General features: G+C 33.3%; 1 protein-coding gene and 2 pseudogenes across 2 annotated transcripts; all 3 read left to right on the plus strand.

Annotated features, from left to right (window-relative positions):
- The first annotated feature begins 12030 nt into the window (after nucleotides 1-12030).
- On the plus strand, nucleotides 12031-14880 carry LOC149572569 (uncharacterized). Of its 2 annotated transcripts, none has more exons than XM_089813670.1 (6): nucleotides 12031-12657; nucleotides 12747-12928; nucleotides 13008-13090; nucleotides 13405-13668; nucleotides 13912-14047; nucleotides 14168-14880. In XM_089813670.1, exons 1-6 carry the CDS (start codon nucleotides 12100-12102, stop codon nucleotides 14367-14369), a joined length of 1425 nt encoding a protein of 474 aa, XP_089669796.1. In that variant the 5' UTR covers nucleotides 12031-12099; the 3' UTR covers nucleotides 14370-14880. The 2 variants fall into 2 exon arrangements, with proteins under 2 accessions (XP_089669796.1, XP_089669795.1); XM_089813669.1 differs by having other exon boundaries at nucleotides 12070-12657; nucleotides 13005-13090.
- Nucleotides 14881-29265: 14385 nt separating this feature from the next.
- On the plus strand, nucleotides 29266-30557 carry LOC149572570 (4-hydroxybenzoate decarboxylase-like; annotated as a pseudogene).
- Nucleotides 30558-36505: 5948 nt separating this feature from the next.
- On the plus strand, nucleotides 36506-38217 carry LOC149572571 (uncharacterized; annotated as a pseudogene).
- The last annotated feature ends 33872 nt before the right edge of the window (nucleotides 38218-72089 follow it).

Below are 72089 nucleotides of genomic sequence, written 5' to 3' on the forward strand. Positions count from 1 at the left end.
ATATTGACTGATGAATATTTAATTCTTAGAAAAATGGTCCTATAGTTGATGTTATAATATATTTTTAAAAATCTGGCTATGATTCAAGGACCTATTATGCTGCCAATGAATTCAAATATCTTATAGTCACAAAATTGGGTTTGGGGCCAAGCTGGTACATTTCATTAAATAGTTTAGATGCTTCCTCACATTGCCCATCCCATAATCATTGCATTCCATGAGAAATTTTGTTGGCATACATATTGACTACAAGAGCATTGCCCACAGAGCCATCTAAATCAATTCCTAACACATTAAAACCATAGTAGCATGAATCATCGCAATTCAGGGGATTCGTGTGATTTTGCTATTTGATTTAAGGCATGCGATTCATGGTGAGTCAATGAATCAGCTCGCCAATTTTTGTGCCAAAAATTGCCGAAATCACTGGAATCGGCAGTTCTTGTAAAAAATTGCCAAAAATTGGTAAAATAGGCCCCCAAAATAGGCAAGATGGTAAAGAATTTCCAAAAATCACCAATTTTAATATCTTATAATTTCAAGGCTTTTTTCACCTTGCCAATTCATAGGCGGTTCACAATTCGAGTAGGCCTTACTGATTTCAATCTTATTCAAATTTTTGGTTCTTTGATTAAAACCCTCCTTAACTTTTTCATTCTAAGCATAAAATGCAACCATGGTTTTCTTGGTAATGATACTTCATTCGAGGCTTTTATGAAACACTTGGTGTACAAACTCTAAAACCTGACACTTTGCATGGAGGAGAAACTAGATTTATGTGGAACTGGTCAAGGTGTGCAAAATACCCTGCTCCTCATAAACATATTTCTCCTACAACACAAATGAAAATATGCTCTATAGTGGAAAAAACATCATCTATGGCTCAATACTCCTTCAAAGAAAAGAACATAACATTTCACACATATCACTAAGTAGTTATAATCTCTTTAAACTTTCCCATTTCAATTGGAATAATGCCTAAAAGAACACTATTGGATTTCTTTAAGGACATCACAGATGTCATGTTACCAAATTCTATAGTGTATTTCCCAACTTATTATTCTAAAAAATATTGTATGGAGTTGTTCAAGTTGCCTCGAGGAAACTTTCTCTCAAACTAATTACAAATGCAATCATCATTTTCAGTAGTGAATTTTTTGGAAAAAGCAAAGGAAAAAAGCGGGTTCAAATGAAAAATGAGAAGTAGTAGGGTACACTTGTGCGTTTGCCCCACAACCACTGTTGCCATCCGTTCTTCTTGAAACCCTTCTCACATGAATGCACAAAAAATATCAATGAACAAAGAGTACACATGAATCATGTTGTAATTGCAACACATGGTATAAAGACACATAATTTCTAATTTAACCATTTCTATTATTAATTATTCCCTCTAATTCTATATGCAATTTGACAAAATAGTCCATTTTTTTTTTTTTTTTTTAATCAATCGATGATGAAAATTCATGATCTGGAAATTATATTCACAATCACTAATGTCATATATTTTTATATTTTTAAATCAACCTCCTATGGACATCGTGCACCCTCAAAATTATTAGCAAGACCTTGAAACCTGTAGAAGTCTAATGGTATGACCATACAGTCATTCATTCTAAAGTTGTAACTCTATGATACAATGTGAAGCACAATCATAGGAATCCTATAAGTTTGAGCCTATTGCTAGTGTTCTTCTTTGGAAGAGTAAATCCACTGGGACTAGTGGGTTGATGTATTGATGCACTAATGCATGGGCTTGGATGGATGCATGTCTAGATATTGGCTAGAATTGATGCAAGGGCAAGTTGGGTGATGAAGGAAGTTGGCACTGTTGAAGCTGGTCAGAGACTCAGCAATGATTGCGGTCAGAGGATTGACAACACAAGCCAACAGAGAACAACAAAAGGATTTTTAACTTTTCATTGAAATTCTTCTCCTTTGTATTCAATTTTCCCATTGTATTTTTCCAATTTATTTTCTTACCAGCATATGAGTAAATGAGAATGTAAAAAATAGTGCTTGCACCAGGTTGCAAATGTATAGCTGATGGGAATTTCAATATTTGAAACATATCATTTGAATTTAAATTTAGGTTATTGAAGGATAGATAAGTTATGGTATGTTTTGTACCTTACTCCTTGGGAAATTTGCACTACTCAACAACGGAGTAAATCAATGTTTAATACACCCAATTCTAAATAAGTTAAAAAGTTTAATACACATGTAACACTAATAATCCAATCATCTAATTAGTAATCTAATGCATAAAGCCTCTTAGCCATCCATACACTGGGAACATTGACTTTGATTTCAGATAATAAATAATGAATATGTAGTCAGGAAAAACCAATCAATTAGTTGAAAATACAAAGAGCAGCAATAAACAAACATAAGACATTAGTAATATAATAGGTGAGAAAGAGTAGATAGAGAGGACAATTCACATGTTATAAGAGAAATTTCAAAGAGTAGTAATAAATGAACATAAGACATTGGTTAATAGATAATATAATAGGTGAGAAAGAGAAAATAGAGAGGATAGTTCAGTGAGAATCAAAATCTCTAAAATCAGTAATACGACGTAAATTATTGTTATAATAAATATTTCAAAAAGCAGTGATAAATGAACTTAAGATATCGATCAACGGATAATATAATAGGTGAGAAAGAGAAAATAGAGAGGACAATTCATGTAAGATGCACAATCTTTGAAATCAGTAATATGAGGTAAACTAATGTTATAATAAATCTTTAAAAAATATGTAGTAGACTGGAGTACTATTGTGCTAGTTCTTTCTTTCAAAAATCTATAGTAGTTTGGAGTAATATTATGGTAGTTCTTTTTGTAAGAATTGGTAATAGATTATAACATAGATGAAATCAAGTAATGTTGTAGCTATATGATTTTGGGTTCTTTGGTTTGCTTTGAGTTAGAGCTACAAGATTGCTGATGTGAACACTGAAATTGTATCCAACACGTTCGTCTTTTATTGAATCTAAAGAGACATCAATCGTTAGAAAGAGAATAAATAAAAACCTGTCCAACTATTTCCTATAGAAGCCTATGAAGGCCCTTTTGTTATAACCAAGGCGGCTCACCCAAAAATGCTTTAATCTTTTGTTGATTTTACTACAAGATGCAAGTCTTCCATTTCCATCACAAACACCCAATTTGAATCACCATTCTTTCTTGCCGAGCCATTCCATCAATTCAATAACACTCCCCTTTCATAAGCATTTTGATCCCATTTTGAGGTCTCAATTCAACCCAATTCACATTTTGAAGTTTCAATTCAATCCAATTCATTCACAAACAGGCAATTATATTTCCCAAGGTTTCATTTCAATTCAATTTAATTCATTTCATTTCTTTCCCAAGTGGCTAATTATATTTCCTGAGGTTTCAAATCAATTCAATTGAACTCGTTTCTTTTCATTCTCAAATGGGCAATTATATTTTCCAAGGTTTCAATTGAATTCAATCCATTTCATTTTCCAAATAGGCAATTATATTTCATGCATTTCTTCACCGAGTGTAGAAGTTCTCCACATAATGGCAATGTTCAAGAGTTTAGAAGGTTTGTGAAGGCTGCATAGCTCATGTTGGGGATTTCTTAGTAGTTTGTTAGCCATTCTAGCTATGAAAAGGTGTGAAAGAGGGTTGTTAGGCTGGCAACTGAGGAGGAGCTTAAGATGGGCCACCTATACATTATGCTTCACATGAACAAGCTAAACTTTGCTCTGATAACATCTGACATGGCACCTCTTTTTCTCTTTTAGAAGAATAGTGGTAATAATAGATGAAGTTCCAAAGGGCATTCTAGAATTCTTCCCATCTTGAATTGCATGCATACTCGCTTACCCTGGTTGAGTGTTAATAGGGGAAGCGGATGGTCACAGGTTTGAATCCTGAGAAAATTAAAGAGCATATTTGTGTAAAAATGGTGGTGGATGTTGAGGATGCTTCTGCCATGCACATTTTCAGTGTTTGCAGATCTTGGAAACCCACATTGGAGACGATTATAGAAGTTACTATTGTCTAAAATTCATGGTAGAAGAAGAATTTTTGGGTATTTTTGAATCCCTGTCAAACGCAAGTGTATGGAATTTGTGTAAATGTGTGCTTGGGTATTTTTTATTTTTTTGTAAAGTTTCAATTACACTAGAGGAGGCATTTTTATGTGGTTTAAGAATTGTAACTTTTTGAAAATAAGAAGATGCAAAAGGGGAAGAGCATGTTGAGAGAAAGGGATAGAAAATAAGTGATTCAAGCCTCCCACACAATCAAAGAGACAACACAAATTCAAATTAGGAAATGTCATTGAGAATAGAAGTACAAACCAAGAACAATCAGATAATTACTATATCAAATTTGGAGGAGGCACAAGGGATCCTTCCAAAAATCATTTAACTTCAGAATGGATTCCACAATTACTAAAAAGAGGAAGCCAATATTCTTGGCAAGGGAACGATTCAAGGCAATTTCTAATTGGGGACATTACACTCGTATTTGGGTTCTCTTGCTTCAGAATCAACTGCAAACCATACTTGGTTTGTCATAACCCCTTGTTGCAAAAGAAGTATGAAGTAATTTATTAAGGCCAAAGGCCACTATTCCAAACTTTGTAAATATAATTGGTGAAGACCATTCAATATTAATCTTGGTCGACTTTATTATCGTGTCATTGAAATTTAATAAATAATAATGAAATTATTATTATCATTGGTCTAACTCCTTGGAAAGTGTACAAAAAAATATAACTTACACACATGAGAAGTTGTCGTTTCAGTTTCAATCAGAAGGTGAATATGAAAAGTTGACTCACATTTCTAGAAGTTTCTTATACTCTCTGTAATAGAAAGGGAAGCTACATATACTGATCATAGCAAGAGTTTGTAGCACATTTTATGGGCTAGTGCTATTTGTATGCAAAATCAGTGTTGTGCAAACTGGGTAGAAAAGTAGTGTTCCAATGTAAGATAGGAGATGACAATCTTTGCATCTTGTGGATCATGGTCTAGTTAGAAGTAGATTTTATAGAAATTGTAGGATAAATGGGAGGTAGAAGTACTAGAACTACATGATCTTACTGCATGATTATTTTTTGAACCACAAGGCTAGGACATCTAAATGACATGTGGAACAAGGTTGTTTGCAAGGATAGTGTTGGTGTAAATAAGTATTTACTTATTACACTTACTTAAGTTTACGTAGGTTAATGCATTATTTAATTATTTCGTATTATTTTATTATTATTTTAGGTGAGACACTTAGGAGTTTGTGTACTCTCATTGAGTTACACAACTCTAATTATGCACATGGTGTCTACAACACAAGAGTATGCATCATTCACTGAGTTGTCATGTTGACAACATAGTTATCTGCATTCCTCATTTACCACATGTTGTCTACACCATTGATTTGCGTGCTACACCATTGTAGGCTTATCCTCACATCATCGCACTTAATCCCGTGCTCAATGGAGGATAACCCATATCTGGTGGACATGTGCCTAGTTGTATGACATATCATAATGTTGACTTCTATGCATTCTAGAAGCTCTCCTGAGGCCTTTATAGACAGGCACTCCTAATGTACTCTTAAGTTGGCTAAGCGGTCATATTGAATGAATATCATCATTCTGATCATACTCTGTCTATTTTGGTCTACTGTGTGCTTGTGTTGAGTTCTTTAGTTCTTGGGTGAATTCTACCCTAAGCCAAATTCTTACATGGTATCAGAGCTCGATGACATCGCAGGGCCTCAAAAATTGACTGGGTGATGACGCGCTGTTGATTAGATGGTCGTACTACCTACTGTACACAAAGGTGGATTTCCATGTGTGTAGAGTTGGCAAATGAAATGCAGACACATACGCATTATCTGCAGAGTATACAGTGTTCGCGTGGGCAAATGATGTGTAGCCATGTGTACTTTGTGCTATGGGTCTTGAACACGTGGATCGTTCTGTTCGCAAGTCGCAGGGTTCTTAGAAATGTTGGAAAAAAAATTTGATGCCGAGATGCTGAGCAGCGATGGGTGAAATGTTAAAGGCGACACCAAAGTTTGAACCTTTAGTCCCACATGCATGGGGAGTGCTATGTTAGCACTATTTTAAACAGTTAGCGCACACAAAACTTGATAAAGAAGAAGCCCGTGGGTATGTAAATGAATTGCCCGTTGGATTCTAGAGGGCTTGTTTGTAGGATGTAAAATGCGGTATGGCCCGAGTTGAATATGACCATAGACTTGCCCACCAATTAAATAATAAGCCTTGCAAATTAATAAAATAATTCCACCAAAAAATAAAGCTGAGCCGAGGTGTCACTACCTAGTTCGGCAAAACAAAATTTCTGCTAGGGCAATTAATAAATTTGAAAAATACCCATTTGGATGCCATTTTAGGGCCATTTACAACTGATGTGCAACGACCATATGACCGTCAAATTTAACCCCATCATTCGCTGATACAACCCCTCTCCAGGATTGATTTTTCAATTTTGCAGTCCAACTTTGGGAGGCCTTAACTCACACATTCAGACTCCAAATTAGTGGCAATTTTTTTTTTAAATTGGGTAGAATTTCCTAAAATTTTCAGTGGTGCAGTTATTTTCTAATTTTGGTGCACGCATTATTCAAAATTTGCATTTTTTGGTGACTGTACTTGCATAATCTTGCATTTTGCAACTTCAAACACTCCGTACAGACACATCTGGAGTCAAAAATAGGTTCTTTTTTTTTGAAAGTGCATTATTTTTCATCTACTTTCCAAATCTGACATCAGATTGTAGGGTTGTTTGGACAAAAGTGTCACTTTCAACAATAGGGCCTTTCTTTGTTTTGTAATGCTTCAGTATTGTAGCACATTGTAAAGTTCTAGATTTGTATATCATATAGAAGTTGTAACAAGAAAATCAAAAGTCCACACAGGCCAAAATTGGCAAGTGGCCCATTGTAACCACACTACTGATAAAGTGCCCAAAGCATCTATTTTGGGGGGGTTTCTTGATTTAGTGAAAAGGGGGGGTGCTCTTGGTGTTGTGTTTTCTATTTTCTACACATTTCTTTCATTTTCTATTTTATGGACAACTCTGAGTTTCCTAAATTAACTCTTCATAACTATGCTTCGTGGTCAATCAAAATGTTGTATCACTTAATGCATAATGGAGTTTCACAATATGTAGCCTAAACTAGCAGGTGATAATGTATCAACAAGTGATATTTTAGCTTGGGTAGCAATGGATAGGAGATCCCTAGGTGATATATGTTTGGGGGTAGATGATAAAATCATGTATCAAATGAAGAAGTGTACTACATCCAAGGAAGCTTGGGATACCCTCGAAAACCTTTATGGTAAAGTGTTTGAAGAGGATGTGTTCAAAATTGAAGATGAGCTTGTATCCTTAGATCCTAAGTCATATGACTCCATCTAGGATTTCATCATCAAGGTGAATGAATTAAGGACAAAGCTTACTAATTGTGGGAGTTCTATCAAAGATGATAGACTGATCTATCTCATACGTAACAAGCTGCCATCGGAGTATTCCACATTTGTATCTTCTTTTAACACCTCAAAGACTACCTTAGGGTCTGCCTACAAGAAAGTCACTTTTGACGAATATGCTAAACTATTGGATGATGAAGAAAAGAAGTTGAAATCAATGGGGATTCTCAAAACACCTTAGTCCAAAGCATTGATGGCTAATGAGGGTTCTCAACATTCACTTGGACAATCTTCAAATAAAGGAAAGGGTAAGAAGAAATGGAAGAAGGACAAAATTGAGGATGCAGAAAAGACAACACCACAATCCAATCAACAAGGCAAGTCCTCGAATTCCAATAAGAAAGGGGACAACAATAAGGAGAAGAAAATGTGTGCTTATTGCAAGAAATCGATTCATGAAGAGCATGAGTGTTATCTCAAGAAGATTGATGAATTGACCAACATCATGAAGAAACATAATGTTCCATTGCCTAATGCTTATAAGGATAAAGGATCGTCTTCAGATTCAAAGGGAAAAGGGCAAGCATTCATGGCAAATGCGGACTCTTCAAAGGAATGGATATTTGACTCAAGTGCCTCATATCACATGGGTTCTTCAAAGGAGGATTTTTCTTCAATGAAGCAGTCCAAGGTCCCACACATCTTCATGGGAAATGATAGAAAAATGGAAGTTGAAGGAAAAGGAAACATGGAAATGGAAAATGAAGAGTTTCAAGAGGTTCTCTATGTTCCAAACCTAAGTTCAAATCTCCTTTCAAACTACCAAATCACTCACCTTAGAGATGGACATGGAGTTGAGTTCCTTCCAGACTCAGTAAAAGTGCATAGTCTTCAAGATGATTCCTTGGTTGCAGTGGGGAAAATGAATGATAATAAGAGGTTGTACTATTTCTCTCATTTTGTACCCAAGTCTCCTTCAAAGGCCTTGTTATCTCAATCCAATTCAAACATGCAATTATGGCATGAGCAGTATGGTAATCTTGACTTCTGCTATCTTCAACAACTTTGCACATACCAAATGGTGAAAGGTCTACCTCAAATCAACTTTTCCAAAGGTGAATGTTTAACAGATTCAGTGGATATGCATCTAGAGGGAAAGTTATAGAGAGGGAAATCTTCAAGAGCAACAAGTGTTCTACAGATGGTTCACATGGTATTAGCAAGTCCTTTTGCATCTAGATAGGGTCGCTACATACTTACCTTCATTGATGACTTTTCAAGGTTCACTTGGGTCTACTTTCTAGATAACAAGAATGAGGTGTTGGACAAATTTCTAGACTTCAAGACTCATGTAGAACGAAAATCTAGGAAAACCATCAAAGTACTCTACATGGACAATGGTAGCATGTATATGAACAGAAGACTTATGGACTTTTGCAAACATGAGGGCATTGATCTTCAAACTCCACCAGCATTCAATCGGCATAAGACAAATGTTGTAGCTTTGAGGATCCGAACTCTTAAGTCTATGGCAAGTTGCATGATTCATGCCAAGTCTCTAGATCCATCATTAGAAGTCAAAGAAATCTCATGTGCCACTCACATTCTTAATCATTCTCCTCATTTAGCCTTAGATGGAAAAACTCCTTTTGAGGCATGATGCGGCAGAAAACCTATTGTGACACACTTGAGAGTCTTCAGTTGTCTTGCATGGGCAAAGAGATCTTCCAAGGGATGTAAGGCACAGCCATCTCGACCTTGTACCTTCATTAGTTATGAAGACAGTGTGAAGGCATATAGACTTCTAAATCTTGAGACACATTAGATATTTGTGGAGAATGATGTATATTTTGAGGAAAGTTCACCAAGCTTGTCCTCTACTCCTCTTTGCACATCATACAGTGGACATGTGCTTGGTTGTATGACATATCATGATGCTAACTTCTATGCATTCTAGAAGCTCTCCTGAGGCCTTTATATACATGCACTCCTAGTGTACTCTCAAGTTGGCTAAGCTATCATATTGAATGAATATCATCATTTTGATCATATTGTGTGTTTGTGTTGAGTTCTTTAGTTCTTGGGTGAATTCTAGCCTAAGCCAAATTCTTACAGATAGAAACATTATGGAAGGCTTATACCTAAACACCTTCTATTATTCATAATGGTTATATACTAACAGTTAGTTGTAAGAGATTTAAGTTATTATTACAGAGAACGGGGATCTGAAAATAGACGATAGTATGAAATGGTATTTGCAATAGAATTTCCCTTTCATTTATAATTTACACAGTTCCAATGTTCAAGAAACATTAGATCTTACAATCTCTATACATAAATGGGCTCCTTGTATTCCCAAAATTGAACCATATCTTAGAAACCTAGGTCAGAAGGACATCAAATGATATGTACTACTCACCATTGGAGAGTCGTCTTAGTGTCCAAGAGATTGATGGTGGCTGGTTCCAAGATCAATTTTCTCACCAATTACCATTAGGAAAGAACACCCACAAGAAAATGTACAACCATCACAGTTTTGCTAATGAAAACATTAAATAAAAATCTAAACAGATTTCACAAATTAATAAAGAAGAGGAATGAGAAAAGTTTGAATATTAGACAAGGATCTCAAACAAACATTTCTAAACCACAATGTATGGAGCAAGAAATTACTTGTTGTGCAGTGTGGAAGTGGAACCTATTGTTGTTTGTGTCCTTGACTTCTTCTAACAAACAATGCAAGCAACTTCAAAAATGACCGTGCACATCAAATGACATTCAAAAAAAATGCAAAATGAGGACGACCATACCTGTTCAAATTTAGACAAAGTGTGATCCCTAATAGCACGAACCATGTTTAGGGGTTTGATAGTAGTTGATGACCTATTGTACTCTCCATGGTGATAATTCCACAAGCGGTGAAGATAATTACTACTGGCTACTAAATGTGGCTCTGAAGTAGCTCTATGGCATCCATCACATGCTGAAGGTCTTAACCTAGCTACAACTAGGGCAATGGCATGGAAGTGCTGAAGGTGAAAACGAAACCAATTCACATGTTGACAAAACCTCTATTTTTTTGGTTGTGTGAGACTTTTTCAACTGTGGGTTGCCCCAATGTAAAAGCCTATCAACTGACTATTAGCTAATTAAATAGGTAAGAAAATTAAAATTTTAAAAAATAAATTAGATTATAATGCTTGCACAAACAAAAATAGTTTATTAATTTTGTTAGAGGAGCGATTGCTAATTTATATGGACCATTCAACTTTATAAACTAATTATTATTATTATTTTTCAGTTTGAACTCTATGAATATATAATAAATTGGATTTTTTACATTTTAAATATATTATATTATTTAATTCATAAATTTTCTTTTTCACTACTTTAATATTCTATTGAAATTAATTAATTCACTAAAGTTTCTCTTGTGTATGCTTAATCTTAGTCAAATTAATCAAATCATATACATTTTCTTACTTACAAAATTAATGTCTTTGTAAACAAGTACCATATAATGATTAGTACTTGCCCATAGTTTTAGTATAAATTTAATTTTCATTTAATAAATTTATTATAGTATATAAAATATTTAAATTAATAAAAATATTATATAATATTTTATCATAATAATAATGGTAGTATTTATTAAAATATTATATAATATAAGTATATAATAGTTTTAATTAAATGAAAAATAATAATTTGAAAAATATAATATTAAATTTTTTTAAAAGTATCAAAGTATCATGTTTTACGATCCAATTTAATTATTAAAAATATAACTCTTAAAAACTATCATGTTTTACAATTCATGAAATCTCGAGCCATATAAGAGTTAAAATGATTCATCCAATCAAATCATAGAAAAGTATATTATATAAATTATTAAGTTAAAATCTTGCATCTATCTATGCACAATTTATTGATTCTATAATTAAATTTAACAATAACAAATTTAAACTATTTGAAAAAAAATAAAATTAATCACACTTAACCCATGAAATGCAAAAAGTATCGCAATAATACATTGATGCTTAGTGAAATTGACCTACATCTTATAAATCTCCCCAGACATCATCATTAGTAAGAAAGTGATTGTATTTAAAGTTGAAAATACATTTTTTCAATATATTAATGTATTAGATAAATTATATTAAATCTATATAATTTACAATATTGTGACAAGTACACATTATTCAAATATTTCAATCCTTCATATGTTAAATCAATTATATATAATTTTAATATATAATTTTAAAATAAATATAAAATTAATTGAAATTTGAAGTTTTGACCATTGTAAACTCTTACAATATTTGCATTGGCAAGCTTCCCTTAAACAAATTCAAAATGAAGAAACATAAATGAAACACAAATTATTTTATTTCCTTCATTGCATGCATCTCTCCACTTTATCCTTTATTTCCTTAAGCTGGTCATAATTAATTCTTGCCACTATATTTAAAACTTAATACACTTTGAATGGCATAAATGAAATAGAATCTAATTCCTTCACTCTATATTTTCCTACTTCATCTGAGATATATAGCCATCTCTTGTTTTTATTTTACCTACCTCGTATATATTGCAAATTTGTGTTTATATCAGAGGCATTATAGGTGGAGAAACATGGGCCTCACAAAAGGAGATGATTAGTTACTATATGGTACCCCCACTTTCAATATCCATCTCTTCTCTGAACGGCCGGTTTTTATCCCCTGATCTCATTTTGTGGGCATTGAAAACAGGGGCTAAAACAATGTCCTCCACTTTGGAAATCGATGAAATGGAAGTGTCAGAGAGAGGACCAGACTTGGACATTGTAATTGCAGGAGGGGGATTGGCAGGTTTGGCTGTTGCCCTTGCCCTTCAACACAGAGGTATTGAAGCCCATGTCTTCGAGTGTCACCCATATTTCAAGACTGATACGGCCACTGCAATTGGCATCGGCCCCAATGGCGTCGCTGCTCTTGAAGGGATTATGCCCGGCTTGAGCTCCATCATCTCCCAAGCAGGCACTTACACAAATTATATTAAGCTCACATATTATAGAGACGGTGAGGAAGATCCGCCAAGGATAACAAATGTACCGCCCAAAGAACATATCACTGTTAGGTGGAAATCTGTGCAGGAAATTCTGGCAAGTTTAGTTGATAATAAAAGAATTGTGTTCTCCCATAAGCTTATAGGGTATCGCCCTTCTAAGGTCCGTCTCCCTCTCTCTCTCTCTTTTGCTCTGTTTTTGTTGTATTTTTGGGGAGAAAAAAATTGATTACGTACTGTATGCAACTGCAGGGCGGCGTTGAGGCCTATTTTAGATGTGGAGATGCCTTGGATAGGATTAAGGTCATTTGGACTAAGCTTTTGATTGGGGCAGATGGAATACGGTCTGCTGTAAGAAAGCAGATGGTGGGGGATTCTCCAAGGTACCTCAATTTGGTGCATTGGAATGCATTGCTGTACAACCCGGATCTCAAGTAAGCATTTACAATTAGTTCTGGTTCTCTATCGCATCCGTTTTGTGTTTTACCCTTACTTGATCATGGGTTTCAGCAGAGTTTATAAGGGCATAGAAGAGGGTCAAATTGTTGCCCGGACAATGGAGAATATGCAGGCTCACAGCATTATAGCCCATGCAGGTACCCATTTAGCTTTTGAATAGAGTTTTAGGGAACCATAATCCACAGGAAAATTCTTATATAGTTGCTGCAAAGAAGGGCATTAATTTTGCGTGTTAGGTTTTTATAGAGGCTCCAAATGGGACTGTTTTCCTTGTTACTGAATTTTGATTGATGACTTAGTTCAGTGGTAAGTCTGCACTTGCATTAGTAGTGGCCTTATATGCGTGCCTAAATTCCTGACTTAGTTTAGTGGTAAGTTTGAACTTGTATTACTAGAAGTATTTGTACGTTTACGTGGGTGCCTAAATCTCTGACTTGATCAATACTTACAGGGGATTACACTCTGTGGGTTCTCCGTACGAAAGATGAATCAGAGGATTTTGCAAACTCAATGGCAGGAGGACGAGGCGGCATTGGTATCCCTGGTTGCAAAGGTCGTGCTCTTAAACAATTGGATGGCCTTGAAGGATGGGATAGTGTTCGAGAAGCTATTGATGTAACCAGTGAGGACATTATTTCAGAAAGGAAGATCATGGACAGGTTGCCCTTGGATAAATGGAGTGATGCAGATGGTCATGTCCTCCTCATTGGTGATGGTACTTCCTATTTTCCTCTTGACTCTTATTTCATTCTTCTTCGAATCATAACACCCATATGAATAATAGTCCGAATAATGTTGGTTTCCTGCAATGTGAAGCCTGAATTAGTTCTTTAACCCTTTTCGGGGGCGACTTGCTAGTTACAGACAAACTTCATTTACCAGTGAATGTTTTTTTGTGTTTAGATATAGAGTTGAAGGAATTGATTGTTTAATTGTTGGCAATGGTGGATTCATTCAGCTGCACATGCACAGTATGTTGGGCCAGGACAAGGCGCCAGGACTGCATTTGAAGATGCCCATCAACTCTCTCTTCTTCTTCAAGCTGCAAGTCGGCCATCTTTCACAGAAGAAAGCATTAGAAATGCTGTCAACAGGTAACTTACCAGAAAGTGGCAATGTCTCATAGATTTAGTGTGAATGAGCTCCTTGGACTCGATTGAGATCTATATATAACAGAATACCATTAGCAACTTCTGATTGTGAAAGATTAGCAGGTTTGAAGAGATAAGAATTCCTCGGATGAAAAAGATGCAGCAGTTCGCAACCTACGCCACAAGACTTCCAAAATTTCAACCTGAGTGGTACCAGAATTTGACAATGGAAGAAAGAATGAGAATGTATGGGGAATACTCGAAATGGGTTCATTCATATCCCGACAAGCAAGAGGGTGACCCTGACTCCACCTATTTCAAGTGAATATGTTTCTATACCTGCTAACATTCCTGCCCGCCAAGTAAGAGCTTCTTGTATGTTTAAGCTTTGTAGGAGGAGCTGAGTAAGATTCTCAAATTAATCGTATCTTATCCATTTAGACCAAAGCAAGCACAGAGCTTGCAATTCTACATTATTAATAAATAGTTTAGAAAATGCAAAGCAGCAGCTATCTCAACTGGAATGGATGCACCGCCTGTATACCAACGAATTTGAGATGCTTCGGTGAACCCCACACTAAATATAACTCCTAAAGTGAAATCATTTAGTAGTAATATTGTTTACTTTGATAGGGAAGTCGGTAGTCAGAAAACATCAAAGTGGAAATTTGTTCTGTTAGAAATTATATATGGAAATTAGAAAGTGATTTCTATATGTGCCCTTGATCTAATATTAATGTAGGAGTGGTTGTATAATTTGCAAGAACGATTGTGGTTGTATAATTTGCAAGAATGATTAAATGTAGTGTTGGATTGAATGTTTGTTGATTTCTAAATGAGGTTTTTTCAATCTAACAATTCTAGTTTTTGTGTGTTCTTTAGGAGAATACTGAACATCAAGGTTTATGCTTTCATGAGTCAACTCTTATATATATTAGTTTTATATTATTAAAAATAATTAGAGACAACCAACAAATAATCAACAAATTTAAGATGATGAAACGATTACTTACAATAATAAATTTGTATGGTTTGAAAGAGAAAGTATATTGAAGGATGATATGGGTGTATTTTTAATGATTTTCTTGTGCATATCTTCATACTTAGTGCTGAGTAAAAATTCAAATTTTAAAAGGTTTCAGATTATTGGGAATGATGGAAAAGAATGGGTTTGGGGTAACAACAGTTGGCATGTGATAACTAAGCCAACATGTGACATGGGCATTCATGAGAGAAAAGGCCTTTATGAGTACTTAGTGTAACCCATTTTTTTGCATAAGTGTGACTGGATTAATATTTGCCTTCAGTTTAGAGTTTTGAAATAAGAGAGAATTCTGGTGAAGGTTGTAGATATGGGAAAGCGAGGGGGCAGGGGGCGGGGAGGGGGCCAAAACTTTTGTGTATTGAGCCTACAATGATTGAGGAAAGTGCCCGTAAACCCCTAATTTGGTACATGCTTAAAGAGGGTTGTTTGGTCCCGTTAATGGAGGCGTTGAATGGCTTTGATGATAGTTGTTCTCAGTAATTTGTTAACTCCTAGGAGCATAAGAAGGTTACAGTTAATGGTATTACATTCCAGATTTCTGAGGAAATTATCTCCTTGGTGACGAGCCTAGCGATGAAAGGGAGAAAGTGGCAAAAGGTGGCTAGGGTTGTAGATGAAGTTAGCTTAAATCGCTTCTTTCTGGAGGGTGAAGAACCCATTTGCCATCATAGAGGGTTTTCGTAGGAGAAATTTCCAAAGCCTTGGAATGAAGTTTTCTTGGTTCTAATGAAGTATTTAACCCTTGAAGGGAGGTTTGATGTTTGTTATTGTTGTCATTTTCCTCTTTTGAATCACTTCTACCATCGTGATTATATTTCTATTCCATTCTTTCTATTACATGAATTAGTGTATACGGTTTCTGATGTTAAGGAGAAGATGAAAAAGGGGGTTAATTATACTATCTTCCATCAGAGGTTGATGTTCCATTTTTACCAATTCCACCTGGCCATGTTACCCCCTAGTATTGTGGAGGTTGATATCCCGGCTCTTCATAACCCTCGCTCCCACCATATTCCTCTAAGAATTACCAACCCTAGAGCCCCTACACCCTAACCTTCACCAAGTGGGTCCCCTAAGGAGAGGAATATTTCCCCCCTAGTAAAAATAAAAAATGAAGAAAGGGAAGGAGAAGGAGTTTGAAGACTCGGAGGATGAGGTGAGAGGTGGTAGGTGAAGACTTAGAAGAATTGCGAAAACTAATGCTAAAAGGAAGTTGAGGTCCATGGCCTCATAGGAGGAGGATTCAGATTCTGAGGGAATAACCCACCCCAAACAACGAATAAAATAGAAGACTTCAAACTATGGTGTGGGGAATGACGAGGAAAAGGAGGTGGAAGTCTCAAATTCTACAAGGTCTGGCTCGGGTGGTGTGGCTAAAGGAAGCAAGGAGATGACCCATGTCTTGGCCTCAATTACTATGGGGTGTGTGGACCTCATGCATGACTTGTTCCCTAATATGGTGGAAAGAGCTCCCTCACCTATGATGGTGTCTTCACCTACTAGGGTTATACCTAAAGATAAGATTATCTCTAATGTTGGAATTCTTTAGAAAAACTAAGAGGGGAGGAGGGGAAGGTGGGGGGGGGGGGGAGTGTGAATTAGTTATACAATGTCCAGATGTACAATTAAAACTATTCACAGCTTAGTGAACCCATATCCATAAAACATTTTCATCATGCATGCATCCATTAGATCATACAATCACTTCAACTTGTAGGTTACTATCAAATCAACTTTGCAAGAATGTAAACATGAAACATAATAGATTCAATAACACATTTGACACAATGATTTAATGTGGAAACTCAATTGGAAAAAACCACCAGTAACATGCTACTCATTCTCACTCTTCTGAAGTGATGCCCTATGAAAGGCCAACCCTATTAAAGGTTACAATGCACACTATTAAATGTGGCCTGGTTAAAGGATTTCAATCAAACTGTTAATAGTGAGCCTTGTTAGAGGACTTTAGATCATTCACTTGGAATGTCACCCAGTTAAAGGATTTGCAAATGACTGTTAGGTCAACCTTAATCCAAAGGATTTACCCTAGACTAGTACAATGATTAGAAAGTAAAAATAAGGCTTGATCTGATAACAACTTACAACGCACTTGTAGATTACATATCTCTATTTCAGTCCTCCATTTTGCTTGGCTTTCTCACACTTCAGCTCTGATAGCTTGTTCACTCTTCAAGCATCCACACCCTTAAGCCTTCTTGCTTTGCTTGCCAATGCAGTCTCTTCTCTTAGGTCACTGAATGAAGCAATACCTTAGACTCCTTGTCTTCCTTAGGTTCTCGCACATGACAACATTTGCTTCTAACCAACCATCTCTATAAATAGAGAATTAAGAACTTTTTTCATTCATCCTCCTTCATCCATTTTAGGGTTAGGTTAGATTAGGTAGGATTCAGTGAATCTACCCATCATTTCATTTCATTCCCTTCTAGAAACTTCTCCTTCAATTCTCTTTAAATTCACCTTAAAATAGTTCACCATGAATTCTGTACCACCAGCTCATCAATCTTATCTTCCACATAGTTCACACAATTCAAGGTATCAAACTTGTTGGCTCAGATTCATCAAATTCTCAATCTTTCTCATAATGCTGACACTTGGCATTAACTTTCTTCTGATGCTCGGCTCATATTGTGTTGTTCGGCATCCACTGTTAAATCACTTAGCATGAACTAAAGTTTACTAGTGCTTGACATCAACTAAACTTTACTTGGCTTACACTATATCATTCAGCTTACAATGAAATTGACTTTGCTTGGCTCCAACTGATTCCCTACTCAACTTACACTAGCTTTGCTCGGCACCTACTGTGCAGAATGTTAATCTTGGCAGACAAACTTCATTTAACTTGTTCTTCTAACTTTAATAAGTGTAACCATCTTTTGCAACCTTAAGTAGATTATCAATGCACTATAATATCACTATCTTAACTAATCCTTGTACTCATTTTCCATATCATAACTCAACCTTTCCTCTAGGTGCTATTGTTACCTCATTTGATCAAATCTTATTCATCAATCAAATAAATGATAGTACTCAAATCATATAAGCAATTGTCTTACCAGCAAGTAGCAGGTTTGACATTAGTGACAAAGCAATGATTGAAACACATTTATCATGCTTGTATCAATTTTTTTTCAACATCTAACCCCCATTTTTGTAAGAAATTGACAAGGACATAGTGGATGGTAACCTGAGTGGTAAGCAGGAGGTCCCCAAGGAGGTATTCAAGTTGGTTGACAAAGAGCTAAGGGGGAGAGAGCACGCCCTAGAGGAAAGAGTAAGACTTTTGACAAAGTTCACCATCAAGGTGACACATGCAGTGGCCACTACTGTGAACCTGCTAATGGATAATCAAGAGGGAGACTTGATTCATGAAGACTCCAAAATGTTGTTTGATTTCCTAGCGAAGGATTGGGCCAACATCCTCCTTAAAGGGAAGGATGAGAAGAAGTCCAATTAGGACCTGCTCCCCTTGGTATTTTTGTGTTTTATGGTTTGTTGGTTCCTAAACTCAATGTCGTTTAAGGCGGTTATGCCTTTGTGTATAAACTTTTACAATTTAAGTAGTATTGTTTCAAGCAATAGTAGTAAGTTGTCTAGTAAAACTTTTTTAATGATCCTTTGGGTGTTGTTTTTCCTTGGATTAGCAGCAATAGGGGGGTAATTTTGTTTGGTGGTAATTTTTTGTTTGTAGGCCAGTTTATCTATTGCAAGGGTTAGCCCCCTTGTTTTGGCTGCTTTTTAATTCAAAAACAAAATTAAGATGATATCATGTAAACAAAAGATCAAAGATCTTTAAGCTATTAGATTTAGATGTTCTTTTTCAAATTTTAATCTCTGTTAGATGACTTTGAAATGGAATGAATGAGTGTTCTTAAACAAAGCGATCGAGTATATAAATTATATTATGTCGATTCATTGTAGGTAGTTTAGTAGTTCATAATTTAGAGTTTAGAATTTTAAAAGTGAATGGTTTAGTTATGATCCAATGTGATCACTAATAGATTTGGGAATTAATGATGCAAATCTATGAATCAATGATTGGGGGATTGGGATATGATAACATTGGTCATTTTTGTACACAATTAAGTCACTTGTAAACTAATTATTAGAATTGCAACACTATATTAAAGAACCCAAAACACAAAATAAAAGGGCATGGGTATGCAATTTTCACCATTGCATTTTAACATCACTTTGATATGCATGTAAACCAAACCAATAATAGAAGACAATATTTTCATATTGTAAAAGGATAGTTGAGTAATAGATCATTATTGAATTATTCTTATCTTTTGGTCTTAATTGAAATTTGCAAAATAAATAAAAATGTAAAGAGTAGCTTTTGCCTCACATTTTTAAATAGGCACAACCATAACATGTTTTAAAAACCCATCATTGAAAAGTCGGAAAAAGCAAATAGAAAATGTTAAGAGTTTTTGCTTGTTATGATAAACTTGATAAAACAACTCTATCCAAAAGAACTAGATGGATTAGTCTAAATACATATGAGATGTGAAAAGCCATTGTCTAAATATAAAAGATAATTTTAACACTAAAAACAACATACTAGAAAGTTTCCCATCTTTATAGAAATGTGTTATGTTTAGATACAATAATGAAGTTCTTTGTCTAGTATGAGACAAATAATTATGATTGTTATCATTAAAGTCAAAGACATAATGGATGCTCATTAGTCAATATTTATATTGTGGACTTTCACTATCCACAATTGTCCACTAAATGTGTCTCATGTTCAAAACCAACTTAGTCTCATGTTAAACCATTTTTAAGTCCACTTTCTAGCTACAAATTCTTTTTAAAAAATTATATATATACATATAGTATACATATATATAAGAAAAAAATGACGTGCATAAAAGAAACAAAATCTATAATATATTATTTCTTTTTTTAATATTATTTTCTTTCAAAAGTATATTTTATTCTTTTTATTGTGTCAAAAAGGAAAAAGAGAAATTATTAAAAAGGAACACAAACTAATTAAATTATCAACACAAATATATTTTTAATACTAACAAATAAGATTGTATTGATTTTGTAATTCTTAAAAAACAAATTAAATATTATTATTGAGAAAAATAATGTGAAACTATATTTCATTATTATATTCACTTTTTGTAAGATTGTCACTGAACATCTATTTTTTAGCTTTAAATGTTTATGGCCCTATCAGTTTGCAGGGTAAAAGGGAAGTTTGGTAGGAAATAGAAAATTTTATTAATCAAAGCAAGTTTTCACATATAACAATGGGTGGTGATTTCAATGCTATCTTAGAGTGCAGTGAGAATATGGAGGATCTCAATATGAATCACGATCTTAAAAAATTATCAATATATGGGTATATGCATAAATGATTTATGAACATGAGGCAGGGGATGTTAAATTCATCAACATCCTTTAGAAATTTATAGCCATGAGCTAGATCTTTCTTCTCAATGACCCCTTTACCCTCCTACAAGATTTTAACGAAGTCTCTTTTTTTCAACTTGAACACAACAGTGATCTGCATAGCAACATCTACAGTTATGAGTCTCCTTAGAGACTCAATAGGAATGCCAGCTCTTCCCTGAAAAAAATCATTATTCCTAAATTTCCAAATTAGCCAAAGAATATAAGAAGATAAAATACACCAGAGTAAATTGCACAACTTATTGTTGCATAGAATCTTGCTAGAAATGATGTTATGAACAAAAAAGTTTCCATCAAAAGCTAATCTAAACATATCTTAGATATCCTTGGCAAATGGGTAATGAAAGAAGACATGAAGGACAAACTCATCTTGTTGACACATAGAACAAATGTTACTGATCCCCCCAGGTTTCTTAAAAGGCAGTTTGTGAAGCCATATTTTCCATAGAAAGTGAATGATCTCAGGTTCCATTGGACCTGACCAGAGATTGAGGAGATACTTTTTCCAAGTCTGGGGATTAAGGGAAAGGTTCCAATAGGTATTAAGATGGTCTAAGATGACGATACTGAAGGTGAGGGTGGCATAGATAGATTTAGATTTAATAAGTTGAAGGGGAGAGGAGTCAAGCCAAAGCAATTGAAAATAAGAGGAATCTAAAGAACAACGTAAAATTACATGAGACAACTGCCTCCTAAATAGCATTTTTAACTATGCATTATGAGTGAGGGAATCCTAGGGCATTTAACATAATGAGTCCAAACTTCCATTCCACCCTATCATAAGCCTTCTCATAATCAATGAGGAGTATCCCAACATTCTGACTAGAGAATTTGACCCAATCTAGAGCTTCCTAGCAAGTGATTAAGTTTTCTAGAATATATTTTCCTTTGACAAAGTTAGTTTGTGTTATGTTAATAACTTTAGGGAGGATATCTTCCATTCTGGCAAATAAGATTTTGGCTACAGTTTTATAGGTCACATTGAGCAGTGTGATTGGCCTCCAATTTTTAATTAGAGTCTTGTCACCTCCTTTAGGAACCAACTTAATGAGTTCTACATTGATCTCTACCCCTAGGGATCCTTTGGATAGAGAAAAATCATATAGATGCTTGAGTTCATGATTGATCCAGTCCATATTTATTTTGAAAAACTCAACTGGTAGGTCATCAAGGCCCGAGGCTTTATCTTTGGCCATGATTTGAATATCCTTTTTAGTCTCTTCAAGGTTGATTGGGGCTTCAAGAGATAAAAAGTCCTCGTCTGAGAGTTTCTTAGGGATAATGGTATATATATTATCTCTAGCCTCTTGCCATGCAACATCCATCATATGCTAATTTGAACAAGGCCTTATAGTAATTTGTAAAGGAGTCAAGGATTGCCTTAGGCTTAGCAAATCTCTCCTTCCTCATATAGACCATCACTTTTATATTTGGCCTCCTTAGATTCTAGAACTTGAAAGAAGAATTTGGAGCCACTATTTCCCATTTTTAACCAATTGAGTCTAGATGTAACTCTAGCCCCTTTTGCCCTATTGGTTTGTAATTTTCTAAGGTTGTGCCTAGCTTTGGCTACTTCTTCCACTACTTCCTCATTAGAGGGATGTGACTAGACATAGGCTTCAGCTTCATGAAGGAAAGAGACAAGATCAAACTCCTAAGCCCTAACATCTTTAGCTTTTTTCCTTCCCACTATCTTAAAAAGATTTTGGCAAGAATGAAGATTTTGAGTTCACTTATTGATTGGGTCATTATGTTGGCAGATTGAGGAGATATACCAATTTATGATTTGGACAATAAACTGGACATAATGGTCCTCAAGGAGGGATATTTTGAGCACAAAAGAGTTGGGCTTATTAGGAAGCAAAGTGGGTCGACCAATTCTAAAGATTTTAGTCATGATGGGGTGGTGGTAAAAAAGAGAGAAGGGTATCACTTGGATGAGATTATCCCCCTAAGGTTTAGAACAACTGAACAAATCTTTATTATAGTACACCCTATAAATTTTGCAATATATTTTTCTATCTTTCTATAAATTAGACCATGTGTACCAAATACCCTTAGAATGAGATTTCAACCCATCAAGGGGCTCTATGAGGTTAAGTTTACTGATTAATCTATTCCATATGTAATCTTCATTAGTATTCCAATCAAACCTAAGGTCACCACATTTATCTTGAGCATATTCCACCATATTGAAGTCACCTGCCAAGATCCAAGGACGATTAGGCAGGGATAAGAGTCATTGCCAAAGATTGACTCTATCATAAGGATCATTAGGGGCATATATTGAGCATACTCCAAACTCAAAATCATCCACTTGGAAGGAAACCCAAGTGGCACAATTACAAGGTGAGCATCCCTATTGTTTAGTAAGTTTCTTCCATTTAGGGATGACCATAATTGAGGAGCCTCCTTTTCCTCTAGGATGTTTAGTGGAGAAGGTTGTTGCATCTTTCTAGATAAATTTCAAAGCAATATCCAATGTGAAGCCAACAACTTTTACTTCTTGTAATAGAATGATGCCAACTTCCTTCACCCACCTAAGGAACCTTTTTCACAATGTATTAAATCCTATAAGAGGATTCTAGCCCTCTTACATTCCAAGAAGCCAACTTAATTTTGTCCATCATAGCCAATTATTTGTTAGTTTCCATGGGGGATTAGAATCCTCTCTAACACTCAGGGAGCTTCTCCCTAGAAACTTTAAAGGGCTTAGGATTACCTTCTAATTGTTGGGGCTTCCCTCTCTTTCTTCTAAACACTTCCCCTTTAGCAAGTAGTAGATGGTCATTTTTTCCATGTTTTTTCTTCTTCCTTTCCTTATGCTCAACTTGGAAGACAAAAGAATCTATTTCATCTATACTTCATTCCTTGGACTCTTCCCTCATTCTTCCATTTGTGAGAGAACTTGCATGTACCTTCTTCTCAATCTGATTGATACACCTTTGGGGATTGACATCAAAATTCTCAATAGCCCTTACTGCATGTAGGTTGGCTTGCCCAATGTCTAGAGAGGCGATAAGAATGAAAATAAGGGAAAAATCATTCAACCTTTCTTAAGGAAGAAAACTATCTATAGTCTCAGGAATTTGGGGTTCCCCAGACTCAACATCTACCTCCACCCCCTAGCAACCTCTGGGATCCTCCATAGGGGTGTTAGCAGAAGGAGGTGTAGGCAGAGTATTACCCTAGATGGGAACAACGGAAGAGTATGAATTTATCTGAGAGGAAGTAATCTTGTGATTCATGGCTCTTTTATTAATTCTTTTGAGAGCCAAATGTTGGGCATTTAAATGGGTATTGGTTGAGAAGAGGGCTTAGAACTAAGGCCAAAGTTTGATTTTGGGGTCTCAGTTAGAGTTTCCTATTCAATCTGAAGGGTCAGAGAGTTAACCAGGGTAGGGTCGTTGGAGGCTTTGGAAAATTATTTTTTGACATTGTCCAAAGAAGCATGGATTTTGTTAGCATCTTTCAACCAATCCTTATTAGGCAAGAAAACCTATGAGAGTTTTAGGTTTTAACACAAACAACATATTTTAGATTTGAGGGGGGGGGGGGGGGGGGGGGGTTTGTAACATATAGAGTTTGGGGATTGGAGGGGATTGAATGAGGTGGTGATTTCTTCTTCAAAATAGGGAAATTTGTCCTTTTATGACCTTTTTTGCATAAATAACATGCATTAAGCCCTCCCATCTAAGAGATTTGGTAGCTTTTAGGGGATTGATCAATGTCTAGGCATATATTACCAGGAGCTTCAACACCAGGGTATGTCGACAATAGAACACACACATGTGAGTTTGGAATCAACATGTTTGAGTGGTCAATCCTCAAGACCCTACCAATTGGTTCTAAGAGTTGAGGAATGAAGTTCCAAACAAACAGTGAAAGGTTACTAACCATAATCCATCTCAGACTTAAAAGGGCTAAATTATCTTCATTAATTACATCTAGGGACCAAGGCAGGATATGAAATTCACATCTACCCACTTTCCAAAATTGTTGTTCCACAAAAACTTTTTGAGATTCTGGGTTAGAAAATATCAAGCTAAAGAGACCTTTTAGAATCATCCAGAAAAAGGAGTATTCCCTAGTTTCTAGCCCCAAACCTTGAGGAGCCAGTCGTTCAAGAAATTCCTTGATGGAAAATTGTTTACATCCATAACAACAAAAAAATAGCGCAATCCATAAGTCTACCCTTTTCCTTACAAAGATCTACCTTCATTTGTTCATTAGGACTAATGATGAAATTAGGGCAAGCTAGGACCTTACCTCTAGTTCCTTATGTTTGGGCAACAACAACATCGGTGATGCTTGGTCAAGGGACCTAATAAATTTTGTTCTCGCTGAGATGACCCAGGATCCTTGAAGTGCCTACTTGAAGGGCCTCCTGGTGGTACCTTATTCTTATGTATTACATCCTTGTCCATGATCTGAGATTCATTGAGAGTTAGATTGCTCCTGGTAGCCATTCACATGAAGAGAGGGTTTTTCAAATGAGTTCAAAGGCAATGATAAAACAAGAGCTCTATACGAGCTAGAGTCCCTCCCTTTTGACATATAGAAATTTAAAAAGATTAAAATTTTGATATTATCAATTAAATTATAAAAATATTAAAAATGTAAGTAATTGAAAATTAAAATTCTAAAAAATATATTAGAAAAATGATAAATTACAGTAGATTACAAAAGTGTTATAAAGTTTTATTTTTGTTATTTTTTAAATTGAAAAAATAATTTTACTTCCAACAATATAGATACTAAGTACTAATTAATAAAAAATTAGAAATTAAAGTATCGAAATATATTTGAGAAATTAAAAAAAATATTGTAAAAATTAGAATGAGTACAGAGGTGAATTTCACTTTATTGAGATAATTGATGTGACAAAATTGTGAATGTAGTAAACTCCGTAGAAATCTTGCACTAAAAATTTAGAACTTGGCTATCTTTCGTAAAAAATAAGAAATAGATTTATTTGATGGTTAAAACATAATTATCAAGTAATTAAGAGTATAAAAGTTAATAACATAATTTAGTCTCTAGATAGTTAAAAACATAACTAAGCATCAAACATTATTTTCATGGTTTAACCAATTTAAATAAAATTTAAATTATTTATTTTATTGAGAGGACCACTCTTTGTTGATTATATGTTTCTTAATTTAATTATGAATTGTTTCTTCATATTTATAGTAGAAATAAGGTAAAATGATTAAAAATAAGTCAAACAAGGTAAAATCATAGCCAAACACAAAAGTGTTGAATATAAAATAGAAAAATAAATTATATAAAACTGTTGAACATTTTTAAACTTATCATACAATTATTATCTTTGAAATATGCTATATTATAATGAAATGATATTTTAAAATGTATTATTTATACATGTGTACTTCATGCACTTATAAAGTTAAAATATCTAATTAAATATTAATATAAATTATATATCAATATTTTAATAAATAATTAATTTTACCACAAAATGTTGGAATGGAATGATTAGTGATACTTAAGAGTTGAGCTTTGCAATTCAAAAAAAAATACACCTAAGGCACTTCACATGTAAAATATCTAATCTTTGTTAATCAAATACATTACCAATAAAATTTAATGGAGCAATATGCATTGAGTGAAAAATAAATAGAGTTCGCATGTAGGTTTCACAATAATTTTTGGCTCAGTTGATAACGATTTTTATTCATAATTGATAAATTTGGAATTAAATACGTATCAAAGAGATTTGTATAGCAGAGGAAACAATTAGATGATAGTCTGATTTGTTAATGACAACTGGCACGACCTCATTCGTCACAATAAGTTGATCCTTATCATTTGTCTGCCACATTCAATATATGTATGCATACAACTGTTGTTCTGTACAAGTTTTCACCTCTTTTTTTTCATCCAAAATCCTGAAAACCCTAGCAAAATACGATTTAGCCAATCAAAAAAAAGAGAAAAAAAAAAGTGAAAATTAATAATTAAATTATTGCACCAGAAACCTTAGAGTATAAATATTATTTAGATGCACAAAATTAATGAATTGAGCATCTGGGAACATTAGTTCCCTGCCTTTATATAAGGCAGAGACTAATAATGCCATTTCTTGGCAGTGATTTCTTTCTAGAGACAAATGGGGAGTTCATGCCACGCCTGGGAGACATAGAGGCCATAAATGGTCATACCATGCAATAAAGAGGGCTATATGGTCTCTGAGTTGTAGCTCCCTCTTTCTCCTTTCGAATTTTAACTGTTTTCATAATTATATTATAATTAATATTAACACCTAGTAAATACTCTTTTAATATAAACTTAGCTTTTAGACTATAATAAATTTAATACTCTAAATACATCAATAATTATTTAAAAAAGATAATAGTTCACACTACCAATAATACAAAGAATACCAAAACTCACATAAACAAATTAGGATGATTAGATATTGTCACTTTGAAAAATCTCAATAAGGTACATACAAGACTAGGTAATTGTCCTTACATAGGACAATGTCTTAGGTCAGTTTTGGATTTGGGTCATTTGGTTACCTCTCTTATATCACCATCGAGACATATGAAGGCACACACATACCTATCAAGCCATGTGTCATAATCAAATGTACAAAAATAACATAAATGCATATATTATATGTTTGTGAATACAAACAATGGAGATATAATTGATACATTGTATGAGCCTCACAAGCGAGTAATATTATATCCTCCCTCTTCATACAAACACATTATGTAAATATCATCAGAATCATGTATATTAAACAGGTCAGTATCCTTAGTCATCCTCAATAACATTATTACAACCACATGTAAGACCAAATTAATATATATTATAAACATAAAACATAACCATCATCAAAATATGATCATAAGGATAATATAGTAATGGATTAAGCATATCAATATATCCACCATAAAAATATATCATCTAATAACATCTTCGCCAAGTCATTATACCAAAGCATTACAAATAACCTAGCACACATATCAAAGTAAAAAAAAGGTCCCAACTTGTACATAAGTTGAAATAAAAACATATGGAAGGGTATTACATCCAACCTTTTATCGTGTTTGGTATGCTAACATTCTTATATTTGTCTTGTAATCTCTTCTTTCTCTCTCTTTAACTATAAATGTTTGAGTTTGATTTGAGACATCAAGGAATACATGACTTGATTCAAACTAGAAACTATGCATGACAATCATTTTTTATAGGAACATTAGCACAGAGAGAGAGAGAGAGAGAGAGAGAGAGAGAGAGAGAGAGAGAGAGAGAGAGAGAGAGAGAGAGAGAGAGAGAGAGAGAGAGAGAGAGAGAGAGATGGTGATTGCCTTAGGAGAGGAGTGCAAGTATATAAAGTATAAATATCCTACCAACAAACTAGGCAAGATGATACATCCATAATCCACCTATGCACATAAGTATGATTAATCCACCATTTTTGACCAATCAAGCATAACTTAGAATATGAGGAAAAGGAGTATGTCTTCACAAAACTACTCAAGTTCAGTGCACCATAGAAATAAGAGGAGAATACCTTGTGTAAAAAATCTTATTGTAAATAAGGGTACAAGATGAAAAGTACAATTCACTACCACCTCTTAATAATTTTAAGATAAGAATTATAATCTTAACAAATTTCTCATCTACAATTAAAACTTCTTTTGGCCTTTTTAGGTCATAAGTTAGTGTTCCATTAACATCAACTAGCTCAAACACATGTGAATTAGAATGGGTTTAATGAAATAGACATCCCAAATTTTGTAAGTTCTCTATCACTTAGTTGTAGTATGATCATTAAACAAATAAAAGCTACAAGCTTCCCCACATGCTATGTCCAAGAGTTTGATGTTAATAAAATGGAACAATTTGTGAATGATTTTCATGCAATATATGTGAAGTTATCTAAATTTTGTACCTTCTTGAGGGAAATGTTATGTGATGCATACTTTGAAGAAGGCAATGCCCCAAATATTTGTTGTGCATTTCAAAGTTATATTATATTAGTAATATCTATCATGGTACTATTGTATCTCCCTTGTTTGTAATTGTTGTATCTTATCTCCATAAAAAACATTCATTACTTTTTCATATGGTTCACAAAGAAGTGTTATTGGTCAACTTTAATTTAAAAAATGTAAGCATAATATAATTTTCATGATCTATAATTTAAAATATTTCACATTACATTTGTAGCTTTACCCTTGTTTTATTGTGTAATTAAATTAGACATTTAGTGCTTAAATTGTATACACATCATTTATTCCAATTCAATTAAAAAAAAATACTATAATAACTATTTACAAGTTTAGCAATCTATATTTTAAAATTCTTCATATAAAGATCCTACTTTAACCCTACTTTAGAGTGTGATATGAATGAATTTACTTATATCCTCATCTATAGTCTAATTATCAACCTTTTTAAATAGCTAAATTTCAATAAGTTTATTTGAGTAGTTGATTTTATTTATTAAAAATGGTACATTTCCTAGCTTAATATCAAACCTATCTTTAACATTTAAATTGTTTTTATAATCTTAATAAATTTACTTATATTTCCATTTATATTCTAATTCTCACAGTTTTTAAATATTAAATTTCTTTTTGTTTTTGTGGGGAGCGGGCGGCTTTTATCCTCGGATTTCACTTTGTGGGCATTTGAAAGCAGGGGCTGAAACATGTCCTCCATTTTGGAACTCGATGAAATGGAAATGTCTGAGAGGGGACCAGACTTGGACATTGTAATTGCAGGCGGGGGATTGGCAGGTTTGGCTCTTTCCCTTGCCCTTCAACACAGAGATATTGAAGCCCATGTCTTCGAATGTCACCCATATTTCAAATCTGATACGGCCACTGCAATTGGCATCGGCCCCAATGGTATCACTGCCCTTGAAGGGATTATGCCCAGCTTGAGCTCCATCGTCTCCCAGGCAGGCACTACACTAATTTCCTTGGTACTGAATTTTGATTCACCACTTACTTTAGTGGTAAGTTTGAACTTGCATTACTAGAAGTTACTGTAGGTTCATATGGGTGCCTAAATCCCTGATTTGATCAATACTTACAGGGGATTACACTCTGTGGTTTCTCCGTACGAAAGATGAGTCAGAGGATTTGGCAAATTCATTGGTAGGAGGACGAGGCAGCATTGGTATCGCTGGTTGTAAAGCTCGCGCTCTTAAACAATTGGATGGCCTTGAGGGATGGGACGATCTTAGAGAAGCCATTGATGTGACCAGTGAGGGCATTATATCATAAAGGAAGATCATGGACAGGTTGCCCTTGGATAAATGGACTGATGCAGATGGTCACGTCCTCCTCATTGGTGATGGTATTTACTGTTTTCCTCTTTGACTTTTAATCCACTCTTCTTCGATCATAACACCCGTATAATAGTCCGAATAATGTTGGTCTCCTGCAATGTGAAGCCTGAATTAGTCTTTTAACCCCTTTTTTGGGGTGACTTGCTAGTTGCAGACAAACTTCATTTACCAGTGAATGTTTTTTTGTGGTTAGTCATAGTGTTGAGGGATTGTTTGTTTAATTGTTGGCAATGGTGGATTCATTCAGCTGCACATGCTCAGTATGCTGGACCAGGACAAGGCGCCAGAACTGCATTTGAAGATGCCCATCAACTCTCACTTCTTCTTCAACTCGCATGTCAGCCATCTTTTACAGAGGAAAGCATTAGAGATACTGTCAAAAGGTAATTTACTAGAGAGTGACAATGTCTCGTAGATTTAAATCTATATAACAAAATACTAGTAGCAACTTTTGATTGTGATAGTTTACCAGATTTGAAGAGATGAGAATTCCTCGGATGAAAAAGATGCAGCAATTCGCAACCTATGCCACAAGACTTCGAAAATTTCAACCTGAGTAGTATCAGAATTTGACAATGGAAGAAAGAATAAGAATGTTTGAGGAATACTCGAAATGGGTTCATTCGTACCCCAACAAGCAAGAGGGCGACCCTGACTCCATCTATTTCAAGTGAATATGACTTATATTTTTAATCTTTGTATGTGGAACTGAATAAGATTCTCAAATTAATCTTACCTTGTCTAATTAGATCACATGAAACAAGGGGCTGAAGTGCCCAAGTTCCTGTGGTCGGTTATTTTAATGTGGTCGGTTATTTTAAATGCTTGAAATAGAACAACAAATTGTCTTGTCCTTTAAATCTGTAAAGACTTACTACATTTAATGCACTGATGTGGTTAATTGTTTGACTGATTTGAAATGCCTAGGGCTTGTAGGCTTAAGTATGATGAATTATCAAAATGTTTTCAACGGTGAATGGACAAATGGTGTCGTAGTAAAGCATTTACAGATATTAATTTGCGAGGAACGTTGTTATCGTTTGAACAAGTGGAAAATTTTGATAATATAACAATGCAAGAGCAGACAACTATAATCAAAGGCAAATATATTTAATGCTAATTGGATGCATGTATGTTCTAAATAAGTGTAAAGAAATCAATAAAGCTTATTTGAATGCAAGATAACTATGTTACCCGGTGGATGGCATGATCATGTACCACAAGGCTGAAATGGAGCAGAGATATTGATTTGTGGGTATGTTCCAGATAGCTGGAATAGCATTGTTTCAAAAGCTTTTTTAATTTTTTAATGTGTAGGGTGGTAGTATGACATGATGAAAGTAGTTGTTGTGTAAGAATATGTACATTATGTAAACGAATTTTATAATCATATAGGCACATACTGAAAAAATATGAATATCCTTTTAAGTTGTAACCTTGGAAATACATAGTCTAATATTAAGAGTACACACTGGAAAGAGATAAATATGTATGCAAGATGAAATCTTGGAAGTATCTAGTGGAATATATAATAGATGAACTAAATAAGTACAAAAAATAGAAAGCATATGCAAGATAAAATCTTGGAAGTATCTAGTGGAATATATAATAGATGAATTGAATAAGTATAAAAAATATAAAGCATGCAATAACATAGATGCAACCACTGTAAATGTCAATAAATAATAAATAAATGACTTTTATGACCTCTACATACTTACAACTTCGGGATTGTATTGAAAACAAAAATATTTAAAATTTACTCTATGAAATTTAATGCCACCCTCGAGAGACGTGGAGGACATAAATAGTTGTACGACACAATAAAGAAGGCTCTATGGTATTTGAATTGAGAGCCTTCTTTCTCCTTCCGACTTTTAACTTTTTTCATAATTAGATTATAACTAATATTAACACCTAGTAAACACTCTTTTAATATAAACTTAGCTTTTAGACTATAATATATATAATACTCTAAATACACCAATAAATATTTTTAAAAAAATAGTTCACACTACCAATAATACAAAGAATACCAAAACTCACATAAACAAACTAGGATGATTAAATGTTGTCACTTTGAAAATTTCAATAAGGTACCTACAAGACGAGGTAATTGTCCTTACATAAGACGATGACTTAGGTCAGGTTTGGATTTGGGTCTTTCAGTTACCTCCCTTCTATCACCATCGAGACATATGAAGGCACACACATACCTATGAAGCCATGTGTCATATGTAATCACATGTACAAAATATCATAAATGCATATATAATATGTTAGTGAACACACAAAATGGAGAAATAATTAATGCATTGTATGAGCCTTGCAAGCGAGTAATATGATATTCTCCCTCTTCATACAAACACATTAAGTAAAGATCATCATAAGCATGTATATAAAACATGTCAATATCCTTAGTCATCCTCAATAACATTATTACAACTACATGCAAGACCAAAGTAATATATATCATAAACATAAAACATAACCATCATCAAAATATGATCATAAGGATAATATTATAATGAATTAAGAATATCAATATATCCACCATAAAAATAGATCATCTAGTAGCATCTTCACCAAGTCATTATACCAAAGCATTACAAATAACCTAGCACACATATCAAAGTGAAAAAAAAAGTCCTAGATTGCACATAAGTTCAAATAAAACCATATGCAAGGGTATTACATCCAACCTTTTATCTTGTTTGGTATGCTAACATTCTTTCATTTGTCTTGTAACCTCTTCTTTCTCTCTCCTTAACTACAAATGTTTGAGTTTGATTTGAGACATCAAGGAAATACATTAGTTGATTCAAACCAGAAACTATGCATGACACCCAAGTTTTATAGGAACTAATTTAGTAGAGAGAGAGAGAGAGAGAGAGAGAGAGAGAGATGGTGATTACCTGAGGAGAGGAGTGTACGTATATAAAGGATAAATATCCTACCAAAAAACTAGGCAAGATAACACATCCATAATCCACCTATGCGCATAAGTATGATTAATCCATCATTATTGCCCAATCAATCATAACTTAGAATATGAGGAAAATGAGTAGGTCTTCACAAAAGTACTCAAGTTCAGAGCACCTTAGAAATACAAGGAGAATACCTTGTGTAAAAACTCTTATCGTAAATAAGGGTACACGATGAGAAGTACAATTCACTACCACATCTTAACAATTTTAAGATAGAATTATAATCTCAACAAATTCATCGTCTACAATTAACACTTGTTTTTGCCCTGTTTAGGTTATAAGCTAGTGTTCCATTAACATCAACTAGCTCAAACACATGTGAATTAGAATGGGTTTAATGAAATAGACATTCAAAATTTTGCAAGTTCTCTATCACTTAGTTGTAGTATGATATTAAACAAATAAAAGCTACAAGCTTCCTCACATGTGATGCCTAAGAGTTTGATGTCAATAAAATGGAACAATTTGTGAATGATTTTCATGCACATATGTGAAGTTATCTAAATTTTGTACCTTCTTGATGGAAATGTAATGTGATGCATACTTTGAAGAAGGCAATGCCCCATATATTTGTTGTGCATTTAAAAATTATATTATATTATTAGTATCTATCATGGTACTTGTGTATCTCTCTTTATTGCAATTGTTGTATGTTATCTCCATCAAAGGATTTCATTACTTTTTCATATGGTTCACAAAGAAGTGTTATAGTTCAACTTTAATAAAAAAATTTAAGCATAATATAGTTTTCATGATCTCTATAGCTTTACCCCTAATTTTTTTGTGTAATTAAAATAGACATTTAGTGTTTAAATTGTACACCCATCATTTATTCCAATTCAACTAAAAAAAATTGTAATAACTATTTACAAATTTAGCCATCTATATTTTAAAACCCCTTACATAAAGATTCTTCTTTAACCCTACTTCAAAGTATGGTAAAAATACATGTCTAATTATTTATATAATATGAATGAATTTACTTATACTATCATTTATATTTTAATTATCAACTTTTTTAATAACTATTTTTTTGAATGCCGTACCTAACTCACTATCAAAGCCATCTTTAACATTTAAATTGTTTTTATAATCTTAATGAATTTGCTTTTATTTTCATTTGTATTTTAATTTTCACACTTTTTTAAATAACTAAATTTTAATTAATTAATTTATTTTGTTCTTTGGGCGGCAGACAACTTTTATGCTCGGATTTCACTTTGTGGGCATTGAAAGCAGGGAGTGAAACATGTCCTCCACTTTGGAACTCGATGAAATTGAAGTGTCTGAGAGGGGAGCAGAGTTGGACATTGTAATGGCAGGTGGGGGATAGTGAGGTTTGGCTCTTTCCCTTGCCCTTCAACACGGAGGTATTCACGCCCATGTCTTCGAATGTCACCCATATTTCAAATCTGATACGGCCACTACAATTGGTATCGGTCCCAATGGTGTCACTGCCCTTGAAGGGATTATGCCCGGCTTGAGCTCCATCATCTCCCAGGCAGGCACTTACACCTAATTGTATTAAGCACATTTATTTTAGAGACGGGTAGGAAGATCTGCCCAGAATAACAAGCGTACCGCCCAAAGAATATATTACTATTAGCTGGAGATTTGTGCAGGAAACCCTGGCAAGTTTAGTTGATAATAAAAGACTTTGTGTTCTCCAATAAACTTATAGGGTATCGCCCTTCTAAGGTCCACGTCTCTGTCTTTTGCTCTGCTTTCATTGTATTTTTTTGGGAAAAAAAAGATTTGGTAACTTATTGTTGGCAATTGTAGGCCTATTTTAGATGTGGAGATGAATTGGATAGGATTTAGGTCATCTATGTCAGGAAAGTTATTTGTGGAAAATGTCTTTCAAATGTCAATTTACAGGACAAATAAAAAATATTGTAAATCTATTTTAGAAAATTGAGATGTACAGAAAAATGAGAACATTAAAAAATAATATTCACACAAGATAAACACAAAAAATTCTATGTGGGAAACCTTTCGAGAAAAATCCACCACCCAAAAATCCCCAAAAAACTTTGTATTATACTAAACAAATTACATACAATGAACTCTGTTTCTAGACGGGCTCACAAGCTCAGATTTCCTTTACAATCAACCTAACTTTCATAGCCTTTTCAACCCAACAAATCCAACAAACATTTATACACTTTGTAATTCATTTATACACTCTGTAATTCATTTATAATAAATATAATATAAATAATATAAATATAAATATTTTTATTTTTATTTAATTTAAAATATCATATAAATATTTTTATTTTTATAATAAGTATTTATATTAGTTTACTATAAAATTTGATGTCAATTATATTCTTTTTACTTAATGTATAAATAGAAAAAAACAAATCACTCTGCAATTAACCTTAATAATTTCTAATGACCTATTATTTATAACTTCTTAAATTAAAAAATATATATTTATGACCTAATAATGACATCCAAAAAAAATAATATGTGTTCAGGATTTGATAAGTATAAAAATTATTTCTTACATTTAAAATTTTGACCATAATTTAATAAAAATTTCTTAATAAGCTTGTTATTTTTAATAAGTATTATATTTTAATAGTTAACAATAGATATAACAATATTTTATTAATATTTATTATTTTTATTATTTTTATTATTAATTATTGAAAAATTAAATGTTAGACTATTATTGACAAATTAAATGTTAAACTATTATGATTATTTCTATAATTTTTACTTTTAGTAAAATTAAATCTAAAAATATAAAGTATATTGATTAGATGTAAATTTTAATTTTTAAAAAAAATTATTTAACAATTCTTTGGATTTAAGCAAAAAATGTGCCAAAAATATAATAGTTAGCATTTTAAAGTATTTTAATGATAAAAATTTAATGAGAGATAAGTCTTCACTAGACCTAGTGTATGTAATTGAAACTAAAATGTTAACTAGAAAAACTATTTATTATTAATTAAAAAATAAGTTTTTTTAAAACTTAAGAAGTCATAAATAATAAGGTCATTAGAAATTATTAAGGTGAATTGTGGGAAGAATTTTTTCTATTCATATATTAAGTAAGGAAAATATGTAATATACAATTGACATCAAATTTTATAGTGAACTAATATAAATACTTATAATAATCTAACATATATAAAAATATAAAAATTATCTTTATTATTTTTTTATAAACAATAACATTATATGATTTGACAATAATATGATATTTATTATTTTATTAAAAAAAATGTATAAAATTGAAATATAAATGTTAATTAGAAAATTTATTTATAAATCATATCATTTTTTAAAAAGTTATTTAAATTAGATACATATTATTAATAAAATATACGAATAACTATTATTAAAAATCTATTTAAATTAAACACATTAAAAAGTTAATAAATAATCATAATAATAGTTTAATATTTACTAATAATAATATTACAATAGTTCATTATAAAAATAATAATATTGTTAACATACTATATGAATATTTTAAATCTATTAACAATTTATTAAAATACAATACATTTTTTAAAGCTTAAATCAAAACTTCTAACTTGTAACTTTAACTCATACATATAAAAATATATATATATTAAGCAACTGACACCAGATTTTGGAAACAGCGCGTAGTAAGGATGAACCAGGAGGACAACGGAAGTGTCAGAGTCGGGAGGCAGACGGAAATGCAAACGGCACGGTGCAAATAAGTTGCACCGTAGCCGATGCCTTGCACTATTAGACTTTGTGATTCATATGATGTCACATTCACTCAATACACCGAGAACATCGTACTGCAAATGATGCAGGTAGGTACGACAAATTTTCAGTACGATGAGTCCACCTCCACTCTACGCTAGGACCTCCACCTCCACCGTACTTTGTTACTCAAGAACCTAGACTAAGCAGATGGGATATTGTTTGCTGTGAGAAAACAGATAGTGGGGGATTGTCCAAGGTACCTCAATTGTCCAAGGAACCTCAATTTGGTGCATTGGATTGCATTGATGTACAATCCACATCTCAAGTAAGCATTTACAATTAGTTCTGGTTCTGCATCAGATCTGCTTTGTGTTTTTCCCTTTTACTTGATCATGGGATTTTAATTTAGTAGAGTTTATATGGGTATCGAAGAGGGTCAAGTTGTTGTCTGAACAATGGAGAATATGCAGTCCCACAACATTATAGCCCATACAGGTACCCATTTATCTTTTGATTGGAAATTTAGGGAAATACGATCCACAACAAAATTCTTATATAGTTGTTGTGAAGGAGGACCTTGATTCTTATATAGAGGCCCTAAATGGGTATGTTTTCCTTGGTACTAGATTGTGATTCGTGACTTACTTTAGTGGTGAGTTTAAACTTGCATTTCTAGAAGTTATTTTAGGTTCATATGGGTGCCTAAATCCCTGACTTGATCAATACTTACAAGGGATTACACTATGTGGTTTCTCCGTACGAAAAATGACTCAGAGGATTTGGCAAATTCATTGGTTGGAGGACAAGGCAACATTGGTATCCCTGGTTGTAAAGGTCATGCTCTTAAACAATTGGATGACCTCGAAGGATGTCCAATAGTGTTCAAGAAGCTATTGATGTAACCAGTGAGGACATAATATCCGAAAGGAAGATCATGGACAGGTTGCCCTTGGATAAATGGAGTGATGCAGATGATCACATCCTCCTCATTGGTGATGGTATTTTCCATTTTCCTCTTGATTTTTATTTCATTCTTCTTTGAATCATAACACCCATATGAATGATAGTCCGAATAATGTTGGTTTCCTGCAATGTGAAGCCTGAATGAGTCATTTAACCCTTTTTGGGGTGTGACTTGCTAGTTATGGACAAACTTCATTGATCAGTGAATGTATTTTTGTGGTTAGTTATAGAGTTGAAGAAATTGATTTTTTATTCAGCTGCACATGCTCAGTATGTTTGGCCTGGACAAGGCGCCATAACTGCATTTGAAGATGTCCATCAACTCTCACTTCTTCTTCAATTCACAAGTCAACCATCTTTTTCTGAGCAAAGCATTAGAGATGTTGTCAAAAGTTAATTTACTAGAGTGTGACAATGTCTCATAGATTTAAATCTATATAAAAAATACTATTAGCAACTTTTGATCGTGAAAGTTTACCAGGTTTGAATAGATAAGAATTCCTCAGATGAAAAAGATACACAGTTCGCTAGCTATGCCACAAGACTTCCAAAATTTCAACCTGAGTGGTACCAAAATTTGACAATGGAAGAAAGCAATATAAGAATGTTTGCGGAATTTTCGAAATGGGTTCATTCGTACCCCAATGAGCAAGAGGGCGACCCTGAATCCATCTATTTCAAGTGAACATGACTTGTATTTTTAATCTTTGTATGTAGAACTAAAGAAGATTCTCAAATTAATCTTAGCTTGTCTAATTAGAGCAGAAGAAACAAGGGGTGCAAGGATTGTGGTGGGTTAATTTAGAGATATGTAATTTGTGAGGAGTGTTGTTATCATTTTGAACAAGTGGAATTTTTTTTGATAACATAACATGTAGGAGCAAAAAAACTATAATGGAAGGCAAGTATATTTAATATTAATTGGATGCACCTATGTTCTAAATAATTGTAGAGAAATTAATAAAGCTTATTTGAATGCAAGATAACTGTGTCACATGGTGGATGGTGGATGCGGCTATCCTCCTTATAAATTGTATAGTTGATCAATTTTCGAAAAATTGAAAACATCATGGATTTTTTTCGAAAATTTAAGTATTTGATTTTCATGATTTCGCATAGTTTATAGCAAAAAACAACAACAAAATTGGAAAAAAATCACTACATTTTTGTGAATCTAGGGGAAAAAAAGTTTGACTTTGTTTTGTCTTTAGTGCATTTTGTCTAGAAATGGCATGATCATGTACCACAAGGCTGAAATAAAGTAGAGAAAATCAAATGCAACGGATTTTTTTTAAAAATGTTGATTCATAGGTATGTTCAAATAGCTGGAATATTATTGCTTCCAAAGCTTTTCTAATTTGTTAATGTGCACAGTGGTAGTATGACATGCTGAAAGTTGTTGTTGTGTAAGAATATGCACATTATGTAAATAAATTTTATAACTACATAGGTTCTTAACTGAAAAAATATGAATATCCATTTAAGTTGTAACCTTGGAAATATCTAGTCCAATATTAAGAGTACACAATGTATCCAAATTTTAGAAATTTATATATACTCACTGGAAAGAGATAAATATGCATGAAAGATGAAATCTTCGAAGTATCTAGTGGAATATATAGTAGATGAACTAAATAAGTATAGAAAATAAAATAAATATGCAAGATGAAATCTTGGAAATATCCAGTGGAATATATAATAGATGAATTGAATAAGTGCAATAACATAGATGCAATCACTGTAAAAATCAATAAATAATAAATAAATGACTTTTATGGCCTCTACATGCGTACAACTTCATGATTGTATTGAAAACAAAAATATTTAAAATTTACTCAATGAAATGATGTCTCAATCTACAAAATAATGTGTCTTATTAACTAAGTTATAGATAATAATTAAACAAAAATAGTAAGAGAATATAAAGTTATCATCAAAAGGAGCCTAAACATAAATAGATTCAGAATTACAAGTACATGTGTAAAACACTTAATCAACAAAATATTTTGGTTTTACTACTAGTCATACATTTTCCAATTGCATGCTTAACCCACATATTTATTTTGACATAAAAGTTGGATATCTAAACTATAGTTCAAAACAAAAATATTCATCAAAATGAAAAATCTTCCAAGCTTCTGGTTTTGCCAAATGGGTGTTTCGAGCACAAAACCTTTAAAAGTAATTCTATATTGTAACTATTGAAAACTAAACCATCATCCATTTAATGTAAAAAAAAATGAGAAAGTTTGAAGGATAATGAATTATAAATGAAACATATGAAAACCCAATGTTGGATCTTGGAAAGAGTAGTCCCTTTCTTACAATATATAAAGTGAAGATTAAATAATCCAAATGTGGGATTAAAAATTATTATTATTTGAGAACTAATTGAAATGTGATAGTAAGACACCGTAATCATATAATTGATGTTTTTATATTAGAATTTTTTTCAACTATGACACTAAATTTTGGTTTAAAAGAGACATTATGTTTCATAAAAGCAACAAAATAATGGTGAGGTGGTTTGTAATGACATTGTAAGGACCACTTCCTTACAATTATTTTTTTATCTTAAGAAATGAATGTCATCTCTATTGGAAGTGGTGGTTATTCTGAGAGGAGGGGGGGGTTGAATTAGATTAGAGCTTTTTCATTCAAGTTTCTATTTTATACATCTCAATTATCGAAACATTAAATGTTGAATCAACATAAGAATATAAAATAATTCAAGATGACAAGATAATATAAACAAGTCATAGAACAAGAGAAATAATTTTTTGTGCCAAGTGGAAAACCCTCAAAAGCCTTTTGGTTTCGTCATAGGGAGGAAAAACCACTTCATTTAAACCCACCTTCTTTATTGAGTAACAAATCTTTGTTACAACAAAAATTACAACTGCTAGGGCAACAACCCTTTCTCTATTCTATTTTTCAATGTTTATTCTCAAATTGAATACACATATAGTAGACAATTTAGATGATCTTTTCTTTGAACATTATCAAGTATTCTCCACATATATAATAATATGACTGTGTATATTTCAATCTACACTCAGCTTTTCTTTTTACACACCTTCATACTATTTTATACATGAAGATACTACATAATTTACACTTTCCAATGTAGTTTTGACAGTTCTTGAACTATTTTGAAACAAACTCTTCATTAAGAAGAGCATTTTGAAGCACAACTAATAAAATAAAGGTCATCACTCAAAAAATGAGATAAAAGTTTATCCTTTATTTGGGTAGGATAATATTTCTTTCTCAAAAGATGGTAGAATGTCGAGCTTGTATGATAACAAAATAATCAATCTTCAAATTAAACTTTCATGCATTTAGAATGAACTAAAACAGAATCATTAAACCATTCTCAACAAGTCATACATTTCTTTACTCCTTTGACAGTTACATTACTGTATTTACATAATTTACCATATTCTTCAATATATATAGAATCCAAAAAACCATTGTTATAAGAATGAAAAGGTATCTGTATATTTTCTTTGTACTCCAAAAAAACACTTTCATGAAGATGAAATTCCTGTAAAGGGTATGTGCAGGATGATGGTGTGCAAAAAAGTGGCGATGTGAAAAAGTGGATTTTGAAAATGTCTAAAAGCAATTTAAAAACTGCTTTAACCTTTTTCCACCCATCTTGATACGAAGGAAAAAAGGTTGGGAGAAACCTTATTGGGTATCTAATCCATTATCGAGTACCCACTATTATATCAAGTATTCGATATTATATCAGGTATCTGATATGAGATCGAATACCCAAAACCTGCAACTAGGAATAAAAAATAAAATGAGAGAGCATTTTAGGCATTTGCATTTTGAGTTTGATTTGTGCTGCTACATTTCGAGTATCAAAATATAGGAATGGGTATCAAATATAGGTGACATTTTTGTTGGTTTTTTTTTAATGATTTTGAATGAATTTTAATATAAATTAGTTATTTTAAATAGAAATTGTTGAAAATTAGTATTTTTGAGTATAAATTATGTTTTTCAATTTAATAGGTATGGCTGACCTGAATGATGACACTGAGCTAGGTAACAATGCTCCTTGTAACCCTCCACCAAACGATCTAGTACCCCTCAAAATTGTCTACCAAACGATCCCCTACCCCTCAAAACCCTCCTCAAATTGAAGATATGATATATGAAAATCTCACCTAACTGGGGGTTTTGTAAACCACATATAATAGTATACCTACATTGGCTCCCATGTTATCGACGTTAAACACCATAATGGATAATAATCAAACACTTACCAATGAAAAAAATAATGTTCTTCACTAGCATGAGAAAATGCATGCCATATTTGATGATGGGTTGGACTATGATGAGGTTGCATCCCTAAACATAACTAAAGATGATACAGTTAACGTTTTTGCGGAACCAAAAATTGGTAAAATAGTAGAACAAACAAAGCCCAAATTATCAATTAAATGGTGCACAAATGAGATTGTGTATGCGAACTTTTGGGATCGTTGGTGGATGGTTTTTGAAAAACCTCTAGACAACAATTTAGAAGTGCTATTCTATTTCATTAAAAAACTATATGTCGAATTTGTGTTGCACCTCAAAATGAACTACTAGAGCATGAGGCCCAATATGGGTGTAGGAGGAGCTCCTCAGGATAGACCCTTTTCCCAACAGAAGAAAGATGGTACTTTTGTCCCCCCTACTAATGTCTCTCCCCCTCCTCCAGTGCAACATCCTGATATCATTGCAGAGGCTAGCTCTCAGACTATTAGATCCATCTATAGATTGAGTAGCCTATTGATATCCTAGGCTAGGTCAATGTTGCCTCCTCGTATTGATAATGTTGATGGGAGTTCATCATTGATAAGCTCATCACATCTTTGTGTGCCCCATACTTGCATAATATCCAAGAATATTTATCTAGGTCTCATAGGTGATCTTTCTGAGTATTAGTTTGTATTTGAGGAGGATGATACACTAGATGCGTGTATAGAGGCTACACACCCTAATGTGAGAGAGGAGGGGCATAGATGCATGGAATCCTTTTGTGTTAGTACGTGTATACATTTTTTTGTTACAACATATGTGATTTAAAGTTAATCTTTATAACAAAGTAATTTTAACGTATACTGATTTATACATGTGTGTCATATTCATTCATGTTTACTTAATAATTGAGAAGGAGCTTAGACAAGTTGATAATGTCACACTCTCGGCTATTTAATTTGGCCTCGAGACATCTACTGTACATTATGTTGTGTTCTCATTTTTTTTCTATTTGATATTGGAGCATATATGGTTTCTAATCTTTCTTTTCTCTTGTAGGTATCACCTGTCAGTGGGGGGCAGAGTGTGGGGGGTGAGGGAAAGCCCATTGACAAGGGAAAGGTAAATAGGTGCTTTTAAAGTGATTAAATATTGATGCATTATTGTAACATATTTGTGCTAATAAAATTTAATTACATTTTTTATTGTACAGGGCATGGCTATTGGTGATGAGTCCAAGAAGATTCGGCATCACAGACCCTCTAGCATTTCCATTTGCAACAAGAGCCCCATCATATGTATAAGTATCATTTATTTTTTATTTTTCTTATTTTCATAAACAAATTCAAATTTTATTTCCATGATATTAACAACTAGGCTTTTGTATCTCATAGGAAACACCTAGTGCACAAGATGCTAGACATTAGAATTTTGTATCTTTTCCCACACAACCATTATATCCAAAGGAGGACTTGACATAGGTAAGTTGTAGTTTTAATTCTTGATTATATATTATAAATTTAGTATGCTATGAATTATAATGTTATATTTTAAGTTTTAGATCCATCTAAAAAACATACTTGAACATATATAGGCCACAACCAACCAGGTTCCAAGCATCTTGACGTATGAGAGGATGCTTGACTGACACAGGAGGTCGACGAGAGAGGTATTTATGATGAAAGTTTAATACTATAAATCTTTATTAAAAAAGGATCACTATGCATTTGAGTAATTCAATTTTAGATACATAGAATCATATAAATTTAGTAGTCTAACTTTGGATTTTCCTTTTTTGTTTATGTAGGAGGCATCTGATCCACCTAATTTAGGGAAGAGGTTGCATTTTCATGATCCACCAACAACATAGGATATAGTATAGTTATCATAGGATGCGTCATGAGACATTTTGAGATGGTATATACCACATTGTATAAAGAAACATTAATATTATACACATTTTGATGGCATGATCAACCACATTTTGCATATGGATCTATGTATTTTGATATATATTTGCATAATTTATCTATGGATACATAAACTTTGATATATATTTGTATAATTTATCTATGGATATATGTTTGATATATATTTTTGTCATTTATGTGCATAATGATATATATATATATATATATATATATATATTTAGTATAGTATTGTTCAATTTATCATGGATCGTGTGTATTGTTCATGTTTATGGAATATTATTCATTTTGATCATGTTTGTTATATTCAATTAAAATATAATAATTTGTGAAGAACATTTTAACAACCTTTATTATCAAAATTTGATGTAATGTTTGATTTGGAATTATATCATATATGCTTATTTTGAAATGATCTCTACAATCCCTTAAGATGTCTATAGTTGGCCAAATCCATGGCCAATTTGGTCTTAGGAGCACATCTTTGGTGTTATGAGACATTTTAGTGTGTACTCATTGTAAACATTTTTGGGGCTTTGTGATCAAAATAGGGGTGTAATTAGGTGTCACTAGGTTATTGTATAACTCAACATGATCGTCATGTAGCATTCAACATTTCACCAATAACCCCCATGAGCTCCGAGTTACGACCCTTGAAAGATTAACCTCCAAATGCACTGAGAGCACCTTGGAAACTCTTTAGTATGGGGTGGCTGTGAACATTGGAGGCTCTCCATGGCTGGAAAAATAGTGACACTATGGTTCACCCGCCCATCCCTATCTAATGGTACTAATGATTCGATACCAAGCTCAATGGTTTCAAAGTTGCACAATGATGGACTAATGAATTGAGGCACACTGCAAGTTTTGGCATTGAGTGAGATCATTGTGTCAAATCCAAATGGAATGTTATCTATCCAGAATAAGATATGTTATTGTAGGCCATGACATAACTTTCCTATAGCATTTGAAGTTTCACCAATAGCCCCCATGAGCTTCAAGTTACAACCCTTAGAAGATTGACCTCCAAACACACTTATAGCACCTTGGAGACTCTTTGATATAGGGTGGTAATGAACATTGGAGGATCTCCATGGCCAGAGTAAGGGCGTCACTAGGGTTCACTCACCCATTTGGAGCTAATGGTGTTGACAATTCAATGCCAAGATCATCGATTTCAAAGTTTTGTAGTGATGCACCAATGAACTGAGGCAAATTGCAAATTTTGGCATCAAGTGAGATCATTGTGCCGAATCCAAAATAAATGTGGTCTCTCTGAAATGAGATAGGTTATTGTAGGCCTCAGCATGACTGTCATGTAGCATTTGACATTTTATCGATAGCCCCCACAAGCTCTAGGTTATGACCTTGAAGATCGACCTCCAAATGCACTTAGATCACCTTGGAGACAGTTCAATATGCGGTGGTTGCAAACATTGGAGGCTCTATGTGGCTGGAACAAGGGTGTCACTAGGATTAGTATTAAGTAAAAATATTATTTTTTAGGTCCCTCAATTTTTTGACATTGGGCATAGTGCAAGTTTGGTGTTAATATTAATTAAAATCATCATTTTTAGGTCCCTCCACATAAATTACATTAAGTAAAAACGTCTTTGTTTCTTACATTAAATCAACAAGTTTACATTTAAAATATCTCAAGTGTTTCACCATTATTACATTAATACACAACTACCAAAAATTCTAGTGTCAGAAATCATAATGTCAAAAATAGAATAGAGTTTTCTTCATGCTGCTTCTTATTTAGATTTTATCTTCATGCATTGCTACTCTTCGTGATGTACCTACATTCCAATATCATAAAAAATATTAGTAAATAATTATATTAAACAAGATAATCATTGGTTCATTGAATCATTATGAACAAAAGAACATAGGAAGTAAATATACCTAGTCAAGTGTTCATGTAGGGTCCTCTCTCTATTTTAGGTTCTCCAATAGGGCTTCATGATCAACATTAGTAATAGAAAAAATTTCTTTTACTATTTGTCTTTTTTAATGCTTCAAAAACTTCACATTTGTTTCTATAATAAGATGTGAATATATAAGAATTGTTTTGTGCTTCTAATATTCTTTGAATGCAGGAATTTCATTCCTTCTAAGCATGTATGTCCATAGCCATGTTCTAACAACAACAACTAAACCAGTAGGATATGCAAATCCATAATCATACATGATTAGTTGTGTAAGATTTTGTTTACCTCTTACACAACATGCTAACCAATAATCTAATTTTTCATCATCCCCTTATGGTGCAACCAATGCAAAGACATGTCTCAGTTGAAGAAGATCCAATAAATGGTTATGCTCAAGTGAACTTTTCATGTCATCATTTCTGATAAAGGGTATGATAGACAATGGAGTAAGATAATGTGGAGCCCATGTCTCCACCCACTCACTTAACTCACAATGATCCCAATCACACTGAAAATAACTAGGACAAAAGCAAGCTAACTGTCATGTCCAAATGGTCCATGTACTATAATCAGAGCTCCAAAATGAATGCATTTTTTATGAGTCTCTAGTAGTAGCACAATCTGATTTATCACCTATGGACCCTTCCTTAACCAACCAAAAGAACTTGCATACTTCTGAATCAAGAGTCCCCCCTATGATAATGTTGAACTACACCACTCAACAATACTACGATCATCAAAAAGCTCTACTTCTAAAATCTTCAATTTGTCTTTAACTAGAGCTCTTTTTGCACATGCCCCTGCTCCATCTTTTTCCCCTTTCCCATGCTTGAACCAAAAAAAACTCCAAATATGAGGCACCCTCTTTTGTACATGCATCCTACAGAACCAATAAAACATATGAGCATTCTTGAATTGACATATGTAACTATTTGACCAAATGATATGTCTATCCATAGCAATGTCGTGCTCTTATAAGAAATCAAAATAATTCTCGAAACAATGTTTTACAAACTCATTAGAATGAGATCTATCATCACTCGTGTAAAAATGGTACTCTCTAATCATCTTCCAATTATCTTCTGCACTATTAGGGGCATGTCTATATATTATGTGGACAAAAATAACAATCTAAATGGAGTTGTAATATTGAGATTGTGTTTCATTTTGGGACTGCGATGTGTAGTTCTTTGCAAAGTCAACAACTAATATTATAGTGTGCCAATGGGAAAAGTCTCCTTACATATTATAAATTGTTGTTCCAACCACTAAAACCTATGACTATGCATTGCATACTTGTAGAAACTATGTCTTGAAATCTAAAATAAAACTAGCCACACTGATTTCTTTTGCAACCAATTCACGTCTAGAGCCCTCACCTCCACTCTTCAATGTGTATTTCACCATTTTATATATCATTTTTTCTACTATTGTCCTCCCAAGATCTTGTTTACACCCCTCATGGAAACATGTGTCAAACTCGGACAAGCCACCACATTCTAAACACTTCTCATTTAAGAAAGCATTTCTATAAAAGAAACAACCATCAACTCTAGGGCACAAAAATTGATCTAACAAGTCTCTTGATTATTTTGGAATCCACTAGCACCACAATTCTCCAACATTTTTTTACTATGCAAAGTAGAACAGATGGAACATAATAGTTCATGGTGCATAGAAAATTCTACATGATATTTGCAACAACATGTATTTCAAATTTTATGTGGCACACAATAAAATGACTTCAAGGATTCAAAAGCCCTTTGTGATATATGAAATCTTGGATGACTCTATCAAAATTCTTTGAACAACATAATTTGACTTACCTCTAAATAATGTTTAAAATGTGGCATGTGGTCTTTGATGCCAATTCTCAACTTCAACTCTTCTTTAGCATTGGGTGATACTCTTGAGCTAGAATTTCAAAACTACGTAATTTCTTGCTTCACATCATTGGATGGATTCTTATCAAAATGTGGAAGTCTTCCACCAAAAGCCCATGTTTCATTTTGAAGAGGATCATCAATTCTCTCTCATCTAGTAAGTGCTCTTCTCAAAGTAGTATGATTTAGGTTCAAGTAAATACAAGTTTGTCTCATATATCTACCCTTTCTCAAATGATGACTTACCAAAGAGGTTGTAATAACCCTTTGAGCAACTCTCTTATCCTTCTCCCCACTACTTTTCCCAATGCTATTGAGAGAACTCAAAAGATTCTTCACAGTAATGACATTTCTTTCCATTTTTTATTGACACGAATCTTCAATTTGGAAAGCATAGGTCTCATATTTTGCATCTTTAATAAGTGCATAAAAAGTTGACATTGCTCCACTACTATCTTGTTTCCGAAAAACATCTTATATAGTCTTGAAGCCCATAACCAAATGGTTCTTTGTGATTTTTTTCCTTCCAAATTGGCAATAATTGTTTCATCAATTTCAAATATCCATTTTGGTGTTCTAGGACCTTCATGTCGATTATAATTAGGAGATATTTAACATTCCTATGCATTTTCATTTTTGACATGGTCAATCATGGCATTTACATTATGAACTAGTAAGTTTCCATTCTCCAAATTTTTAATCATGGTATTATCATTATCAATTGGTACATTTTCATTCCCCGCCTGAACATATCATTTTCTAACTCTATAATTTCACCTTCGATTAATACATCATCAACTTGATTAAGATCTAACATACCTTATCTCTTCCTTTGATGATTTACCTTGTCCCTTTCCCTATATGTTGCAATGTCTTCAGTCGATACCTTCCTTTTGCATTTAGCCTTTTGATGACTAGTGCTCCCTATTCAGACAACAATGTCAGACACCTAATCAAATCTTGTAGCAACCTCTTTGATTGTATGGGTCCCAAAAAATCATTTTCCTCCAAACCTATGAAAATGGCCCCAAAAAAACATGATTTTTGGGTCTGCAGTGATAGAATATTTTGGGAAAAGTCTACCAATAAAAACATTTGGGTACCCGATCCCATATTAAGTATCCAAAATGATCGCCCAAATTTTGGAAACATCTTTCAATTTTGAATTTTCTTCTTGCAACTTAAATTCAATTCAATCTTTAAATCATCATCACCAAAGAGAAAAGGCTATCATTATTCGATCACCGATAATTGCTACATATCATAGCAATAACCTCCATCTCATCACTAATCGCCAAAGTTCAAACATTGTCATTTTTGATAGGCCTACACTAGGGAAAATAATTTAAAAATAATTAATACTTTTAAATGAGTTTTAGCTTGGTCTAATCATGTCAATCTAGCGGTGTAATCTTTTGAAAGGTGTCTAGGCAATATCCAGTTAAGGGATGTTGGCTGCAAGATGAGAGATTATGAATGCAACTACAACATGTGAAAGCAAATCTATAAAAAAAAACAAAAATCCTAGTGACAAGAACTATCACTTCTTGATGATAGGAACATCACAAACAAATAACTCTTGAAGTAAAAATAGAACGAAAACTTGAATGAAATACAAAGATGAAATCAAGAATGCAAACTTGTTGTAAATAAATATGAAAAAAAAAAAAGATTTTCAAACACTCTGTGATAAATAATCTACACAAACATTCCAATTCTAGATAATATCTATATTTAATATTGGATTGATCTATTAAAATTGTTGATATATTATTGAAAAGATCATTTAATTTAGAACATTGTTGTAAGAAGTGTTTTCAATCATTGTTTTGTCACTGATGTCAAACTCGCTATATGTTGGTAAGACAACTGCTTATATGTTTCAAGCACTATCACTTAGTTGATTGATGAAGAGGATTTGATCAATAAGATGTAACAAAAGTACCTAGAGGAAAGGTTGAGTTATGATTATGTATTGAAGTGTAAGAATCAGTTAAGACAATGATAACATAATGCATTGATGATCTACTTGGGGTTAAAAAATGTTTGGCTATACTTAGAAAGTTCAGATGAAAAAGGTTGAACAAAGTTCATTTGCTAAGCTTGACCAAGTTAATAGAAGGTGCCAAGTAAAGTTAGTGTAAGCTGAGCAAAAAGTCAGTTGGAGCCGAGTGAAAGCATTTTCTAGTGGATGTCGAGCAAACTAATAGGTGCCAAGCAAGTTAGTAGATGCCGAGTGATTTTCAATGTGTGCCAAGCACCAGTAAAATCTAGTTGATGTTGAGTAACACAATATGTACCAAGCATCAATAAATTGATAATGCCAAGCTGCTACATTATGAAAAAGATCGAAGATTCGCTAAATAAAAGCTAACAAGTTTGTTTTCTTGGAGCTTATGAATTAGGAGGAAGATAAGATTGATGAGCTAGAGGCACATAATATTATGTAAACCATTTTGGAGGTGAATTCAAATGGATTCTAGGATAACTTTCTAAAGAAGATAAATATGGGGTAGATACATTGTATCCTACCTAATCCATCAAAAACCCTAAATTTTGAGATGGATATTGAGCGAGAAAAAGAGTTCTAATTCCCTATATCTAGGGATGCTTGGTCATGAAGCAAAGGTTGAGAGATCAAAAAGATTTTGGATGTGAAAATCAGACAAGGTGAAGGAAGAAGGGTTTGCTTCATCAAGTGACAGAAGAGGAGAAGTCTGCAATGGAGAACTAAGCAAGAAGGCTTAACGAAGATGAATGCTTGAAGGGTGAACAAGTTGTCAGAACTATAAAGATAAGAAGCCAAGCAGAGATGAGGACTGAATAGTGATCTATAATCTGCAAGTAAGATTGTAAGTTGTATCAAATCAAACTCTATTGTTACTCTCTAACAATTGTATAAGATTAGGGTAAATCCCTTGGAAAAAGGTTGACTTAACAGTCATTGGAAAATCCTTTAATAGGGTGGCATTCCAAGTGAATGACCTAAAGTCCTCTAACAAGGCTCACTTTTAACAGGGTGATTGAAATCCCTTAACCAGGTCACATTTAACATTGTGTGTTGTAACCTTTAATAGGGTTGGCCTTTAACAGGGCATTACTTCAAAAGAGTGAGAAAGGAGTAGCATGTTATTGGTGGTTTTTCTCGAATTGGGTTTCCACGTTAAATAATTGTGTCATGTGTATTGATAAATGTGTTGTGTTTTAAGCTTTACATTTCTGCATATTAGTTTAATAGTAACATATCAATTTTGGTTTAGACACAATGAATACATTTATGGTTAAGAAAGTTTTATGGATTCACTAAATTGTAAAAGTTTTATTTGGACATCTAGACCTTGAATAACTAATTCACCACCCCCTGCCCCCCCCCCCCCGCTTCAGTTATTCTAAAGAATTCCAACAATTGGTATCAAAACACAATTGCTTAAAATAATTAGTTTCAAGGTACTAAAAGCATAAAGATCAAGATGTCAAAGAGAGAGGTACCCAAGCTAAACAAAGATAACTTTTCTACATGTGAAAGTTTGATGAAGCTACACCTTGGAGAAGTTGGAGACTATGCACAAACTTGCATTACAAGAGAACATGTTGATCCAACAGAAGCCCTAATTGCTAAAGATTTGAAGAAAAAGAAAGAGCACAATCAAGAGATTTTGGAGATTGCCTCTACCCTGAGCTATGCTGAGTTTGATGATATCAAAGACCTTAAAAGTCCAAAGAAGATGTGGGATTCCCTAAACACCATCTATGGAGAAGACAAAAATGTTCAAAGAGCCAAGTTAGAAAGCCTTAGAGGTAAGTTTGATGACATGAGAATGGAAGAAGGTGAAAACATTGCTCAATATGTTGCTAGAATAAAAGAGGTTGTTAGTGCTATAAAAGGTGCAACTGGTAAAATAGATGATGAAACTGTGATAAGTAAAGTCTTGAGAACATTATTGCTTGTATATGCCATTAGAGTATCTGCAATTCAAGAGTTAAGATGTATGCCAGGAAATGATCTAACCCTTGAAGGTATAGTGGGTAGACTCACTACATTTGAGCTATCTAATTTTGACAACTATAGACCAAAGAATATTGAATCAGCTTTCAAAGACAAATTGTTACTAAAGGATTCTAATGAGATAAAGACAAAGAAGAAGAAAAGATAAAGTATGCATCTAGTGACAGTAGTACAGATGAGGAAGACATTGAACAATTGGAAGCATTGCTAGCTAGAAGATTTCACAAAGGAAAAGGTAAATTCAAAGGTAAGCTGCCTATCATTTGTTTTAATTGCAATGAAGTTGGTCATATTGCAGCAAGATGTACACAGAAGAAGAACTTTAGAGAAGGGAAAAACTATAAATTTAGAAGAGAAGATAATGGAAGAGACTATTAAGATAAAGGCAAGAAGTCATGCTACATTGCTAATGAAAACAATTTTGATGAAAATTAGGATGAAGTGGTATATGTTGCAATGAAGGATGAATCAGATGAGGATAAGGCTATTGCACTTATCACTTGTGTGAACAAGAATGACAAATGGATCATTGACAGTGGATGTTCACATCACATGACTGGAGACAAAAGTAAGTTCATTACCTTAAATTGTTATGATGGAAATACTGTAAGATTTGATAATGATGCATCATGTTCAATAAAAGGAAAAGGGTCTATTAAGCTTATAGATAAGATCTCATGTGACAATTCTTAATATGTTGAAGGATTGAATTATAATTTGTTAAGTGCGTCATAATTGAACAATTTGGAGTGCAAAGTTGAGTTTGAAAATAAATCAGCCAAGATATATGATACAAATAGAAATATGATTGGAAAAGGTGATCAAACTAGGAGTAATCTGTTCTATTTAGATATAGAAGATGCTACATGTCTTATTGCAAAATTTGATGATGTATGGCTTTGGTACAAGATATTATGTCATGTTAACTTTGATAATCTGATTAGTATAAGTAGCGTGAAAAGAGTTAGAGGTATTCCTAAGTTGAAGAAACAAGAAACCATAATGTGCAAACGATGTCAGCTAGGCAAGATGACAAAGTAAAGCTTATACCTCTAATGAAATACTTGAAATTGTTCATACTGACTTGTGTGGACCTATTGAAGTGAAAAGCTACAAAGGAGACATGTATATAATGCTACTTGTTGATGATTACTCTAGAATGATGGCTGCCATGTTTTTAAAACAAAAATTAGATGCTTTTCAAATGTTTAAATGGTACTTGGTAAGAGTTGAGAAAGAAACAGGTAAGAGCTTGAAATGCTTGAGATCAAATAGAGGAGGTGAATTCACTTCACATGAATTTGAAGTGTTCTACAATGACAGTGGAATTAAAAGACAAACATTAGCACCAAGGACTCCCCCACAAAATTGAATTGCTAAAAGAAGAAATATATCTATAATGGATTGTGCCAGAACACTAATGATGGAGAAAAATGTTGCCCTAAAATACTGGAGAGAAGTTGTAAGTACTATAGTATACACTCTAAATCGTGTGCAAGTAAAGAGAGGTACTCACTCAACACCTTTTGAACTAGGGTATGGTCATCCACCTAATGTGAAATATTTTAAGATATTTGGAAGGAAATGCTATATTCTCAAAGATGTTAGGAGTGGAAAGTTTGATGCAAAGAGCGAAGAAGCTATATTCCTTGGTTACCCCACAAGAATTAAAGCTTACAAGTGTTTAATTACTAACAATAACAAAATTGTGGGAAGTGCAAATGTGAATTTTGATGAGTTTATAGAAGCACACAAAGCTGAACCTACAAAAGAACTAGAAGATTACAAGACATTTGCATACTACTATGAAGGAATGCCTATTGAAGAAGATGTCACAAATCATGTAGCAAATCAACAAAAAGTTTCAACAACTATTGAGTCACACCCTGTGAATGTCGAGTTGCATTCAGATGTTGAGTTGTAGAATGAGGAGAATGCATAATCTGACTCTAAGTTTAGCACACATGAAAGAGATGCTGAAATACCTAACAGAGATGCACATGGTGATACTAAAGCTGAGAGATAGAAATAGCCACAATAACTGAGCCTAGACTATCCAAATATGTCAAAAGACACCATCATGTAGATCAAATCATTGGAGACAGAGATGCAAGGCCAATGACAAGAAATAAATTAAGAGGTGAATCATGTTTGCTGAGCATGAAGGAACCTAAGATAGTTAATGATGCATTGGAAGATGATGATTGGTACAAGGCTATGGAAGAAGAAGTTCAGTAGATAGGAAAGAACAAGGCTTGGAGCCTAGTTCCTAGACCAGAGGACAAGAATGTGATTGACACAAAATGGGTATTTAGGAACAAGCTAGATAAGAATGGTGATGTAAAAAGAAATAAAGCAAGACTAATTTTCAAAGGGTATGCACAAGAAGAAGGAATTGATTATGGTAAAACACTTGTCCCTATTGCAAGAATGGAAGGAGTAAGAATTCTACTTTCTTATTCTACTTACAATGGTTTCAAAGTTTACCAGATGGATGTCAAGTCTGCATTTTTGAATGGAATATTAGAAGAAGAGGTCTACATAGAACAACCAAAAGGATTTGTGGACAAAAACAATAAAAATATGGTATGAAAACTACACAAAGCCATGTATGGATTGAAACAAGAACCAAGAGCATGGTATGAAAGACTTCATACTTATCTTGTTAAGATTAGATTTGAAAGGATAGATGATAACAAAAATTTGTACATGAAGAAAAATAAAGAAAAAGGTATATTGTTATCTAAGATATTTGTTGATGACATAATATTTGGAGGACAAGATGCTTTGTGTAAAGATTTTGCAAATCAAATGAAGCAAGAGTTTGAGATGTCAATGTTTGGTGAGATCAAATTCTTTGCGGGACTACAAGTATATCAAATGAAGTATGGAGTATATATTACTCAATCAAAATATGCCAAGGAGATTTTGAAAACTTTTGGACTTGAGGACTCAAAATTAGTAAGTACACTTATGGTAATAGCACTCAAGCTATCAGAGAATGATGAATCAGCTAAGGTCAATCAAACATTGTACAGATCTATGATTGGTAAATTACAATATGTAGTACACAATGGACTTGATATTGTATTAGCTATGGGAATAGTTGCTAGATTCTCTACTAACCCAAGAGAAAATCACCTGATGATAGTGAAAAGGATAATGAGATACCTGAAGGGAACAAAAAAGTATGGTTTATACTATAAGAAGAATGAGAAGTTTGAGCTAAAAGCCTAAACTGATGCTTATTGGGCTGGAAATATTGATGACAGAAAGAGCACCAACGAAGGAGTATTTTTCTTAGGTAGAAGACTTGTTACATGGACAAGCAAGAAGCAAAGTTGTACTTCACAATCTACTATTAAAGCAGAGTATATTGCTACTGCTATCAATTGCACCAACATTTTGTGGATCAAGCAGCTACTAAAAGTAATGAAGGAAGAAATCATTGAACCAGTGACACTTTATTGTGATAATAAAAGTGCTATAAATATATCAAATAATCCTTTTATGCATACAAAGACAAAGCACATTGTAATAAAGTACCATTATGTAAGGGAGTTGGTTCAAGACAAAGAGGTGAAGATGGAATATATCAACACAAAAGAGAAAATTTCTTATATCTTCACCAAGACATTACCTAAGGATTCTTACGAGTATCTTGGAGGTAAATTAGCAGTGATACCCCTATCAAAGGCTATATAAAAGATATATGGAGTACCCTACATTAAACAAGCTGACATTCATTTCATACAAATTGATGTTGTGGATTTTACTTTAGGAAATTGCCTAAAGTAATCACAGAACTAAAACTTCAAATCAGTCACAAGTAAGATGATAAAGGGAGCCAATTGAAGAGCCTACAAAAGCTTATATCTACACATACAAAAGATGCCAAGTGTTGAGTATATGTCTTTGACATTATTGTCAAAGAGGGAGAAAGTACAAGAAATTGATCAAGAGGAAGATGGTCAAAGCATAAAAAGTTAGAGGGAGAAAGTACATTGAGAGAAAGCACAATGAACTAATCAATGCACAAGAGGAACAATGAAGTGAAGGTACATCAATCAAAACATCAGAAGACTGAAATAAAGAAAGAGCGAGAAAGCATAAAACAATCAAAAGAGGAATAAGATATTCTGTTGATCCATGACAAAAGAGAATAAGATAAGAAGGACATTTTGTAACCTGAGAAGGAGTTGCTGATAGAGGGAGAAGTGTTAATCACAAGATTCCTTTTGGTATTGCCCTATTGTTTAACCTACTTAGTTTGATAGAACAAGATGTTCATTATTTGTTTGACTAGTTGATCAGTTTGGTTTGTCATCAATGCCAAAGAGGGAGATTGTTGATATATGATTGAAAAGATCACTTGAGCTAGAACATTGTTGTAAGAAGTGTTTTCAATCATTGTTTTGTCACTAATGTCAAACCTGCTATATTTTGGTAAGACAATTGCTTATATATTTCAAGCACTATCACTTAGTTGATTGATGAAGAGGATTTGATCAACAAGATGTAACAAAAGTACCTAGAGGAAAGGTTGAGTTATGATTATGTATTGAAGTGTAAGAATCAGTTAAGATAGTGATAACATAATGTATTGATGATCTACTTGGGGTTACAAAATGTTTGGCTACACTTAGAAAGTTTAGATGAAAAAGGTTGAACAAAGTTCATTTGTTAAGCTTGACCAAGTTGATAGAAGGTATTGAGTAAATTTAGTGCAAGCCGAGCAAAAAGTTAGTTAGAGCTGAGTGAAAAGAATTTTCTAGTGGATGTTGAGAAAACTAATAGGTGTCAAGTAAGTTAGTAGATGCCAAGTGATTTTCAGTGTGTGTCAATCACTAGTAAAATCTAGTTGATGCTGAGTGATTTGACAATAGATGCCGAGTGACACAGTATATGCCAAGCATCATTAAATTAATAATGCTAAGTTGTTGCATTATGAAAAAGATCAAAGATTCACCAAATAAAAGCTGACAAGTTTTTTTTCTTGAAACTTTTGAATCAAGAGGAAGATAAAATTGATGAGCTGGAGGCACATAATCTTATGTAAACCATTTTGGAGGTGAATTCAAATGGATTCTACGAGAAGTTTCTAGAGAAGATAAGATATGGTATATATACATTGTATCCTACCTAATCCATCAAAAACCCTAATTTTTGAGATGGATATTGAGCAGGAAAATGATTTCTAATTCCCTATATCTAGGGATGCCTAGTCATGAAGCAAAGGTTGAGAGGTCAGAAAGATTTTGGATGTGAAAATTAGACAAGGTGAAGGAAGAAGGGTTTGCTTCATCAAGTGACATAAGAGGAGAAGTCTGCAATGGAAAACTAAGAAAGAAGGCTTAATAAAGATGAATGATTGAAGGGTGAACAAGCTATTAAAACTGCAAAGATAGGAAGCCAAGTAGAGATGAGGACTAAATAGTGATCTATAATCTGCAAGTAAGGTTATAAGTTGTATCAGATCAAACTCTACTGTTACTCTCTAACAATTGTATCAGATTAGGGTAAATCCTTTGGAAAAAAGGTTGACTTAACATTCATTGGAAAATCCTTTAACAAGGTGGCATTTCAAGTGAATGACCTAAAGTCCTCTAACAAGGCTCACTTTTAATAGGGTGATTGAAATCCCTTAATCAGGTTACATTTAACAGTGTGTGTTGTAACCTTTAAAAGGGCTGGCCTTTAATAGGGCATCACTTCAAAAGAGTGAGAAAGGAGTAGCATGTTACTAGTGATTTTTCCCAAATTGGGTTTCCACGTTAAATCATTGTGTCATGTGTACTGATGGATGTGTTGTGTTTTATGCTTTACATTTATGCATGTTAGTTTAATAGTAACATATCAATTTTGGTTTACACACAATGAATGCATGCATGGTTAAGAAAGTTTTATGGATTCACTAAATTTTAAAAGTTTTATTTGGACATCTAGACCTTGAATAACTTATTCCAACCCCCCCCCCCCCCCCCCCCACCCCCTGCTCTTAGTTATTCTAAAGAATTCCAACAAAAATATGATTTTGATTAAACAAATTTGACCAATTGACTTAAAGTTCAAGAGATAATTGAATTGTAAATCACAATATTGTAGACTAGTTTGCCTGTACAAAACATATCACTCAACATACAATCTAAAATAATTCACAATATTAACAATCTCACCAAACATTCCTAGAGTAGGCCCTTTTCTCTGGTCTACAAGGTGAGTGAAGAAACTATGATTTTCTACGTTGGCTTTATCAACAGAATTGTTATTTCATTTCATAGATGAAACAGATGGAGAATAGTACATTTCATTACGTATTGTGCTACTTATATATACATAGCTTCAACAATTTTGTAACTCCTTTGATATGCACTCTATATAAATAATGGCAATTATATATGAAATTTATAATACAAATCTATGATTTGTAAAGAATTGGCAATTTGTTCCAACAGAATCAAGTTGATGGGTTTTCTATCCACATGATACTTGGAAATAAATCCCAACTGCAATATTATCTTTCTCAATTCCTTACACCAACCACATATGTTATTTGTGTGTACAACCATCAAACTAAATAATAGAATGATCCATGATCCCTTCATTGTTGTCCATATATAGAGCATAAAGAACTTTTTTACAACTTTAAGAAATAGGGAAGGTGACAATTTTCTTTGGAGAGAATGCTTCCCATTATTATTCCATGTAGATGTAGTATGTATTGTAGTCAACATATAATAGAAATAAAAACTATGCAATTGGAAATGTAGCTTCCACAAGTCTTCAACGTCTTCTCCTCATGTGCATGTAGTGTGGATGATATATAGATCAAATGCATCTTTATGCCAAAAATAAATAATAAGGTTTGTAGCTTACCTCTTTATTATAATCATTACCAACTAATGTTGTCTTGGAAGTATGCGAAATACATTTCAAAGCTTATGGATCTTTGTATTAGTAAAGTAGCTACAAAAAGATGCATAGTAGGTGATAGGAAGAGCCATAAATCATAATCAAAATGTTAGATAAATCCAATCGCGTCTATTTATTCTAATATTTTATCTAATTACTAGATTAAATATCACTCATATATATTGTATCATATGCAACATAGAAGGAGAAAATGGAATATAATAAAATGGATATGGAAATGAGTACAAAGGCTTATTTGAAGGCTAAAATATGGCATAATTAGGGACATAAATGTTGATCTCAGATTGGTTTTGACAATTGAGTGTAAACATACTTAAGCTATTTGCTAAATTCATGCCGAGCTAGGAACATATGCTGAGTATAATATATACAAGTGTTGAGTTGCAATATGTGTCGAGCCAAAAATTCAATAAGTGTTGAGTCACTCAGGTGCCAAGTAAATAGACAATTCCAAGTGAGTATATGTGCTAAGTGAATAATAGATGCCAAGCATGTTCAGGTGTTGAGCAAGAAAATATTTAGTAAGTGCCAAGCATCAGCAATCAACAAGTGTCAAGCAACACAGAATCAACATAAGAGTTTGTGCCTTCACAAACTAAGATGTAAACCATTTTTGAGCTGAGATATAGAAAAATCTCGAAGCTTTAAAGATAAGATCGAATCTATTTGGATTCCCTATGCGATCTGCATGCAACCAATGAGAAAAATGGAAGGAATTGAGTGGGAAATTTGGATGAATCTCAATCGTAGATTCATACCTAATCCTAAGTCATGAAATCTTTTTAAAGAGAGACAAAGCCCCATATTTCAAAGAGTGTAAGAGAGAATGCATGCAAGGGGATGCTGCTAGTGAAGACTTGAAGGAAGTAAAGAGGGTGAATTAATTTAGAAGAAGATCAAAATTGTAGAATCAGTTAGCAGAACAAAGGATCAAGGTTACAACAATTTCATATCAGATCAAAGAGGATCAAGATGAACTAAATAAGGATATGAAATCAGCAATATCAGATTTTAAGTGTATTAGATCAAACATTCTATTATATTCTCTAACAATTGTTACAACATAATGAAATCTTATGGACTTAGGTTGGTTTAACAGCCATTGTATAAAGCCTTTAACAGGGTGACATTCCAAGTGAATGTTTTAAAGTCCTTTACCTAGGTACACTTTTGACAACGTGTTAAAATCTTTTAATAGGGTAGGGTCTAACAATCTTTTGTAAGCCTTTAATAGGGTAGGCTTTGCACAAGGCAGATCATGAGAATGGTCAAAACATGTAACCTTAATAGGTGAACTTTATTGCTGCAGTAGTGAAGAATTGTGGGTGTCATCCCCACCCTTGTTTTACTTTCTCATTGGAGGGATACTGGGTAATCATATCTAATGTCAAGTGTTTATGTGGATGCATTTTCTTTACATGTTATTTATATATGTTTATACATGCAATGTTTTAAAGTGGAAAGTTTTATTGGCTAGAGTTTAATACTTCTAATTCACCTCCCATCTCAGAAGTATACATTTCCCATTCATAATGCCAACAATTAGTATCAAATCTAAGTTCTCATTAGGAGAAGCCTTATAGCTTGGAGAAAAGATCTTGAGATGGAGGTTTACAAGTTGGAAAAAACTATTGAGAACTAGGAGATTGAGATACATCTCTTATTGCAACAACTAGATGAAGCCAGAGATTCCTTGAGAAGCTTGCTAAAGAGAAGGAAAGAGATTGCCATAGCAGAAAATGACACTCAATACAAGGAGATTGACACCACAAAGTTATTTGCAGATGGAAACTCTTGTGAATTTGATGTAACAATTGCAAATCTCATGGATAAGAATAGAGCACAAATTGTGGAGATCAGAAATCTCAAAATGGAGCAAGAATCACAAGCAATACTGTTATATGAAGTGACTAAGCAAAATAAGAAAGTCATAGATGATAAGGCCATGATTGAAGAAGACAAAAGAATCTTGTCAAATATATTAGAAAAAAAATTAGTAGAGTTGTCTAGGATCTCAAACATGCAGTTGGATACCCTAAGCCAAATGATCAATGCCCATCATGAGTTGAATGTCAAGGACATTGAGATAACTACATTGAAGCTAGAAAATGAAAAATTGCAAAATGACCTAAAAAGAGAGAAAGAGTTTGCTAAAATTTTCTACAATCCAAATGAAGCTATCAAGTACTTTGAACAATTACTAAAATCCCCTAGATCCAACAAAGATACATCAAGATTGGGCTATACAAGTATTGAAGAAGGAGAGTCATCCAAGACTACTGAACAAAGGAATGACAAAGTTAAAAAATCTAAATCTACTTCTCATCATTGTGGAAAAAAAGGACATACAACTAATTTTTGTAGGAGAAAGAATGCTAGTCAAAATGCCAAGCCAAGGAACATGATTCATTGTTACAAGTGCAACAAACAAGGTCATTAGGCACATGAATACAAAACTGAGATGTTGCTTTGAGAATTGTGATGGAAGTGAACAAGACCTTCTTGGAAAAATACTCAGTCAGTGTATAAACCCTTTGACATAAGTGTCAAAAAAGGGGAGAAATTTTAAAAATGGGGAGATAAATCAAAAGGCCAGAAGGAGACTTAATCTCCAAAGAGAGACATGTGAAAAGGGGGAGCCAAAATAGAGTAGAGAAAACAAAGGGAGAGTACAATACAAAAAATAAAAAATAGGTTATATCAAACCATATCAGATAAAGAGTATCAAAATTCAAAATAAAGACAAGGAGTATCAGTTGAGGAAAATCACTCTACTAGGAGAGATTTTGGATATAGAAAAGGCATATTAACTTAGGGGGAGTTATAAAGTTTTGAGGTATATAGTCCTTCACAACATTTTGAACAGTTTTTGAAGTTTTGTATATATACCAAACATAATATATATTATACTCGAAGAGATTAGATTCATCAAGTATAGTTAAGTGTTTTTTCCACTCATGTTAAAGGGGGAGATTGTTGATCTCAGATTGGTTTTGATAATTGAGTGTCAACATACTTAAGCTATTTTCTAAGTTCATGTCGAGCTAGCAACATATGCTAAGTATAATATATACAAGTGTCGAGTTGCAATATGTGTCGAGCCATAAATTCAATAAGTGTCGAGTCACTCAGGTGCCAAGTAAATAGACAGTGCTGAGCGAGTATATGTGCCAAGTGAACAATTGATGCCGAGCATGTTTCGGTGTTGAGCAAGATAGAATTTTAGTAAGTGTTGAGCAACACAAAATCAACATAAGAGTTTGTGCCTTTACAAACTAAGATGTAAACTTTTTTTGAGCTGACATATAGATAAATCTAGAAGCTTTAAAGTTAAGATTGAATCTATATGGATTCCCTATGAGATCTACATGCAACCAATGAGAAAAATGGAAGGAATTGAGTGAGAAAATTGGATGAATCTCAATCGTAGATTCATACCTAACCCTAAGTCATAAAATCTTTTCAAAGAGAGACAAAGCCCCATATTTCAAAGAGTGTAAGAGAGAATGCATGTGAGGAGATGATGCTAGCAAAGACTTGAAGGAAGTAAAAGGGGTGAATTGACTTAGAAGAAGGTTAGAATTGTAGAACCAATTAGCAAAACAAAGGATCAAAGTTATGACAAATTCATATCAGATTAGAGAGGATCAAGATGAACTGAATAAGGATCTAAAATCAGCAATATCAGATTGTAAGTGTATTAGATCAAACATTCTATTGTATTCTCTAACAATTAATACAACATAATGAAATCCTATGGACTTAGGTTGGTTTAACAACCATTGTATAAAGCCTTTAATAGGGTGACATTCCAAGTGAATGTTTTAAAGTCCTTTAGCCAAACACACTTTTGATAGGGTGTTAAAATCCTTTAACAAGGTAGGATCTAACAATCCTTTGTAAGCCTTTAACAAGGAAAGCCTATTATAGGACCAACTCATGAGAATGGTCAAAACATGTAACCTTAATAGGTGAACTTTATTGCTATAGAAGTGAAGAATTGTGGGTGTCATCCCCACCCCAGTTTTACCTTCTTATTGGAGGGTTTCTAGGTAATCATATCTAGTGTCAAGTGTTTGTGTGGATGCATTTTCTTTACATGTTATTTCTATATGTTTTTACATGCAATGTTTTAAAGTTGAAAGTTTTATTGGTTAGATTTTAATACTTCTGATTCACCCCCCCTCTCAGAAGTATAAATTTCCCATTTTTAATCCCAACAATAAACCTCTCTTGTCAATTTTGATTAGCAATGATTGTTGTATCATATAGCGATGCCAACTTAATTTTTTTATCATTCATCCTACTACTCTATGTTATGGAGATATGCAAAAAATTTATCACTCATCACTGAGACTGAAACCCCTTTTATTTTGATTAGTGATAATCACTATAAGTCACAAAAATCTCCTATTTTATCGCTTATCACTATATCTCTTTTGTGTTTTCACTGAATAACAATAGATCTTGATCGCTGTAACATATAGTGATGTATGAACACTTATCACTCATCATTGAAGTAAAATTACATCTCCTCCGCTCGGTGATAAGATCTATCATCATAGTGTATAGTGATAATCCAATCCTATCGCTGATTGCAAAGACTCCATAACTTCTACTTCACTCAATGATGAACCCAAATCACTATATGATATAGCAATACTCTATCAAGTCTATGATATTAACCCAACTATGAATGTTGAATAAGAAGAAAGACATTCATCTGATATTTGACTCATTAGATGTATCTTCTTTGATGCATGAAATTACACAACATCACAAGATCATTGTCAACATTCATAACACATAGCAATACACCTATCTTCATTGCTTATCGCTATGTCATGTTTACTCCAAACATGACGCGTGATCCTTTTGACCCATCACTATATTATAGAATGACCTTTTGAGAGGTCATATGGCCATTGCCATAAGTTACGATGATCATGTATTTTCTATTGTTGGTCACCACAACACTATCCTCCCCTTTTCGATCACCGAAAACACTTATCATTGAGACATATAGTGATATAATATATTCATCACTCATTGCCAAGATGACTATATTTCATTTCCACTTCTCGATAATCACTAGGTGTTATAGCAATATATCTTCCTTATCGCTCATCGCTATGTCAATTTTATGCTTTCTCTAGATAGCAATAGAAGAGATCGCTACATGTCATAGCAATATAACACCCAAGTTTTCTTATGACCATGATGTCATCATTATAGTGTATATCAATTCATGAAGCTTTCTCACTATAAATATAGCAATATATGAGAAAAGTATAAGGCAATGGTTATGATGACAAAACCTTTCGAGGGTTTACACAAGATGCATATAATAGATTAACATATGAGTTTCAAAGAATGCTAATAAAATGATTGTTACCATGAAAAAAGCTAAAAAATGTTGCAACAAACATCAACAGAATTGGTTGTAGCCTATCTTGGCAAGAAGGCAACGATCATGAAGCTTTATATATCTAAGTGTGTTTATATGTGGCTTTCCATATTTTATACTTCCCCTTTACAATTGCAATCTCCTGTGATGGAGAGAGATCTAATATATAGTCATATTATTATTATTATATAATATAGTAATGTATTATTATTATTAAATATAATATAGTAAAATATGATTATTATGATTATTATTATTATTATTATATTATCTAATAAAATATTATTATTATATTTAATATATAGTCATATATTATTATTATATAGTAATGGGGTCTTAGGCTAGTGTAATCAATGCAATGAGTTGAATGGGATCGTGGACTAGCCCACGACCTGATTTGACCCATTGCATTGATTACCCTATGTCCCTAGGACCCCTAGGGACCTATTTTATTTGTTCAAATGGATCAAAAGGGGTCATAAGATAACCTATGACCCCTTTTAATGCATTTCATGACAACATATGTCCCTAGGGGTCCTAAGACCCCTATGGACTTATTTCATTTGTTCAAATAGGTCGAAAGGGGTTATAGGTTTTCAATGCATTTCATGACAAAATATGTCCCTAGGGGTCCTAGGACCCCTAGAACCCTATTTCATTTGTTTGAATGGGTTGAAAGTGGTCATAGGATAACCTATGACCCCTTTCTATGCATTTTATGACAACATATGTCCCTAGGGGTCCTAGGACCGCCTATTTCATTTGTTCAAATGCATTGATGAGGGTCATAGGATAACTTATGATCACTTTTGACACATTTCATGACAACATATTTCCATAGGGGTCCTAGGAGCCCTAGAGACCTATTTCATTTGTTTGAATGGGTCGAAAGGGGTCATAGGATAACCTATGACCCCTTTCTATGCATTTCATGACAAAATATATCCCTAGGGACCTATTTCATTTGTTTGAATGGATTAGAAGGGGTCATAAGATAACCTATGACCCATTTTAATGCATTTCAATACAACATATGTCCCTAGGGGTCCTAGGACCCATAGGGAGGTATTTCATTTTTTCAAATGGGTCGAAAGGGGTCATAGGATTATCACCTAAAGAAATAATAGGTTGATGATTGGTGCTTTTATTAAGAGACCATAGAATAGTAGGGCTAGTCCAAGTTTTCCTTGTGGAGCTACCCTTAACATCTAATTAGGGAGAGTAAGCAGATCATATGAATAGAGTAGTAGTAACTGATAGCATGTACATGACCCAAGTGCATGCCTACCAGTTTCAAAGTGAGCCAGGAGGAGAGGCAGTAGATTGAGCCCTACTATTCTATGGCAAACATTCAAAAGCAAAGAAAAAGGGAGAGTACAAAGAAAAAGGAGGCACATACTGACTCAGTTCAAGGTGCATATTCATACATGGATATAGTTAGAGTGGATATCCTATGACCCCTTTTGACCCATTCAAACAAATGAAATAGGTCCCTAGGACCCCTAGGGACATACAAATGAAATAGGTCCCTAAGGGTCCTAGGACCCATAAGAACATATGTTGTCATGAAATGTGTAGAAAGGAGTCATAGGACCCCTAGGGACCTATTCATTTGTTCGAATGGATTGAAAGGGGTCATAGGATAACCTATGAAATAGGTCCCTTGGGGTCCTATGACCCCTTTCAATGCATTTCATTACAAAATATGTCCCTAAGGGTCACCTATTTCATTTGTTCAAATGGGTCAAACAGAGTCATAGGATAACCTATAACCCCTTTCAACACATTTCATGACAACATATGTCCCTAGGGGTCCTAGGACTTCTAGGGAACTATTTCATTTGTTCGAATAGGTCGGAGGGGGTCATAAGATAACCTATGGGCCCTTTTGATGCATTTCATGATAAAATATGTTTATAGGGATCCTAGGACCCTTAGGGACCTATTTCATTTGTTCAAGTGGGTCAAAAGGGGTCATGGAATAACCTATGACCCCTTTCTATGCATTTCATGGCAACATATATCCCTAGGGGTCCAACCTATTTTTTCATGAAATGTGTCCAAAGGGGTCATAGGTTATCATATGACCCCTTTCGAGCCATTCAAACAAATGAAATAGGTCCCTAGCGGTCCTAAAAGGGGTCATAAGATAACCTATGACCCCTTTCAACATATTTCATGGCAATGTATGTCCCTAGGTGTCGGTCCCAAAAGGGGTCATAGGATAACCTATAAACCCTTTCTATGCATTTCATGACATTTAAGGACCCCTAAGGACCTATTTCATTTGTTTGAATGGGTTGAAAGGGGTCATAGGATAACCTTTGAACCCTTTTGATGCATTTTATGACAACATATGTCCATAGGGGTCCTAGGACTAGGGACCTATGATCCCGAAGGACCTATTTCATTTGTTCAATTGGGTCGAAGGGATTTGACACATTTTATGACAAAATATGTCCTTAGGGGTCCTAGCACCCCTAGGGACCTATTTCATTTGTTTGAATGGTCGAAAGGGATCATAGGATAACCTATGGCCCCTTTCAATGCATTTCATGACAACATATGTCCCTAGGGGTCCTAAGACCCCCTAGGGATCTATTTCATTTATTTTAATGGGATGAAAGGGGTCATAACTTATGAGCCTTTTCAATGAATTTCATGACAAAATATGTCCCATAGGGTCCTAAGACCCCTTGGGACATATTTCATTTGTTCAAATGGGCCATAGTTATTCTATGACCCCCTTCAACACATTATAACAAATGAGATAGGTCCCTAGGGGTCCTAGGACCCCTAGGGAAATATGTTGTAATGAAATGCATCTAAAAGGGTCATAAGTTATCCTATTACCCCTTTCATCCCATTTGAACAAATGAAATAGGTCCCCAAGGGTCCTAGGACCCCTAAGGACATAGGGTAATCAATACAATGGGTCAAATGGGGTTGTGTGCTAGCCCATGACCCCATTGTACCTATTGCATTGCGACATGTGTCCTTAAGAATACTAGGACCCCTAGGGACATAGGGTAATCAATGCAATGGGTCAAATGGGGTTGTGGGTTAGACCATGACCACATTAGACCCATTGCATTGGGACATGTGTCCCTAAGACCCCTAGGGATAGGGTAATCGATGTAATGAGTCCAATGGGGTCTTGGGCTAGCCCACGAGCCCATTGGACCCATTGCATCATGACATGTGTCCCTAGGGGTCCTAAGACCCTTAGGGACATTGGGTAATCGATGCTATGGGTCAACCTGTTGGACCCATTGCATCATGACATGTGATGCTATGGGTCAACCTGTTGGACCCATTGCATCAATTACCCTAGCCTATGACCCCATTACTATATAATAATAATAATGATAATAATAATAATAATAATACATTACTATATTATATAATAATCATCATCATATATATATATTTGATAATAATAATACATTACTATATTATATTTAATAATAATATACTAATATATAATAATATACAATAGTTGTTGATTTCTCACACTTGCCAAATTGATTTCCCTCCAAAATTTGGGTGCTCAATTTTTGAAATGCTTTTTTTGCTACCAAATTTTGGGTACCTGATTTGAAATTAGGTACATGATTAGACTTGGTATTTACCAAACCTCTTTGGTCAACTCAAAAAATGTGTTTGAGACACGTTTCAGTGACATTCAGACTTTGAGTAGCCATTTGATAATATTTTTTTCATCAAAATTCAATGAAACAAAAAGGGTTTTTTGATTAAAAAATCTCAAGATTCCATCGATATAATTGTTGTAAATTTCTAAGTTCAATAAATATTTATTAGTTAATTTTTAATGAATATGTCTATAAACTGTTGATTGACACATTGATTGAAAAATAGCTATAACTTTCAAATAGTCTAACATTTTTGAAATTCAAAAGTTGCGTCACATTCTATGCTTTGCTTAGAATAAGAAAAAAGGAATAAATTAATTTTCTAAAGTTGACACATGAATTTTTAATTCTTAAAAAGTTATAGTAGAAAAATCATATTTAATTATTTATTTGGAATAAAAATACCCAAAAATATGTGTCACATCCGGGCATGAGTCTAATTTTTATATCTATAATTATTTTAAATTTATCATTTGATTTTGATTAAGATGGTAATACATACACCTACTTTTTATTTTCACCCTGGAATTTTTGTAGTACTGCATTAAAATCCAAATTTTTAACAAATCAAATAATTTTTTCTCCAAATAAGGCCTCGTAGTTTAGAAACTACATTCAATTTTCAACAAATTCTTTTCTTACAACTTTTTGATATAAATTCCATAACTACTCTCAAATTATGTCAAGTTAACATAACCCTAATTTGTTGGTTTTTCACTGACACTTAAGGCCACAGTTTGGTTGACCATGATCCTACATGTACCCTAAAATGACAAGATACATGAAATTTACATAAACAGTTTTTTTTACCTTGTTGCCATTGTAAAGTTTTGTTTTATTTTTACCTTGTTTCCACTATAGGGTTTTCCTTCTTTTATAAATTAGGAACATTTACAACCTCATTCGCAATCCAAAAAGAGTAGAAAATACATTCATTAGTAAAATGTTCTTCACATCTGCATATATTCAAAATGAGTTAACATTTACTCCAATCTCAAATATTCACATATACATAATACATGAACAAGAATTTTGGTCCATAATCATCATCAAATTGATTCTCAAACTAAGCCAAGAAACATATTAGAAACCCAAGAAAAAATTGCATTGAATCATTTTTCTAGAGATTGAAAACTATTTATGGAGGTAGATGCCTAGTCAGGTTTTTATCAAAAATGGAAACAAAAAAATTTCATTTTCCTTTTTCATCAAAAGCATAGTGATTCCTTAAACAAAATAAGCATTATTTGAAGTCCACCATACTAGCTCACTGTGTGGATGATTATTAGCCAATTTTAGTCTCAAACATACTCAATTTGTTTAATGACTTAACTCATGCTTTGATTGTGGTCAAAGAGTAAACACTTATAATGACCTTAGCTTAGTCATCGTAGGCTTTTTCAACATATAATATAACCAATATGTGCCACCTTTACAATTTAATATGTTTGCATCAAAGACAAACTATTGTTCAACAAACTCCCCCATTGTCCTTGAGGAAAAACATTTGCATTTCTTCACATACCATATTGAACAAATATAAACAAATGCTTCGGATAACCATACAAACAAATAAGCACAACAAATATTGGAGGGCTATACTCATTTGAATATGGGACAATTGCAAACATACATTTATATTTGAACATACTTTCAATAAGGTAGAGAAAGAAAAATAAATGCAATGCCATATACCTACAAACCATTAATTTTGTAGAGTTGTATCAACCGAAATCAACTTGATTTTGAACAATCAAAATCAAATCTTGTGAACCAAAACTATATAACAAACCTCTTGTGAACGAAACCTTTATACTCATCAAACCTATACAATCAAACATGTTTACATGAATCCCCAAAATTAATAAATGTAGTGCAACAATGATTGAGAGAAAACTCCCAATCGAGTTCATAGCTATTCAAAAGAATCATTGGGTAGGGTTTTAGTGAAAATATCAGCCACCTATGCCTGAGAAGGAACATACATCAATGTAAACTTATTTTCAAGACCTTTGTCATGCAAAAAAGGTAGTTTGATGGCCACATGTTTGGTGTAAGACTAGTACATCACAGGGTTTTACTTAATTGTATGACACTCATATGGTCACACATGATAGAAATAAGCTTTGGTACTTGAACACCTAGATTAGAGAACTAATAATGCATCCAAATTAATTGAGTACAACATGTTGTAGTAACAACATATTCAGATTCACAAGTGGATAAAGTCACACACTCCTATTTCTTATTGTGCCAAGTAACCAAACGATAACCAAGAAAAATGTAGCACCACTAGTTCTCTTTTTATCTTCAAAACCACCCCAATTTGCATCTCTATAAACAAGAAAAGTAAAATCATTAGTGTGTGGATACCACAAACCAAAATCAAGAGTACCCTATATGTATTTAAATATTCGATTAACATCATTAAGGTGTGATTTTTTTGGAGTAGACTGAAATCTTTAAACCATACAAACTACTTGCATTATATCGAGTTTGGAAGTTGTAAGATACAATAGACTTCCTATCATGGATCTATATGAAGTTTGATCAACTAAAGGTGATTTTTCTTCTTTAACCAATTTGCAACTTATTTCCATCAGTGTGCTAACAGATTTGTAGTCAGCCGTGTTGAATTTCTTCAACATCTCTTTGGCATATTTTGTTTGAGATAAGAATTAACCATGTTCAAGATATGCCACTTGAAGGTGAGTCCACCCAAAAGTGACATTTTAAAATTTAGATTCCATGATGTTAGAAATTTTTTTTGACAACTCATCATTGGTGGATCCAAAAATAATATCATCCACTTATATTTCCATTGCTAAAATATCATCATGGATAAATTTAATATATAAAGTGATGCCTGCACTACCACGAGTGAAACTATTTGCAATAAGATGTTTTTCCAACCTAGAATACCAAGCCCTAGGGGATTTTTTTAGATCATATAGGACCTTTTTCATATGATATACATAATTAGATTTATCATAGGATTCAAAACCTTTTGGTTGTTCCATACAAACTTCTTCAAGATAGCCATTCAAAAATGTTGTTTTAACATCCATTTGGTATGCAATGGACTTTTTATAACTAGTACATGCAAGAAAGATTCTAATAGATTCTATCCTTGTAAATAGTGCAAAAGTTTCACTAAAATCAATACCTTCCTGTTGAGCATAGCCCTTACAAACAAATCTGGCTTTGTTCCTTGCTACTTCTCGATCTTCATTCAATTTCTTTCAAAATACCCATTTTCTACCTATGACATTCTTGTCATTAGGTCTACGAACAAGTTCCCAAGTTTTATTCTTCTCAATCTAATTTATTTCATCTTGCATAGCATTTAGCCAACAAGGAACTATTAATGCTTTAGTTACATTTTTTGGTTCAAAATCAAATATCAGGAAAAAATGTTCAATAATATGAGCATCCTCATCTATTTTGTCTTTTCTTCTAGTTAACATGCCTTTTTCTATGTCTCCAATAACTTGAGACTCAAGATGTCTTTTAGTACTAATTATGGATGAAGTTTTAGTCATTTTTAGGCTGGTATTTTTTATTTTAGGAGTTGAACAACTTTCTTGTTCATTTGTATTAGGAGATTCTGAATCAACATTATCTAATTTCTTTTCATTAGATATGTTTTCTATTCTTTGAAAGGAAATATCTTCAAGATCCTTTTCATCATTATTTTTTAACAAGGAGATTTCATCAAATACCACATTTATAGCTTCAATAACTTTGTTCAGGATTTTATTGTAGCATTTAAAAGCTTTGTTGTGTGTAGAGTATCCTAAGAAGATACCTTTGTCAGACCTTAAATTGAAACTCTCTAAAGAATCATTATCCTTTCTAATAAAGAATTTGCAACCATATTTTTTTAAGTTCTTTATATTTTTTGTTTTATCACTTCATAATTTGTAAGGAGTGTAAGTAGTACTTACTCTAATTTGAGCTTTGTTTGAAATATATGCAACTATATGAACAACTTCTTTCCAAAATTTATCTCATATTTTGGCCCTGTTTAGAATTGTTCTAGTCATTTCTTTGACAATTCTACTTTTCCATTCCTCAACATTTGTTGTGGTGTATGAGTAGTTGAATACTACCTCTTGATACCATGTTTTTCACAATATTCAATGAACTCCTAAGAGGTGAACTCACCACCTCAATCTGACCTTAAGCACTTCAAGTTTTGGTTAGTTTCACTTTCTACCATTTTCCTAAATATTTTGAAGCATTCAAAATCTTCAGACTTATTTTTCAAAAAAGTTACCCAAACCATTCTTGAGTAGCCATCTACAAACACCATAAAACACTTTTCACCATTTAGGGATGGAGTTTTGGTTGGACCACAAAGATCTATACACACAAGTTTTGGTGGTCTATTTGGTAGATATTTGTAATGGGCATCCCTGGATATCCCAAAAAACTAAACCAAATTGCTGAAAGGAATTATGTCAAACAATTTGCATGCAACCTCTTATTTCTCCGTTTAATGTTTTAAACCCCTTATAACTCCGAAAATCAAATGTTTATTTGTTTGTTGT

The sequence above is a fragment of the Cupressus sempervirens genome, chromosome 2 (assembly GCF_028749045.1).
Source record: "Cupressus sempervirens isolate cs-2001-9-10 chromosome 2, ASM2874904v1, whole genome shotgun sequence".
NCBI lineage: Eukaryota > Viridiplantae > Streptophyta > Pinopsida > Cupressales > Cupressaceae > Cupressus > Cupressus sempervirens.

Excerpts from the sequence above, each read along its gene's own strand:
- LOC149572569 (XM_089813669.1), top strand. The coding sequence starts at position 12,100 with ATGATTAGTTACTATATGGTACCCCCACTTTCAATATCCATCTCTTCT. Across the intron at positions 13,091-13,404 it reads CAGCATTATAGCCCATGCAG|GGGATTACACTCTGTGGGTT; the intron begins GTACCCATTTAG and ends CAATACTTACAG. Across the intron at positions 14,048-14,167 it reads ATTAGAAATGCTGTCAACAG|GTTTGAAGAGATAAGAATTC; the intron begins GTAACTTACCAG and ends AAAGATTAGCAG.